Genomic DNA, 71,618 nt, shown 5'->3' with positions numbered 1-71,618 from the left:
GACGTTGTCAAAGGCTCCACGTACATCTAAAGCTAAGATTGCGCTGGGATGAATTTTGCTGAGGTTGTCTATGACCTGTTCTTTTAGCTGAAGAAGAACGTCTTGTGTGGAAAGGTGGTTACGGAAGCCAAACATGGTGTGCGGAAAGAGGTCATTATTTTCCAGATGGGCAGCGAGTCTTGCGTGTACCATATGTTCCACCAGCTTTCCGAGACATGATGTGAGGGATATGGGACGTAGGTTAGTGGGTGCAATCGGCTTATTGGGTTTAGGAATTAGAGTAATGTCGGCATGGCGCCATTGAGGAGGGAGCGTGCCCGCTTGCCAGTGGTGGTTGAAAAGATCCAGTATAGATTCTTGGGCCTCGTCGTCGAGATTTCGAAGGAGCTTGTTGGTGATGCGATCGCGGCCAGGAGTTGTATTTCTAGTAAGCTTGGTGAGGGCTTGGCGTAGTTCCTCGGTGGTGAAGGGGTTGTCCAATGCGGCGTTAGTGGGGCCTGAATATAGGACCGAAGTGGGCTTGGGGTAGGTTGTCTGGTGCCCAAAGATGTGGTCACGGAGAGAGTGGAGGAGTTTTGGGGGGGGGGGGTAGGTCGCTGTTTCGGATGAGGCGATTAATTTGGTGGGTGGTGGTGGTGCGTGTAGGCTTGTCTCCGATGAGCTTGCGAAGGATGTGCCAGGTCTGCTTCGTGCTGAGGGTGCCCTTTAATTGGTCGCAGAAAGAGTGCCAATTTTGTACTGCGAGGGTGTGTGCATACTGCACAGCCTGCAGGGTGATGTTCGCGATGCGTTTTTTGAGGGTGCGGTTGTGTTTTTGTTTCTGCCACCGTTTGACCAGGCCCCTGCGGGCTTCCCATATATGCAGCAGATGGGTGTCAGCCTCCGGGTGTTTATCGGTGAGTTGCACCGTTTTTGTGTGTTTCTCGACCAGGGCTTCCAGGGCTGCTGTCCAATCTTCGAGGCTGTCTGTGATGGAGGGAAGTGTGGTTGGGTCCTTGCGAAATTCGGGCCAATTTGTGATCCTAGCCTTCCCCAATGAGCGCGTGGTGCATCGGAGGTTAGTCGTTATCTTGATAATATAGTGATCACTGCCCAGGGTGTCTTGGGTTCGTTGCCATTCCAGGCGAGTGACGTTGTTGGCAAACGCGAGGTCCGGGGAGGTGTCACGGGAGACGCTCGTACCCAGTCTGGTGGGGGTGGTGAGGTCGTTGTATAGAGTGAGGGCATGGTGCTGGGTAGCGTGGAGAAGGGCGGTGCCTTTTTTAGATGCTTGTGCGTAGCCCCAACAGTGATGTGGAGCGTTGAAATCACCGAGAAGGATGAAGGGACTTCGGGATGCTTGTTTCTTAGCGTCGTGTATCAATGCCTCAATCGCGTAAAGTGAGGTAGGCGGACGACTGTAAACATTGAGGATGTAAACACTTGAGTGAGAGTGTCGATCAAGAAGAACCTCTATAAAAGTGTGTGCGATGGGGGAGGCGAGGTGATGTTCTTGGGCGGTAAGGTGCTCTGCCACTAACGTTGCAGTGCGGTGCAGGGGGTCTTGTGTGTAAGTGGCATATCCTCGAAGTGATGGGTTGGGGGTGTCAGCCTCTTGTAAGGCGATGACCTGAGGAGGACTTGGGGAAATGTATAGGGCTAGCTGATTTTTCTTGTTTTTGAATGACCGGCAATTCCATTGGTAGATTGTGAAATCCTGCAAATCAGTTCCCATCGTTACAGACAGGGGGTGGGGAGGACTGTTGCTGTTGGAATTTGGCTTTCTTCGTTTGCGGTTGGGGAGCAGAGGCAATTTCGGCCATTTCTTCGAGTTGCGCGACTCGAATGTTGATCGATTCCATGAGTGGTTGCAGGGGCTCTAGGGTGGATGCTAGTTTGGCTTGGAAGGCTTGGAGGGCTTGGGTGATGCGCTGGTCAATAATGGGAATGAGGCGTTCTGAGACCTTTTCTACTATGGCGTCTATGGATGGTTCAGATGGAGTGCGTGAGGCAAGGCCGCGGGCTGTGTCTTCTAGGGCATCAAGGCGTTGGCTGAGCTGCATGCGTGCATTGTTGTTGTAGTGTTTGTAGCGTTTGCTGGAGTTGGGAGGACAGGGTGATTTCGGGAGTGGCGGAGATAGGGGAAGTGTTAGTGGTAGGGAGGAATTTTGGGGTGTGAGCAGTGTTAGTGGTGGGCAGGGGTGGGAAGGTGTGAGCAGTGGGAGGATGCGCAACTGTGGCTGACCAGCTCACCTTGTTTTCGTGCATATCTCTATGGCCAGTCTTCATGGTTGAGATCACTCGTTTCGGAGCGGGCGTGGGCAGGACTCGTTTCGGACACTCCTTGCTGGCGGTAAGGTGGGGTTGCTGGCACAATTTGCACATTGGTGTACTGTCATGCTGGGCAGAGGTGTTGACGGCGTCACAGCGGGGACACTTGGGTGAGTCCGGGTGGGGGCAAATGTCTTGGAGATGACCGACGTCGCCGCAGAATTGACAAACCTGGACGACGCGGCGGTAAGGTCGGCAGCGATGGAGAACACAGCCCACTCGGACGTAGTAGGGGACGCGGGTGCCATTGAATGTCAGGAGGGCAGATGTGGTGCGTCCCATGAGCCGAGCGTGGAGGAGGAGTGGGCGGTTGGCTTCTAGAAGTTCTTGCAGGGTTTCCTGGGTGATGTCCTCTTCCAGACCGTGGATCACACCACGGCAGGTGTTGGGTGGTGGCTTCATGTACGGGGCAACCTCGCAGTCTGCACTTCCGAGGCGAATCGTTGTGATTTCGCTGAGGACAACTACATTATTAATGCGGACTTCAGGGTCAGGCTGGACTCCACGCTACCAAGAAAACAGTACACGTGCTCTTTTCAGGATTAATCTTAAAACCATTTTCATCAGCCCACTTTTCAAGTTTATATTAGCACTAAGCTGTAACTGCTGCTCGCAGATTGACGGATAACAAGACTTATAGCTGATTTGAATATCATCAACGTAGACTGAGTAGAAAATTGTGGGTGGCAGTGCCTTTTGGAGTGAGTTCATTCTGACAATGAAAAGTGTACAACTCAGTACTTGCGGGACCCCGTTTTCTTGAGTGTGTATTCTAGAAAGTGATGCTCCAAGCCTTACTCGAAAAGTTCGCTCTGACAGGTAGCTTTCTATAGTGTAGAGCATATTTCCAGATACACCGTAAGCTTTGAGGTCACGCAGGATGCCATGGCGCCATGCAGTATCGTAGCCTTCTCCAAGTCAAAGAAAATAGACATACAGTGCTACCTGTGGACAAAAGCATCTTTAACATATGATTCCAAGGCCACAAGCTGGTCGGTTGTAGATCTTCCCGAGCGGAAACCTGCCTGGCAGCTATCTAGAATACCGTGGTATTCTAAAAAGTACATGAGCCTTCTATTGACCATCTTCTCGAACAGTTTACTTAAACAACTGGTAAGTGCTATTGGCCGATAGCTAGAAGGAGAAGAGGAATCTTTCCCTTGTTTAAGCAATGGTACCACAATTGCCTCTTTCCAAGCCCGTGGAAGATGTCCTTCACTCCATATCTTGTTAAACAAATAAAGGAGTGTTTCGAGGGTGTCTGCGTGGAGATGTTGAATCATTGTGTATGTGGTTTGGTCTGCACCTGGTGCTGAAGTCTTACAAGTCGCCAAGGCAACCTTAAGCTCGTGGACGGAAAATGGACAGTTGTAAGAGTCTTGTGACGATTTCTTGATGTCCCTAATGGATTTACGTTCAGCAGATGTTTTGTACCTGATAAATCTGTCTGTGTAATGTGAAGAGCTTGATATAAGTGTAAAGTGTTTGGCTAGTGTGTTTGCCTGGTCTTTGTGGGGACCAGGGTTCCGGCCGCAAGGCTAGCTCGGCTGAACTCCGCCATGGACCGCCGACCGGCGTAGCGGCAGAGAGCAGCAAGGAACACACAAACACAACGAAACGGCCAAACACTCGTTTATTGGCGTGCCACCAATAACGTAGCCGACTCTCGCTCGTCCCGACCCAGCCGTCCGGCGAGGATCAGGAGGCAGGCGCAAGGGGGTAGACAAAGGAAGGTGGGGAAGCCGGATCTCCGGTACTCACGTCTCTCCTCGTTGCCCGCTGGAACCCAAGAGAACCTCCTCCATCCCGCCCACCGAGACCGGCCCCCCGGGGCCCCAAAGAGCCGGTCACGTGACGAGCGACCGCCACGCCGCCGCCGCCGCGACGGGAGCGCCGCTCCGCCGAGGAGAGAGAAGGAGCCTTCCCCCCTCGCATCGGCGGCGGGCGGCGAGGAATGGGGAACGCGCCAGCACTCTGGGTTTCCCACATCTTCTAATGTGTTGCCAGTGTTGCTAACAAGGGGTAAGGTTGTTTTGTGCCCTTTGAACTTTCTTATTCGGTTCTACACCTTGCTTGTGTCAGTGTAAGAGTTAATAGAACCCACAAAAGCTCTCCAGCTGTTGGTTTTGGCTTCGCGGCGAATACGCCTTCCAACTCCCTTGGCACGCTTGAAAGCAATTAGATTCTGTGCGGTTGGGTACCTTCGGAGGTTTCCCCAGGCCTTGTTTTGAGCTTTGCGTGTGTTTCGACACTCCCTATTCCACCAGGGCCTTCTGGGATTTTGAGGAGTACCGGAGGTTTGAAGGATTGAACTCTTGGCAGCCTCTATAAGGTGGGCGGTGACAATTATACAAGCTTCATCGATATGTAAGTGTTTTATGAATGTGTAGGACAGCTGTGATCTTTGCTTAAAAGCCACCCAGTCTGCACGGGTTTCTTTAAACCTTTTATGGTAAATAGAACTGTCAGGGAGTGTATCTAGACACTTAATAAGAGTGACAGGGAAGTGGTCACTTCCATAAGGGTTGGAGTGCACATTCCACTCGAACAAAGGGAAGAGGATAGACGAACCTATTGCTAAGTCGATGTGTGAGTAGGTGTCGTGTGTTGTGCTGTAGTATGTTGGTTTCTTTTTATTAAATCTACACGCACCAGATGAGAGTAAGAATCTTTCAATTAAACGGCTCCGGCCATCTTCGCGTTCAGATCCCCACACTTTGCTGTGTGCATTAAAGTCGCCTACCAGTGGGAATGGATCCGGTAGCTGGTTAATTAAGGATTCAAATTCTGGACTGCAAAGGCAAAAGTCAGGGGGAATATATATTGAAGCTATCGTTATTAACCTGTCGGCGATTAATACACGTACAGCAACCACTTCGAGGGTTGTGGTCAAAGGGACAAATTGACAGGGAATAGAATGTTGTATAGCTATAGCTACACCACCCGAGGAGTGAGAACAGTCGTTCCTATCTTTCCTAAACACACAGTAGCGCTTCAGAAAGTTTGTTTGTTTCGATTGTAAGTGTGTTTCCTGTAGACATAAGACGGTTGATTGGTTTTTATGAAGATTTCGTATATGTCATCCAAGTTTTTCATTAAGCCCCTGCAGTTCCATTGTGTAATGCATTGTACTACCGTAAGTGTTTAAAGAGAGAGTGCAGCGTGTATTTGCGTGTTGCAGACGGGCGGTGTTATCTATGTTACTGAGCCTGCATTAGGGCCAGTTATGCGCGGAGCTGGTTTTTTTCGCGCGGCCGATGTTGCCATGCTGCTCGTTTGGCTGAACAGCTGACCGAGCTTGCGTGGGTGTTACGTCCATCTCTTCATCCGACGGCAAACGAGTAAATGCAGGATCTTCCTCCTTTTGCCGTGGACCTTTGGGAGTTGCACTCGTGTTTGCCGCGCGGGCCAATGGCGGCTGTAGCGGCGCTGTGCGTGTAGAAGTGGATGCAAGGCTCCCCACCTCGCAGCCTACGCTGCCCAAGGGCGACAGCGCAGCAGGAGCGGAAGGCAAGCCGTCTCCACCTACAGTGTGCGTTGCCACCGCAGTCGCAGTGGAATACACAGGCTGTGGTACAACATTTTTGGCAGCAGAAGCCAGCCCAGTGGGGGGCGGGGGTGGGACAAGGTCAGCGTTGCTGCACTGGGTCGCTACCGAAACCTGACGCCGCCCCACCCCCCGGTAAGCAGCGTCAGCGTAACTTCCTGAGGGAAGCATAGAATGTCTTTTTCGAGCTTCTGGGTAAGACAGGTTGTGGGCCACTTTGAGGTTTATGATTTCTTTCTCATTTTTGAATTTTTTGCAAGAACGGGAGTACGCAGGGTGGGATCCTTCACAGTTAACACAGTGAAATTGCGTTGCATTACACTCATCTGTCTGGTGGTCGTGCTTCGAGCATTTAGCACATGTGTTTTGCCCTCCACAGTTGTTGCTACTGTGCCCGTATCTTTGACATTTCAAGCAACGTCGCGGGTTTGGGATGTACGCCCTTATCTGACAGTGGAGAAACCCGGCTTTTACAGATTCGGGGAGCGTACTACGATCAAAAGTCAAGATGATATGTTTGGTTTTGATCTCATTTCCATCTCGCCTCATTGTGATACGTCTAACACCAGTCACTCCTTGCTCACGCAAGCCCTCAAGAATATCTGCCTCAGTTTCATGTATGAATTCAGTTTCCGAGAGCACACCTTGGCAGCTGTTGAGGATTCGGTGAGGTGTTACAGTGATCTGTAAGTTACCTATAGTTGTTTGTTTTAGAAGGTTAACAGATTGCTCCTTAGTACTGACCTCAATAGGCATGTCACCAGATGCAAGTTTCTTTGCGTCATAGTTTTTTCCAACTATACCTTCAATGAACTTGGCGATCAGGAACACAGATTTCGAAGTTATTGGGGTGGCTTTGTCAACTGTCTGCATGACTAGGAAGCGAGGGAAGTTGTCAGGGTTATTGAAGACAAGGTTCGGTAGGGGTTTAAAGATCGCTTCGGTGCGGGCGCTTTTCGGGGCCCGATCATTTGGAAGAAGGGGTTTAGATAATACCATGCGCCATAGTATAAAGCAGGGGACTGGGGTACTTTCTTCTTTGACTTTACCCTGATGGTCAAAGAGGTCCCGGAGCTCCCTGCCTGGTAAACAGACAGGGAGCCCATCCGCCGGAGCTTGACCACGACTCCGACGGCCACCGTTTGAGGTTTCTACCCTTCACCTTAAAACTCATTGCCACGGTCGGTTACAGCGTGAGTATGGGGGTTCGGGGTCCACGGTGTCGCCAACACCGTCACCAAGATTACTCAAGGTGCCCCGTGCGGGGAATTTGATTACTTTGAACTTTACTTCAAACTGAGATGGCTGCTGTTCGAACTAATGAGCGCTTAGTGCAATGCGTGCCCGGAGGAAACCTGGCGCTAGTGTCAGGGTGAGCTACACTTCAACAAGCCTGCCACTGTGACCGGGGGGGGGGAAGCGTTCCGTCTTTACGTGGCACAGTCTGCCAGCATGCTCAGACATCACCTGTGACAGCAAAAGCCTCAATTATTGTTTGTGAGAGACCATCTGAAGTTTTGAGGAAATGTGGCGTGGCTTTGAAGCCCGTGCACATCGGGGCACATCTTGAACAAGAACTCAGCCTTGTGCAGCCCCCTGTGAAGGCAAGCCAGCCAAAGCTGGCAGCAGTGTCCGAACAGCAGCAGCTGTTGCGTAAAAGTTAGCCGAAGATCGCGCTTACAAAGCAAGCTCCCTAATCGTGACAAACTTGTACTCCACGGGGTAACCACCTAACTAGAAAAAGCGAGCATCCTGCCAGTCGGCTCCGGTTCACCAAAGAGGGCACACCAACCTCCTCACTGTTGGAGTGCCAGGAGAGGCCCAGGAGCTGGTTCTGCCCCCTGAGGGCCTCCAGCTCGCTGTGGACGACCTGCAGGCTGTGCAGCAGGCGCTGGTCCCCCTGCTGGAGGCTGCCCTCCCGTCGGCCACGCTGCTCTTGCAGAAGGGCCTGCTGCCGGTCCAGCTGCTCCCTCAGCCGTTCCTTCTGGCCGTCTGGGAAAAGCAAGGAAAGTACCGCACTGAGGGGCATGCCAAGGAGCTGCGCCGACAGCATAGGGGTGTTCACTGGGCTATCCACTGCCTCTTTGGCACAAGACCTCCCTCCCATCCCCGCTTGCGCTCCACAGGGCGTGTTCCCTCAATCAGGGGTGGGCAGGGAAAAAACTCGTCGTCTTATGTTCTTTATGGCTTCACCTGGCGACGCTTAAAGGAGCTATGACGCAAAATACAAGTTTGGTTTATTAGAAAGGCTGCTTTGTCCTGATAAAAATGATACCGATTTCATCGCAAACTTCCAAAAAATAACGGAGATATTAAAGAAAATGTGTGGAGCTGTGGCGACTCGCTAACCCGTTTCCAGCAAATTTTCTATGACGTCATCTTGTTTGGGCGATTGACGGCGGCCGAACTAATCAATCGTCAGGACACATGACTGGACGATTGTAGTGGGGCTGGCCCATATGACGTCACTCGCGCCGATAACACGTCACTGTGGCGCCAAATTTGAAAGTTCTTAAGTATTTCTTGCGTTTTTATCGGTTAAAAAACGTCTTTCGTGGCCGGAATGGAGCTGAGTGAGGTACTGAAGCCTAGCTCTTTAGAGTTAAACAAAGTTGTCTTGTCTCTTCATGGCCGCCCCACTGCTACATCACGCTTGCCTCTCTTCGCTTTGTGCTTTTTCACCTTCAAGCACGAATTACCTTGACAGGCCAACTGGCCAGAATTAGTTCTCGGTGGCTGGTGTGCAGCCAGCACGTTCAGCTGTCGCATGGGATGCACTGGACGCACTCTTCTGCCGCTGGCCATGTGTTTGAGGTGGCACAGCAGGAATGCACCCAACTCCTACCCGGGGAACCATGTAGGTTTAATCCTATGCCTAGTCAAATGGTTTTTTTTATTTAATTTTTACTGTGGAAGTATAGAGCAGCAGCAGATAACGATGACAACCCCAGTTTTTCACAGAATCAAACTCGTTTGCCTTACAACACCAAAGGGCTCAAAGAGACCCTGTCGTATCGCCTCCTGCTTCCGTCAGGTACTACAACCCCATCCTTATTGACACACTGTCCTCAATATCTACAGTTATTCTGTGCACGTGAATGAGACTGCAACAGCACCTATGTCGAAATAACAATTCCAAACAGATTTTTTGCTCTGGAAAAAGCACGCTTGTGGCCAAGCAAACAGTGTCTCCTCTATTTGCAGTAGTGGCTTGTGTACAGTAGAATCTCAATGATACGAATCTCGTGGGACCGGAAAAAATACTCGCATCATCCGGAATTTGTATGAACCAACACAGACCAAAAAACTGAGCACTAAAAAAAGTTTCCATTTATTTCTTTTATTACTTTCGCGTGATGAAATCCACGATGTTTTCTGCTTTTTTTAAACCTCCATGTTGCCGAGCACGTAGAACTTCACACTCGTTTCCTCACTTGCGGTGGCCAAGCTCACTACACGCCGCCACAGTCAAGGCATGAACCGCATGGCGCATTTTTGCACATGATTCGTGCGCGTCGGCGTTGCGAGTGTGATCTTTTCATGCCCACGTCGACGATTCCTTACCCGCAGCACCTTCTACCTCGCTCAGAAAATGACGTGTGACGCACGTGGCAGTGGGAGGAGCCTGACGACTTGCGCCAATGGGGAGGCATGCGACTCATGGCGGCAGTTTCGAAGCACTCGAGAGAGCCGGCTGGCTCCACCAGAGATATTTAGGCTTACTACTTTGGCAGATATTTCACGAGTGCTTTCACTAAAGGCGCGGATTATGTTTTATACTACCGTTTTTGCCTACATTATCAGCACATTTACCGCACAAGCGACTTCGTGTGTGCAGTGAGCGGCATTTTAAACAGCAGTTAGAAGTGGTCGCTCGAGCCCCACACCACTTGGCGGCCAAAGCCGCCGGCTGCGCTGCGTGCAGTGTCACAACAAGACTGGAGGAGTGGCGTGCGTGCATGCCACTCCTCCAGTTTGGCTGTGGCAGTGTGCAGGTGGTTCCGCGGCAGCATCAGCACGCCTGTGGTGTGTGCGGCACGTTTTCGCGAGCAGAAAACAACAGCGTGGCGGTTCTCTGAGAAAGAGTGACAAAGAGGGGAGAGAGAGCACGCACATCGCCGTCACTTGCTCGCTCGGCAGTTGGGCGGCTCGTTCGTATCATCCACCTGCCCGGGCCGTACAGGTCCGTTAGTAACAGCCGAAATTTCACCCATTTCTACAATGCGATTTTGTCAAGACTTCTCAGAAATTCATATCATCCCGAAATTCGTATCACCCAAAATCGTACTGAGATTCCACTGTATATCCAATGTGTTTTTTTTTTGTTCCTAATGCCAGAGCACTAAGTGGTCAATCAAGCGTAAATGCTGGCGCTCAATGTCTGCAGCATTGAAGCGGCTCCTAAACTTCTTTACGGATGCGACGTGTTCCATTGCATGCTGTTATCATAGATTTGGCACCATTCTGTGCAGTCACACGTAAATTAGCGCTGCTGAAAGTGGAGCTCTTAATGGATGCAAGGTACAGCAAACAATTTGAAAAATAAAAAATATGTATTTTACATGCGCACACACACATGCATGCAGGCATGTGTGTGTGTGACAATCTTACACTCATGACTCGATCTCTCTCGTTCACACACTCTCACACCGCAAATAATCCATGTCTAACACCCTTATGCCCTATCAAAAACACAAGAATGAACCCTTTTAAACGGTGTTTTATTGTTAATTACACTCTTTCAACGGGTGTTTTCTGTGGTTTATTATACGGTGCAAGGGTGTCAGCTATACGAAAAAGGGTGTAAATCAATTTATAGTGCACACACTCGATCCCTCTCCAATCTGACACACAATTAGCTGCTTGCCATGGCAGATTCCGCACATGAAGGCAGATAGACACAAGCGCTTGCTCTGCTGTCTTCTGATGGAGCAGAAAGTTATTTTCGTGAACAGATGGAGCAAAGGGAAGAGAAACTCACTGATGATCTGGATGGCCTCCTCATTCGCCTTCACTTCGGCCCTCGTCATCTCAAAGTGCTGCTCTATTTCGGCAAAGTACGTTTCAAAATTCTCCACCTTCATCTTCTCGCGCTCCAGGCGCACTTCCAGCTGTTCCAGAAGGAACTCCTGTTCCTTCTGCAGAAAAGAGCAAGCAAGCCAGATTTACTTAGGCCAACACAAGTCACGGAAAGCACAAGGTCAAAACAAGCAAGGCAAGGTGGCAATCCAAACGGGGCAGACGCAAGCCAACAAAAGTCAAACAAGACATCCAGGCAAGCAGGCCAGGCCACCCATCAAGCTGGCAGAAGTCGCGGGTTCGGTCCCCACTCTGGACGCACGTCTTTCTCTACTCAACATAAAATAAAATGGTTAACTTCACTAATAAGAACAGTAATCAACAAAAAAGTCAATCCAATCCCCTGTGCTTTCTTTGGTGTTCTAGACTTCTGGCTTTCCTTTTTTTGTATAATTTCAACGAGCCCCTCATTCCTAGTGCGCACACACGCGTTTTGTGCATTCAAGCATGCATAGTGGCCAGGCATGCAAACAACTACCCTAATGCTCTTGAAGGAAAAGGTGGGAGAGAAATAAAAAGTTTGGGCAAGGAACCAAAAAGGTATCGCACTCACCACTAGGGCCACCAGGCTCCGCAACCTTGCCTCTCGTTCAGCCAGTTGCCTCTGCATTTCCTTCACGGGCTTAATGGGACCATATATGTCCAGCACTGCATTCAACAATAGGGGCAACATGCACTGTTCATCACTGATGATGAAACGTTTGTGCTAGAGAGACCCTTGATAACAACTGCCATTCATTTACTTCAAGGTGAGTATTTGCTCCAATGGCTCTCGAATAAAATGAATAAATGCACATTAAATACATTAAATTAAATGCACATTATACTCGCCGCCAACGCCCTCAGGCAACAATGCAGTTAAACACAAAGCAAAAGTTCCATATGAAGCACACAACTTCAATCGAAATGATGTTACCTGCTGGAAAGGAAAAGCCCAGCAAAACTGATGTATTTTGCAATTCGAGTAAACCTTGAAGCAGAAGACAAGTCCAAAGGATGTTGGAAAAGGTTGTCAGCGTTATTACCATACTTACCTGATTCTAACGCGCACTCTTTTTTTCCAGAAAAGTAAGCCGAAAAATCACGTGCGTGTTAGAATCGGATATAAAACCGAAACTGCCGAAACAGCGGAAATTCCGTCCACCCACCGCCATCTCAAGATGGAACCGAAGCTTTTAGCAACGATTTTTGGGACGCAGAAAGCCTAGGCGCCCAGGTTTAGTTCTTTCTGCGTTCACTCAAGTCGTTCTGCTTGCGCGCTTGATAATAAATAGCAATGGCAGCAGCGGCAACGAAGGTCTGCCGCTTCCACTATGAAGCTGGCTTCATGAAGAGTGATCATGTGTGCCAAGACTGACGGCAACAAAGCCGCCGCGCGTACTTTCAGTGTCTCTGAAACGTGTGTGCGCGACTGGCGCAAACTTAAAAACAGTATAGTACAGAGCAAGGCCATTCGCAAAGGGTTCAACGGGCCACAGAAAGGCTTCTTTCCAGAAATCGAAGACGCGCTGGTGTAGTTCATTAAAAAGCTCCAAACAGACCTCATGCCAATCACGACTGAGGTGCTGAAGGTCAAAGCACTGGAGCTCGCTAGGCATCACAGTTTGCCAAGGAGCATGTTTAAGGCCAGCAGGAATTGGACCTCAATTTATGAAGAGGAAAGGCCCCTCCCTTCGGAGGCAGACTGACATATGCCAGAGGCTGCCTGAAGTGTTCGAGGAGAAGCTGTGCGCTTTGCAACGGTACGTTATATCGTTGTGCCACAAACACGGCTACCAGCTGGGGCAAATCGCTAACGCGGACCAGACGCCCCTGTACTTCGGCACGCCCGCCAACACGACCATTGAAGTGAAGGGGTCTAGGCAAGTGCGCGTTTTGTCGACCGGCAAGGAGAAGATGCGGGTCACGGCAATGCTGTGCTGCACTGCTGGTGGCCACAAGTTGCCCTCGTTCTTTATCTTCAAGTGGAAAACACTCCCAAAAGCGGCAAGTTTTCCTCCTGGCGTCATTGTACGCGCAAACGAGAAGATCTGGATGGACACTGACATGGTCCTTGACTGGATCGACTGCGTGTGGAACAAGAGGCCCGGAGTCAGCCTGGAGCTCCGCGCTATGCTCGTCCTCGACGCCTTCAAGTGCCATCTCAACCAGCACATTAAAGATAAGCTCGCCACGTGCAACACAGACCTTGTTGTCATACCCGGAGGAATGACCTCGCAGCTTCAGCCACTTAACGTGTGCCTCAACAAGCCAGTGAAAGATCGCGTTTGTGTGCTCTACGAGTGGCTTACGAACGGCTCCCACGTCTTCCCAACGAGCGGTCGGCTGAAGCGTGTGCCTCTGTAGATGCTCGCGAGACGGGCATACAAGGTGTAGGCCACGATACCATTGGCCATGGTTGAACGTTCATTCAATAAGTGTAGTCGCCAACGCGCTTGACGGCACCGAGGACGAGATGTTGTAGTCAGCGGAAAGCGACAAGGACCTCTCAAAGAGCGAAGAGGATTGACTGAGCGCGGTTACTCCGGGAAATAAAGTGCCCGTTTCTCTCGCATTCGTTTTTCTTGATCACAAAGTTCCGTGCGCGTTACAATCAGAAGTGCAAGTTCTTTCTTTTTTGGCTTTTTTTTTGCCTGGAAAATCGGGTGCGCAATAAAATCGGGCAAGTACGGTACTTGTACACCAACTAGTACAGTCATCCGAGAAACCACTTTTGTAGAAAACATTTTTGCCCCATTTCAGTCCTGAAGCTTGAATTACAGCCACAACTAAAGCAAGCTTGCCGCTGACTAGGCACTCCCCGTTACAAGTAAGAAATGTTTCCAACGAGTTTTGTAAAAGCTGCACAGCTGTTTTTAGTGCTGTTGCACTGGTTCATAATACAGAGCTGTTTTTCTCTCATGTATCGCAGAGCCAAAGCATAAAACAAAAAGAAAAAAGAAAAAGCGGGCCACTTCTTCGGCACTATCTCTGAAAAAGTTTAGAAAAGCTAGCTGTCAAGGGGCCTCTGGGAGGCGGCTCTACAAAAGAAATGGCAAGATTCTTGAGGATAGTACTACCCTTCACCCGCAATCATCTAATCGTCAACTTTGCTTGTCCAGTCAATGCAGCTTCCAGAGTATTTTTTTGGTCGCCTCAGCCTCCCTCAAGCTACAGGTCCTGCCTCTAGGTATGCCTCCACTGCTCACTAACAGCACAACAGTGATGCCACCGAACACGAAGTCACAGCCGCAGTGACATCACGAAGTGACATCACCACCTCCAGTTGCAATGTCACTTCCCAGTTAATCGAGACTATAAGGAACACTCGTCAGGAAAGTGCCAAAGTTCAGACCGATAAATGCTGAGCGATTAAGGGGGACACTGGTCGTAAAACAACTTCTTTTAATTTTTAAGTAAACTTTGTGAAACTTGCCAGTCTCGCTGCTTCTTTCCCACTGATTTCAAATATGCCATTATTTTTTTAGTTTTTCAATTATTTCCCAAGATAATTAGAGATAATTAGCCATTTTTGGCCAAACAATAGACAACACAGTGTTGGTCATAAAACCGTAAACTTCATATTTTGCAATACCGTGAACAATATTCGAAGCAGTTTTTGAGTGCAATAATTGAAGCAGTTTTTTGATGCATCGCTTGGAACTCATTTCACAGCTCATTAAACTTTGGTGTTTGAAATGCGCACATGAAATGGTTGCTTGCCACTGGTGCCACCAATGTTTGATGAGCTGAAAATTAAGTTCCCCGTGATGCATCAAACAACTGCTTTGGTTATTGCACTCACCAGGGTTTATAGTATTGCAAAATATAAAGATTACAGTATCATGACCACACTGTTTTGTCTTTGACCAAAAATGGTTAATTACCTCTAATTATCTTGAGAAATATTTGACCAACTGAAAAAATGATGGCACATTCGAAATCAGTGGGAAAGAAGCAGCAAGACTGACAAGTTTTACAAAGTTTAATAAAAAGTTAAAAGAAGTTCTTTTAAAACCAGTGTCCCCCCTTTAAAGAATCTTAACTCTGACAGAGGTGCCGAAGAACCGCAGCAGCTCACCAAGTCCATCAAGAAACTTGTCGTGGTTGTCGCTTTCTTTGGACTCCAGGCAGTAGCGGATAATGGCAGAGTTGCCGCCGCCTGTTTGGAAACCGGGGGAGCCCGTGGGAGAGACATACGTCTGGGAAACGAACACGGACGGAAGAAAGTTTGCTTGTGGCAAAAAGTGGATCGATCAGAGAGTGGCTTCACATTTGACACCTTTGATTCGGGTCTACACACCACGTTGAAACGGTTCCCTCCCAGATTTTCTAATGCCTTGCACTAGCTCACAGGCTAATTCACGATTGATTGTACTACATTGTAGGGTTTACCGCGCCGATGCAACGCAGGCAATGAGGCGCGCCGTAGTGGAGGGCGCTGGATTAATTTTGACCACCTGGGGATCTTTAAAGGGAAGCTGAAGCGCTTTCCAAAAAATTTGAGTTAGATTAACAGTTGTATAGTTTCTTGCTCGCTGATTCCGAATATCACATTGAAATTTATCGTACATGAGTCCAAATGGCATTTATCTTGCAAAAAGCGCGGCCCCGTTTGAAAGACGCGCGCTTTTCGTCTTTTGACGCCCCTGATTGGTTGCGCCCGTCATGACGTCAAAGGAGGACACCCTTCGGCTGCGCGGGTTGTCGGAAGCATTGCGAACGATCGCACGGTTGCCTTTGCGGCAATTTAGCTTGCAGTTTAATTTTCGCACATGACTGCAAGTTTGTTTTATAATTTCCCGTGCTGTTGGTTCAATTTTCTTGGAGCTTAAATTTGCTTTACATGACAGAGAACCCCAAAGCAGTGACTGTTCCATCAAAATATTTTTGAATTAGGCAACCAGCATAGGGGGATTTTATACCTTATGTTAATATTAGGTACTGTCTTAACTGTTTCTTATTATACACAAAACCATTTATGCCGAAGATTAATGGGCGTTTCATAAACAATCTACCAGCGAAAAGCACGTACGTGCACTGCGCGAAAAAATAGCGTTCATGCGCTGTAAAACACATCTTGCCGGTACACGCATAAACCAACAAGCAGACTCTGCTTCTGCATTTCCTTTGTTCGTTGTCGCCCACCCCAGCCCCGTTACTCATCCCCGTACACAGACCTACACGCGCGCGCCATTTCGGCAGCGGCACTACGACGCCTCCGCGATTGCTAGCTGCACTTCGATGAGTGGCGTCTTACTGCTTCACATGCATTTATTCTGAAAACACTGCAGCATACTAGTGCCTGCTCAGCATTATTGGCTGTAGTAGGGCTTGATTTTCGCTTGTGCGTTGCGCATTCTGCTACAATATTACGGCCACCTTGTTATAATTAACAGACCAGTCGGACAAGGCAGTTACGTTGTAGTTACGTTACTTTAGGTAACAATCACCAAACGTTTGTGATAATGAATCGTTGGCCTGTTTCAGCATTTCTAGATTTAAGCATTTACCGCGCTACTCGGACAGAGGCCGTATATTTACTCTTCGCTCCTAATTTTTCTAGTATCATCATTATATATCTCACCGACTATAACTGGAGCACACTTGAGGTTCAGTGACGACAAGTGCTTGCCAGGTTATAATATGCAGCCACATGGAATCTTGGGCAAAAAATTAGGCCCCCGCAGTCAACACAAATTATGGCACAGTGGTGGTTCGGAGTGGTGTTTTTTGTTTTAATTCCAGACAAACATCACCTTATCGTGACATGTATACTTGCAAAATAAGTAATGTGGTTGTCTTGGTTCTTTTACTTTGTAGGAATACTGTTTACCTCTTAGCCGGGAGAGAACTTCTATCAGGATTGGCCCCTTGTTTTAGTTTCGCCAGAAAATTGTTTTTTTTAACACTGACCTGAGCCCATAGGGAAAGAAAACCGACGCGTTTAACGAAACAAGTATTTCCTGAACAAATGTGACTTGGTTTCTGGAATGGAACGAAACATCCCCGGCCAAAGTACAGCAGTATTCCCCATCCTTCCTAAATCTAGAATCTAATGTGAACATTCACGTCCGTCGCATAAAAAAAACCGCATTGGAGCGGTTTACGAAGTCTTTAACGTAGTGTAGTATATTCTCTGTCATCAAGCACAGCCACCTCGGCTGTCGCTTCCGTATGTTATCAAGCATCCCGGCATGGCATTATTCTGCTTAGGAATACGGCATGATAACGTATGCCTCGTTTGACGTTCGTGCATACTTTTTGAACACGAAAATTGTACAAATGAGTGCTATCAACCACAACTACAAGAATCATTCACAAGGAAACACGGCTAAAAGAGCATGGCCGAGGCAGCCGATCTGGCCGGAAGTCCAGGTATGACGTTTTTCAGCCGGTTTTCGCCCGCGCTCTTCGGTCTTCCGGCATCGCGCGGCGAGATGGGGGCGGGGCATCGGGCCACTTTTGTTTGCTCATTGCGCCGCTTCTATTGCATGTATTGCGAAAATATTTCGTACACATGAACTATTCAATGTGTACTTGCTGCTAGTCAACTTTTCTTTTAATTCTAAAACCGCTTCACCTTCCCTTTAACGTGCGCCAAAATCTCGTACACACGGGCGTTTTTGCTTTCCGCCTCCATCAGAAAAGCGGCCGCCGCGGCCGGGAATCGAGCCCGCAACCTCGTGCTCAGCAGCGCAACGCCTTAGCCACTGAGCCACCGCGGCGGGTCAGGCTAATTCTCGCTATTTAGTCTTGACCACTATGGTATTCAGTTTTTTTTGTTTACTGTACAGCCACTCCACACTGCACGGCATATTTGAAGCTCATATTTAAAGGGACCACAGTGACGAGATAATACTTCACCACGATTGAAGGATTACCTCTTTGGAAGAGCACTCATACCAGTTTGGACGCAAACAAAGCAAACAAGCTCCGTAAACAGACAGAAAAAGGTGATGAAGACCTGCTTCCTTCTCTGTGCTCAACTAGTGACGATGCCGCCTCATTTTTGCGCGATTGGCAGATACTGAAAATCAGTGTTAACCGCATGCAAACACCACAAGCAGCAGATACACTACAATATCTCATTAAGTAACCCTTGCAACAGCGCGACAGCTTTTGAAGTTCAATGAATCGCCAACTATTCGCACCTGCCACCGAGGGTCCAGTCGTCCGTTTCTAGTCCCTTTCATCGCCCCAACAAGCCAGAACAAAGTCCACTGCTAGTGTTACATGGCACACTAGGTTTTGCTGGGTTTAACCAGCAAATCCAAGCTTTTCATTTTTTAACATTGCGTTGAGCCACCAGCTGTGCCAACTGCCAGCTTTAGAAGGGAGCCCAAGCACGTGAGGCTGTCAGTTCGGCCGGCGCTAAAACCTTCGAGCGGGTACGACACGATGCCCGTTGCAAACCTGCAATTATTGCGAGGGCATCACCCAGTCGTTCAGAAGTTTTGATTCGTGGCACAAGTTACTGAATTAAGGCAGCCTCATCCGAGCCTCTGAAGAGCTGGTAACAAAACTGCGCCTCTTGGTTACACAAGCAGTTTGGAATTGGGACCAGGGCTGGCAACGTACCACACTGAAGAAGTTCTCCAGTGGGTTGATGGCCACGAAGTACTGGAATGAAGAAAACAGTCAGTTAATCATCCGCTGACAAAAAGAAATCAGAAGTACTTCTTAGCTGCTGAACAGAGTGGAATCCTTGGAGGTCTATGGATTAATTAAGGTTGCCCGAGGATCCCTAAAGGGGCCGTGCAGATAAAACAAGTTTGGTTCATTCAAAATACTGCCTTGTTATAATCATACAGACACCACTTTTAACGTAAACTTCGCTCAAATAAGCTATAAAATTAGGAAAAAAGGGAATGGCCATGCGACCCACTAGCTCATTTCCCGCAACAGAACCTATGATGTCATAACAGCCAGCTGTGCGATTGGCGGAGGCCGGCAAAAGGAAACGCAAATTAGGCAGGGCTTTTAAGATTGCCGAACAAGCTAGGTATTTTCGCATAAATTTAGGGTACATTATTTTTATAGCAGTAAGAATTGTGGGACATCAGTGGAAGTTACTGCGTAGTGCTGTTGGTACTGTGCGTACTATGCTTGGTTTAGCTGCACAGCATTGCGGGGTTTTGGAGTTGTCTCAGACGACACTGGCCGATTAACGCAAACAACGGTGTCTTATGTGACCATATCTGTGGAGCAAGCACCGTGTTTCACAAAACGATTATTTTCTCCAAGAACAAAAACAAGCCAGGTCTAAATACGGGCAAAAACAAACTAAAGGCAGAAAATGGCTTGCCGCGGTATGGTGATGCCATCTGGATTCACTAATGGTAAACAAGGCTTCGCAATTGGCTGCAGAGCAGTAGGTCCCTGTGATGTCATTGCACAGCACGAAAACACACGATTTAGCACGAAAATAAAAATTTTAACTGTATCTCAGTGAATAAAGCAACGTTTGCATCTAGACAAGCATTGGGGGCTATAAAACATGAAATCTTTCGAATAAAACAAACTTGTATTCTGTCTGCATGGCCCCTTTAAAGAGCATTGAAATCTCAACACTCTGAGGACTGGACCCATAGCCTTCTGCTCGGTAGGCACTGAGAAAATGCGGTGCGTAATTCTTTCAACTGATTGAAAGTCGGTGCATTTTGAAACAAAGGCTGTGCATTTGGAGCCAGCAAATGGAAGCTGCCTCTCAAACAACTTCACATCTTCTGGCTCTTGGCTCGGCTTTTATGACTGAACTGTGCTCAATTTATGTTGGATTGGCCAATTGCCATATGCTATTATGTTGGGTACTGAACAGCCATTCGATACTTATACGATTACCAATGAGTTCACAACACTGCATAATTTGTTGTTACCTGACCATTTTTATCAATCAACGAATTAAGGATGCAACTGAATTGTTATGCCACACTGGTCTCATCCAGAACAGCTCTTATGTTGAGTCCACACATCGAGTTCTACATATGTAGCATTACCACACAATGTGGTTTTCTGTGCCAAGTCTCCACCTGGGTCATAAAGCGTGACATAGTTGGAGGGCTGCGGAGGATATATAAACCACTTGCAGGCATTTTTATTCCTTGCCTTCATCAGATAAACAGACGCTACGACAGCGGTCGAACACACGTCTTTGTGCTCAGCAGCAGAAAGCAGAATTCTTTAGGCACTCGACTGGCGCTCACAATTCGACAAAATGGATCACGTCATTGTTCCAGTGGAACTGTGAACTCAATTATTATTAGGCCATATTTCGGCACGTCGAGTCACCCCAAGGACGACGACTCGGGGCAGTGCATTGGCCTGTTACCGAACGCCTCTCCCATTTGATTGATTGATTGTAGGGTTTAACGCGCCGACGCAATGAAGGCGATGAGGCGCGCCGTAGTGGAGGGCTCTGAATTAATTTTGACCATCTGGGGATCTTTAACGTGCGCCGAAATCTCGTACACAAGGGTGTTTTTGCGTTTCGCCTCTATCAGAAAAGCGGCCACGGCATCGAACCCGCGACCTCATGCTCAGCAGCGCAAGCCTCTCCCATTTGTCATTCTGGACAAGAAAACAAAGGAGAGCACCACATGTGAACAGTACCCACTCGCACGTTTCGGGACTACAACCCTGCACCATCGAGAGATAGAAGTTTACCTTGACGGCATCGGCCAGCCAGGTGATGATGGCCAGGGCCTTGTGGGGCTGGGACCCAATGCCCACCAGCATGCTCTTCTGCAGAGGGTACGGGTAGCGCAGGAGGCAGAGCCGCTCAAACACGGCGTCCTCCAAGCGCACACCCCTGCTCCCCAGCTGGAAGGAGGGCTCCAGGAACTTCATCAGGAACTGCACAGCCACTCAGGGGGGGAATAGATAGATGAGGGCACTCTCGGTTGGGCTACCTTGAAGTAGCACAAGTGCACACAAAGCGATGCCACGAAACGATACGTTTCGTACGAGTACGGACGACTGCGTGTGGGGCAGCAATACCCACAAGTTACGACAGATTCCTTTTTTCCCTGCCCTCTGGATTTGTAACAGGCCACCAAGCTTGTATGGAAGAATGCGAAGCCTGCAATTTCTCTTTCGCATAGATTTGTGACGGTGCGTGGAAGTGGGTTTCAATGGAAGGCCCGCAGCTCGCAGAAACACAATACAATCTCTCATTAGGCAAACGAGAGCATCAGCTGCGCTTGTGTCCGTTAACGGTGTTTCAAAGCATTGCACTGCTTCCTACAACGTTGGCAACACCAATTCCTTGGGGGGATCGGAAAAACAAATTAGAAATAGTAAACTCCACATACCCAAGGCACCATACAAAACAATGTGACAAACTACACATACCAGCCCAGTAAAGGGCAATACAAAGCCAGTGCTTTATCAAGGCACGACCAAAAAGCCTACGAAACACTGGGCGCAATGATATGAGAGGGAGAAAAGCTTCCCCTTACACTGGACAGACAAGCCCACATTTTATCATTGCAGTTTTTCTACGAGGGCTGATAGAAAAACCACAGTGTGTAATCCACACAAACCCACCGTAAAGACGTTCTCAAACTCCCTCGCCGACATCCTGCTCAGGAGCTGCGGGGTGGTGTGGTGCGGGTAAGCCTGCTCCTTGAGGAACTAGAACAAGCAAGGCATCGTTGCTGGATTACAACTATGTCCACATTAATGCCCAACGCTAGGGTTGCGCATGACACAGCTTAAAAAAGGGCACCAAATAAGGTTGCTACGGTGTAGCAACCTTACGGTGTAGCAAACACAGTGCCTTCCCTCAAGCACTATAAAAGACAAAGCGAGAGTTGGGCGAGCTGGTTACTGACTAATGAACTCGTACTTCTAGCGAACTTTAACACAGGACGAAAAAAGAAAAGACAAAACACACGCTAGACTTCAACTTGGTTTATGCAAAAGAGAACAGGAAAACACGCATATATGTACATGATTTGGAAAAAAAACAAGCACATGATTCCGCGGAAATGAAATGGCGCAATGTTTGCACTCGCTCTTATCACTTTTACATTGAAGCACAAACAACGCCTGGTCACATTACAGGATATGATCTTTACCGACACGTGTGCACACCAGTCGCCCATTGCGCATGATCATGGGACACCCCCTCTCTTACCAAAAAGTGGATTTCACTTGAAAGTGACAAAGATGGGGCACTGACGCAGTTCTCGCCCTCCTTGTTAATCACAAAAGCCTCGAAGACTTCTCTATCAGTTTGAGAACGACTTCCAAACAAGACGCTCATCTACATGAATTTGGGCATGCACCCGCACCTACGGCAATGGTCAGCAAGGTGGCCAGCTGCCATCTGTGCACTCACAGCTGCGCGGTGCTTCCTCAGCCTCAGGCAGCACGGAAAGTCCGTTTCTTGACCGGCCATCCTATGGCTGTTCTCCGGCATGCTCGGCAAGAGGCAACGAATTGGCTGCCGTTGATAATAAAATGGACGGTACGAATCCGGCTGCCGTCACCTTCGAACGTTTTCGGCAGCCAATGCTCATATGTTGGTCGCCTTTCACTGGTTTGCCGTAACCACGGTTTCTGCCCGGCGCGGGTTGCTTATAAATTCTCTGGTAAGTCACCCGCCGCCGAGGAACGGCGCTTGCTCCCGCAACATTGATCACAAGACGTGCGGCAAGCTTGCGGCTGCCGAGTACTCTTTTTTTCTTTGAAAGCCGCTCATCAAAAGATGAGCAGCACGTACACGTCTTTCGAGCGGCCAACCTCTTTTCGCCTGCCGGAGTATAAAAGATGAACGGCTATGATGCCGTAGCCGAGTACTCGTTTTTCCTATGGCAGTTAATGCTCAAAAGTCGACAAGAAAACGTCTGGCTCCCGATCGCATTAATTCATTCGGAACCAAATCACGCTCCTGCTCTTCGAAAGGTGAACGGCTGATGTCTGTCACAGGTCTAGCACCGCCCCTGCCCAATCACCGGAGTTCCGAAGGTCATGCGTTGGCTAGCGCATAGCCACCGAACACAGTGTGCTGTATATACATGTACACTCATGGACGAATGAATGAAAACACGAAAATATTAAACCGAACGCTCTAGAGGAAAGAATATGGATAGTGAATGCAAAACAATGGCTCGCTAGTGGTATATTTGGAAAGACACATTTTCAATCTTTCTTACTGTTATCAGAATCCTTCAATGTTTTAGACTATAGCGGCGCGATTATTTCACTTGCATGGAAAGAAATCGCGCTATTTGTGTGTTCCGGTTCATAATTTCGTGTTCGCGTTTCATTTGTCCATTATACGTTTTATGCCATTCTTTAGACTTGAAACCAAAAATAAATGTCACTTTTTTGGACTAAAGAAGAAGTGCGCGTAAAACAACTCGTGCTTTGCGAGCCTGCATAGACACTGACCGCATTGGTACAGACGCTGACCTCATTGGTATTGCAATTTTTGATACAAGTTAAAAACGTAAGCTTTGTGACGAACCGCGACGCCGAGGAGATTAAGGATCAATGCTCCGGGCGCACAACGCATATTACCTAGAGTAAAAAAGACCGCCCTTTTGGCGGTCTCTTGGCATTCTTTTTTCCTTGGGACGTCAAAATCACTGTACGCAGAACGTTTGTCAGCAAGTTTCCTTGTTCGTACAAGCGACCTAATACTACTATGCGGAAATATGTATTCTATAGAATCTGTATTTTGGAGCATTCATCGCGATAGCAGTAATTACATGCAACTGGCCCATGTCGTGCCATCAAGCAACCCTTTTCATTCGCCGTCTGTGTTGATGGAAAGAAGCAAAAATCGTATGTGCTATTGAACCAGCTCCAGGCTTTAGCACCTAAGTAGCAGTCAAGAAATGCACTAACATGGGCCCGAACAGTGGCGAAAGCTCGTGGCTTCCTGGACTGAGAAAAGGCCAGCAGCTATGCGCAAACAAATGTGCCGCTCTGCGGACGCTAAACATGACAGCAGATCTATGTACCGATAAGACCTCCCACTAAAAAAATTGCCGAAATTCAGGTTAGAGATAACGTTTTTTTTTTTTTTTTCACGCGTCAAGAAAACGAGGATTTCACCAGCCGAAGCCATGATAGCAGTCTAAATATGAAGGCAACGATTCATTAATTAGACCACGTGGGCATCCTAAATTTTAGTTCCCTCATTGTTTCTGTGGAAGGCGAAGTGGTCCCAATCTTATCTTTACAACCCCTCAGACGTGACCAGTAAGAACGGTGCATAATTTGAGCGTATTTTGTTATAGCCCTGAAAAAAAAATAAACTGGTACGTAAATTTCTGAGATTGGTTGATTTATTATTATGTGGCTTAACGCGCTGACGCTATAGATACGCAAGCGACGAGGCGCGCTGTAGTGGAGGGCTCCGGATTAATTTCGGTCACCTGGGGATCTTCAACGTGCGCCGAAATCTCGAACACACGGGCGTTTTCGTTTTTGGCCTTCATCAGAAGTGTAGTTGTATGACAGCGTCAGCAATGCAGTTTCAATGTTTCAGAAGAGCTAGCTCTTTATGTTTGATTTCTAATACTTTTGATTGACAGCATATAACTTCGTTTATACAAAACTAGCTTTAACCAAAGGTAATTGTTTAGAGGAACTCGTTCGTTTGGGGGTCTATTACCTAATATGCGCAATTACGGGGTGAGTAAGCTGTCACGCACACACAAAAAGCCACAGCTAGCCGCCGCTGCAGCTACAACTGCCAACCGACCACTACAGAAATGACCCCGCCTGGGCTCCCCGAATGCTGCATGGGCCAGTTCCAGTTACTTCAGCATGACCTACGGAAACGTGAGGAAGCTTCAACATCGCTTTCGCCAACGACTACCTGCATGCATAAGACGAGACGAGTATCACCTCTCTGTCACTCTTGTAGTGTTCGTTAGGACATTGAACCTGCACTGTGTGCTGAAACTCAGCGTTAGCATAGGCTCATAGCCCTCGACTGCGTCTGCGACAAGGGCTGCGAAGGCCTTGCCTTTCTCCGTGACCGGCTTTGAGGAAATTCTGTGAACGTTTGCACTGTGTGCGCGTTTGTGCGTCTTTCAGATTTGCGTTTCTAGAGTACTTATAGTGTATGCGTGCGTTTTTCTGTGCTGGTGTATTCATTCCTTGTCGTCATTTTCATTCATCAAGCCATCTTGTTTCCAGGCTGACTTCTCCGTATCATAAAGGTATTCCTCCCTCCCAGTTTTCCTCGCAGAAGTTACGAAGAAAACACCCGACAAAAAAAAAAGAAATGCTAGTGAATAGTCCTGTGCGAGTACAGTAAAGACTCACATAAACGCTATACCTTTTACGAGAAGTTATAGATTTACCAACCAAGTGGTTGAAAAAGCGTAAGGCTAGCGACACCTGCGACAAAGATTTCCCTCGGTAATGATTACGCACCCTGAAGTCTCAGATCACACCTTCAAATGATTAATGCAACATCACGATCTGCAAACGCGCGAGCCGAATGATTCAGGACTCCCGTGCAAGCCTGCGCTGAAGCAGGCCGAACGCCAAATTTTGTCCGAGCTGAACAGCATTGTAAGGCACACGTGAATTTTTATTTTTCTGGTTATGACCGAGACAAGTCCACGAGACCGCGTACGGCGCAGGGAATCAGAGCCAGAGATAGCGGCAGCTAAGACAAGTCCGAGGTAAAATAAATAGCTAAGACAGGTGAAATGGAACATGCCGTCACTCCGATTCAAAGACTTTTACTCGCCATCATCATCCCCGTTCAAGGTTTTTTCAGGGCGCTGCCATGCGCCAAAAATACAGCCTGATTGGCTTAGATCTTCTGGCCAAAACTGGCAGCCAATCGGAAAAGACCGGGAGCAAGAAGGCAGCGATCGGGAAAGTTGCAATCAGGAGCCCATTAAACCTGAAATACTTGTGAACACAAAAAGCAATAATAATTTTGAATGAATGATTCCTTAAAGATTGACAAATTTCGCAATGTTGTGTGATCACTTTGCATAAAAACAAAAAAATACAAAGAGGGAACTCTGCTCTTTTGTTCGGCGCTGCAGTCGCTTCCGATCAGGATTCTATTTAAACTGAAAAACTTGTGAACACCAAAAGCAATGGCAATTTTGAATAAATGATTCTTTGAAGATTGAAAAATTTGGAAATGTTGTATGATCACTTTGAATTAAAATTTAAAGTCGTAACTCTGCTCATGTATTTGGCCGTTTCGACGCTGCGGTCGTTTCCGATGTAATTTTTCCATCAAGTGGTGGCAAGGTCGGCCGTGGTAGGGCTCGCAAGCTTGGACGTTCCCTGGTTTCCCTATTCGCCGCGAGCTCGACATGTAGGTGGCGACAGCGTCGCGCTGCTAGTGTGGATGCTCCGCTGAGCGGCCCGTAAGAATGCACACTGTGGGCGCGCTTCGTGCCTTTTTCCCGCTGTATGTGCGCACAAAAGGTGCAAACAAGAGTGGTATGCTGTAGTTCGGTTCCTCAACGTTCAATGTATAGCATGGAAGCGGCAGTCAGTTTTCATTACTACGCCAAAAAAAGCGACGACTCATCGGGAATCTCGGAATGGCCGTAATTGTGACAATGAACTTGTACGCTGTGGCTCGTAGCAAGCTCGATCTTTCCAGACTATGGTTTGAGCCTTCAATAAAAGCATAAATAGAAACAAATCAGGGAGCCTCGATCTCTGAAATTCAGTTTACAACGGCAAACTCAATCGCTTTCACTAGTCAGAGCATGACGCATTCTTGCATTTGTGGGATGCCCTGAAATGGTAACACTACTTAACTGCCCCGAAATTCTTTCTAAGAGCTTACGATATTTTTTGTGTGTTCAAAAGGCAACATAAAATTACTATATTTTGATCAGCGCAGAGATATAAATGTAACCGCTCTAACGGGTCTTTTAAATGAAATTTTAACGACTCTGAAGGAAGGTTTGATGAATAACGGTTTCGGATCACTTATTTACGGCTTTCCTCGCAAGTGAACTTGCGAAATGAATTGTCAACGCACGCAGTACAATCAACATCTCATGTTTAGCTAGGTTTTTGCAAAGTGACAAGCAGGTTTACAGTGTGCAAACCAAGCTTCTGGGACCTCACAGTGAGCACAAATTTTCTGTTACGGCTGCTCTGTTGACCATTTGCGTTCCTTTTAAAATCTAACAGGTGGCTGCAACAGCGAGATGTGTTTGCATTCTTGAGTATAAGGTCGCTTACGAACCCTAAAGATGGCAATAAATGAAGTTGCGCTGTTGCAGATGTAGTAAAACATTTCCTTTTTATTTCTCGTTGTGAATCAGCGCAACGGGTTCCCGGTAACTACTTGTTTTGTAAACTGAATATCGCCTTTGTCTTGGCATTTAATTCTTGATGATTGGTTAAAAAATGAAATTCTGTACATTTAGTTTTTTTTTTCGGGAAGGGGGGAGGGGGGTCCTGCCAACGTTGCAAGAGCAGCGAGAAGAGCACGCATGTAACGCGAAAAGCCAAACTATGGTTATCAGTGTTACTTACAATCGAAACTACACTAGGCGTCGTGTTCTGTAGCGGTGAAAAAGCAGTATGTATTTTAAAAACTTATTAACCCCCCTTTGGTCCGCGATTTTTCAGGAATTGTCGCTCGCCTTTTTCAAAATTGTATTGAAAGCAAGCATTGTGGGAAAAAATAATAAAAAAACAGCGAGTCATGGCACACACCCCTCACACATGTGGGCAACAACGTGCATTATATTACGCGTTTTCTCCTCTTTCTTTAAACTCAGGTTCACCTTAAAAGGTTAAGACGTAACCATATTAGGCATTTGGTTATGCTGAGTGAGTTTCTGGACAAGGTGATTCATGTCGGATTTGAAAATGATATATATGAAAATGACACACGAAATGCCACATGACAGACGCAAACTCACAACTGCTTAATTTTACCGAAAAATCCCCCCTAAATACTCTTGCGCATCCATAGAAACGTATTTTAAATAATACGTAAAATTAGCAACTCGATAAATAAATATTTATTCCTCCTCCTCAGTATAAACAACGACTGTCCAAAAATGGTATTTATTTTAGAAAAGGTACGAGAAGAGCACGATCACACAGGCGCTGGCGGGTGTAAAATACGTCTCCGGTAATGTATGGGCGATAGCGCACGGGTCGTGTGCAGTGTAAATGTTTTTGTTTGTTTCTTCTTTCTATAAGTACACAGCGCAATTTTACAAGGCTGTGGAATTTGCACGCGTATGCACAGGTCTTGTCGCTTCTTACCCGTTTCGCGTGCTAAACTTTTATCCTTTAAATAATCACCACGCCACCTTCAAAAAGCACCCTTCGACGTTCCGGAAACGGCAGACGACTGCGCTCAACAATAGGAAAAGTGCAATGTGTGGAAGCAATGTTTATAACACGTTTCACACTCAAGCGGTGGCCAGGGCGAAGATGTTTCGTGGAATTAAACCAGCGTATTAACCCGCAGCGGCCGCTGATTATTGCGTTTCTAGAGGAAATGCGCAAGCAGAGGTAACTACGTCATTGCTTACTGCCAAACGAGCACACATATTGGGTGTTTTGTCGTGTGCAGCACGCGTCTTGCGTCGCACGCAACGTGAAAAAGCAGACGACGCGAGAGCGCCATCCACACTAGGAGCGGTTCGTCCCGCCGCCGCCAGGGGCCGACTGTGTTCGCGCTCGGGGCGAATAGGCGGCGTAAAAATCGACGCCCCACGTGACCAAACTACAGGGCACTTTTTTCGACCATCAAGTCCACCAGACGGCGCAAGCGAAAGGTTACTTTTGGTATAGAATACAAAACATTAATTCTGTGACTCAAAGAGGCCACGCAGTTCGCTTACAATGTGTTATTTAAAAATATTATTAACAAGTTCCACATCAAACATCCGTTGAGCAAAAATGTACGCAACTTTTTACGAACAGCCGACTGGTGCACCACCTCGTTTCTGAATTCGCAACCACAAAGCCGCCAATTTAAATTGAAACCGCTGCAACGGCCCACCGTTTCTATGTGCGCGGAGCACTGGTTTCGTGACTGTTATTGCTGTTATGTGCTTTTGCGTCCACCAGTTGTTGAGAGGACTGGCAAAACACGGGAATTGAGTGCTTGTTGAGTGACAAATGTGGGAAATTCCGCATCGGAAGACAGCTGTCGAGGCCAGAATATTTGATTCTTCCAACAGAAGGTGAGTGTTATGCACTCCGCTAGAAAGACGGTGCAAACGAAACCGTTGTCGCCGTCAATACCTCATTCGTGCCCTTCGTTCGAAATCTTAGCGCAAGTGAACGAGTTGTTATGGCAAAAAAAAAAAATGTTGTCATGAAAGCGACGTACAATTGCAGCGATCGAAATGAAATGATGTCCTGGCCTCTGTAAACTTGCGGATGTCAATAAACGATTTCTTCTCACTTGCTGCTCACTGTGGTCTGTGCCAGTCGAGGCCATCTGGTCACCTGGCGTAACATCACTTCACTAGCGCGGCGCAAGTAAACACGCGACCAGCGTGCCAGCCAGGAACCAGCAGGAGCAGCCACGGCCGGACTCGACGCCCCTTTCGCGCGCGGAAGAAGGAGAGTCGAGTCCGGCCGTGGAGCAGCGAGCCGGCGGCCGCCGTGCGAGGGCAGCCATGTTATTAAGGAGCTCAAGCGGCCTGTGCAAAAAGCATCCGCCATGTTTACAAAGCCGTGTTTACAGCGCCATCAAGTGGGCGTACTGGGTAGTTCACGACGCCGCCACTACGCTTTTTCTGGCACTACGTGCGATATACCGTCGTAAAATGTGTTCGCCCTTTGTGGATAAAGCCTGCTTGCCACGTTGGAAACACGTGCGGTGAAGGATAAGCTGAAATACAGCGGCAAACGATCGAAGAACGGCGGCGTTTTCCTGTGCCCGAACAAAGAAGTTCGGTAAGTTCTTTTTTGCTGGACCTTTTCTAGCGCGACTAAGGTTCGGTGCCAGAAACGTGTTATTGGCTTGATTTCTCGTTTCCGCGTCAGTCTCACGCTGTGGTTCGTGCAAGCTAAATGCAATTTGCTGGCGCTGCTCGATATGTCTAGCGTTGCTGACGGACAGGTGGTGGGCGCAGCGGAGGGCCTTAGGGAGCTTGAAATAATTGCCGGTGCTCTTGATAACATCGTGAGGAATCGACGTGTTTTGTTTCGTATGCGGTTTTTATCGCATTAGGTCTATTTCTATATGCGGCCGTGCGGTTTCACCGTGCTTTTGTTTTATTTCGATAGCTGTGCCACTTTGAACAAAGCAAAATACAATGTGCGACTGCTTAACTTATCGGACGTAAAACTTCCCTTGAGAAAAATGAAAACCTTAAATAGTTTGAGAATCTTAACTTGGAAATAAAAGTGTTTTGATATTTTTTTTATCGTCTTGTTACTGGCTGAAAACTATTTGTTTCAAACGGTTTGTAGTTCAGGAGCACATAGGCGGAGTATATTTCACATTGCTGTAAACGCTATCTACGCTTACATAGCATTGGTTTTAAGCACCATTCATCAATTCAGTGGTTAGGTCTTTTGACATAACTGTCTTGATAATAAAACAATCATTGAGTGAGTGTTCTTACTTCTCGGAATGTGTAGTGTACTGTGAGCTTTTAACTTTGGCAGGTAACGACGTTTGTGCTTATGTAACTTTTCTTTGCAACCTTTTCATTTAAAAGTGGCTGGAGCTTCAGGACGGGGACTGTCTGGCAAGATGAAAAGCAATAACAGGTACGTACTGCATTTATGTTGCCGATATAGGAACCCAGAAATAGAAACTGGACCTATGAGTATGCGTTTGAGTGATGTGGGGCCTTTGCAGCAGGAATTATGCCCACCTAACTTGTGGGAGTTGTTTATTCTTGCATTACCACAGGAATAATAGTAGTAGGTAGCCCTTTCAGCGGTAGGATGCTCTGCATGTTTAGGACAGTTGAATTATGTTGAATGTAGCTTTTTATACGTGCAGAAAGTGAATTCCTGTTTTATATTTCTTTTGCACACGATGTAGTGCCTGTGCAAACCAGGTTTTCTGGGTGAAGAGTCCTTCAACATCTGCTTGAGGCTGGGCAGCTGTTATGTCATAATGCTAGTAATGTGAGTAAGCACTAGATCTTGCAGGTGCAGTCCCAGTGCCGCAAGAAGTAATTGGAATGCTGGAGCTGGGGCCAAACTCGGGTCTGTGTAGCTGCACCAGCGGTAACTGACAGCAGCATATCATATACACATGCATATCGGCCACAATATCCCCTCTATACCTATGGACCCTTCTGTATTACCGTGTCACTGAGCATTATGCATTGGATGTTGGATGCCACGCCAGTGGAGTGATGGTGCTCTCAGCAGACACTTCTGGCAGCATAGCCTGCATGCTTCCAGTGAATGTGAGCTAGTCAAGCTGAATCTCTTGCAGATACAGGAAGGCACTGTTCTTTTCTCTGAATACAGACTCCTGACATCCTTTCGCGCTACCTATGCACTGAATTTACATGGCTTCCTTGTCAGTGGTCAGTTAATCAGCCGGCTGTTTTGCGATGGGTTAAGCAAAATAAAATAAAAAAACAGTGGGGAGGTTATGCTGGGTGTGCGTGCAAGGTCCCAAAGTCATTTGTGAACTTGAGTTGTAAATTGATCTATCAATTGAATTTCTTTCCCTTTTTTTGCATTCAAGCTTGCCCACCCCTTTCTCTGAAATAAGATCATGTCTATGCTACTGAGCTGCACTGTTGGTGGCACATCTTTATGCTTCATTTCTTTATGTCGACGGCATACTGTGACTGCTCAAAATGCTGTAAGCACAGTGCTTACATTATGCGCACAGGCTCAGTTGTGAGTTCAAATTCATTTCAACCAAATAACCTGCCGAGGTGGCTCAGTGGCAAGGCGTTGCGCTGCTGAGCACGAGGTCGCGGGTTCGATTTTCGGCCGCGGCGGCCGCTTTTCTGATGGAGGCGAAAAGCAAAAATGCCCGTGTGTGCGAGATTTCGGCACACGTTAAAGATCCCCAGGTGGTCAAAATTAATCCGGAGCCCTCCACTACGGCGCGCCTCGTCGCCTGCGTTGCGTCGGCGTGTTAAACCCTACAGTCAATCAATCATTTCAACCAAATAGATTTTTGTCGGAGCAAAACGAACCGTTGGGCTTTCTTTGCCATATTTTGTTTATTCTTGCTCATTAATTAAAAATATTTTTTTTTTCATTTATATAAAATGGCTTTAGTGCCTCTAAATGTGTGCAGACAAACGTTTACATGCTGGGTTCTGTTTTTAAATGAGGCATAGCCACATGCTACTCAAGATCATGAGTTCGCTTTCTCGAATCATAAGAATTGACAATTTAGATTCTTTCGGGCCAGTAAAGTGACTGCACATGTTGATGGGGTGGTAATTCTGGCGAGGCATCAACCGCCTGGTCATCATATTGAACATATATTTGGCTAGATAGTGTGCGAAGGATGTGAAAAAAACAAATTGTACCAAAACAATGCAAATTAAATGCAGTGAAAAGTTTTGTTCTTTGCACTATAGGGTAATGTTAGTACCTAAGCAGCATTTACTGTATTCGCAAGCTTGAGACACTGACAGCATAATGCACCCGCAGCTAGGCTCAGTGGCTAAGGTGTGGTGCTGAGCCCATATATGCTGGTTTGATCTTGGCCGCGGTGGCTGCTTTTCTGATGGAGGCGAAAAGCGAAAACACGCTTGTCTCGAGATTCAGCATAAGTTAGTTTCCCAGGTGCTCAAAATTAATCTTGAGCCCTCCACTACTGCACGCCTCATAGCCCATGTGCAGCTTCAGCGTGTTAAACCCTGCAATCAGTCAATCCGACGGCGTAACGTAATCACGTGATTTTTATCAGAGCCTTTTGGTGGGATGAGGGGGCAAACGTTGATAGCCCTGGCAAATAAAATGCATCAATGGTACGGATAGGTAGATGATGATGATGATTGATTGATTGTGGGGTTTAACGCGTTGACGCAACGCCGGCAATAAGGCGCGCCGCAGTGGAGGGCTCCGGATTAATTTTGGCCACCTGGGGATCTTTAACGTGCGCCGAAATCTCGTACACGCGTGCGTTTTTGCTTTTCGCCTCCATCAGAAAAGCGGCCGCAGCAGCCGGGAATCGAACCCGCAACCTCGTGCTCAGCAGCGCAATGCCTTAGCCACTGCGGCAGGTACGGATGGGTAGGTTTACCTAAAGTAGCCCATGCTGGCTTGTGCTCCTGCATGGTCTACTATAGGTAGATGTTGGGGCAGCAAGGCAGTGCTCCCTAATGATTTGGCCGCAACCCCCTGTGTACCAAGCAGGGGTACCTGAAACAGTCCATCATTTTTTAATACCTCAAAAGCTTCTCTCATTGGTGATTGGGCACAAATAAGATTTCATTTCGTTGTTGCTTATAGTCTTGCTCTTCTGATCAAGATCGGTCTAAAAAAAGCACAGAGAACATAGTGTATGCTAATTTTGAATTTTGCCCTTCCAATAATAATGCCAAAGACAACCCCGTACCGTGTTTACTGAATTGTAATGTGACCACGATTGTAGCGTGAGGGGTGACTTCATCGCATAAAAAAGAAAAATTAAAACCACTAAAGTAACTCAAAGGGTAACTTTCTGTTGTGCCAAAAAAAAAAGAAGAGCCGCCAAAGTACTCACGTGAGGCCAGTGGAATTATGGAAAAGCACATTTATTTTTCAAACACTTGGGCTAGGCGCCCACCTTTGACACTTATAACTTCGCAGGAAGCCCATCTGTCGAGCGATATCACTTGTTTTGAGCTGTATCAGCTCAACACTGACCGCCCAAAGGCGGTTACACTGTTTGGTGACGAAATCAGCAACACCCTTTTGTAATTCGACGTGGCAACTGTAGCAAGGCCCTCGGAAACTTATTGGGCAGGGTTCGCATGTAAAAAGGCGCTCCCGCAGTAGCTGCCATCCACAGACGGTCGATGTTGACTCTTCGGGGAGCTGCCGAATCCCCGATTTCTTGAGCCATTAAAATAGCATGGGTCATACTGAGTGCAACACGTTGCCGTAACAAGGGGAGCTGAAGCGGTGTTGAAACACTTGAGGGCAATGAAAGTTACCTATGCCTCAATACTAAAGTACGGCGCGAAAACAAAGGAAAAAAGTTGCGCACGCTGTCAACCACCACAGAAAAAAAGCAAGGAAACGGAAAAAGTCGATCTTAGCTTGTAGTGGACCCGAACAACTCTGACACATCTTGCTGACATAGATTGCGAAATGGTCAGAACTGTAGCCATTGATGACAGTTGGGTGCATCATTGCAATTTTAGGCCGATTGTAACGTGAGGGTTGACTTCAGGTTGCAAAAAGAAAACGTGTTATAATCAACTAAATACAGTAACATTCGTATTTGTAGTTAACTATTTAAATTCAATTTAAGAAATGTATGATATTTGTTCACCTCCTCTATTGTTTTGATTGTTCAGCATACTTGATCATGACAGCATCATGTGACGTTTTGAGACTGCCTAGAGATGAATGAACTCATGTTGCTCATGGCAATTTGCTGAAGCAAAAACTAGGAAAATTTTGACGCATCAGTTTGGTAGGCGCCCTGACTATAGACCACAATTTTACAACCTTCTCAGGGTGGCGCCATTTGCCCGGGATTGGTGTGGAGCTGTGCAGGCATTTCCCGGGGGACAGCGGGAGCAGCCACGGCCCCAGCCACATGCCACCAGCCGCATTGGACTGCGTATCGTGTGGCCGATTCGGACACCTAATCTGATTTGAAAATTGGTAAGTTCATATTCAACAGTTTGCAACCCACAGTTTACAGTGCAGTAGAAAGTGGGTTTGGACCATGCAAATGGACCATGCAAATGGACCATGGACCAAATGGACCATGCAAATGGAAGAAAAAGCAAATGGACCATGCTTTGCGTGGTTCTCACCGAAATTGCGGTTTGTGGAGCTATATTTCTCTGTGCCACACTTTTTCCAGTCAATTGCTACACCCGACTCCTATACCCTACGAATTAGCTGTGCGTCTCACCGTCCCCGCAGAGCTGAGCTGTAGCATTAGAAAAGGGTTGATTTTTGTTTGTTTCTCGTCTATAAAATGAACACTGCTAACCTGTAGCGAACAGAAATTAGCGATAGATAATGGGATTGGAATCAATAACTGGGCTCTAAAAACAGCGTACGACAGCGCGTATTGTTGCAAAGGTGCTACATTCAAATATGTTCAATTTGGCGTGATAATCTATTTGCGGAAGCACTCAGGGACCCCCAAAATCTTAGTTGTGGTTTTTAATGCATAACGATCTTGTGTTTGTTATTTTTTTATGTACTCAACAACTGTGCAGTGACGCTCAAACAAGCAGCCTTTGCACATTTTCACCCAAGGCATGCCGACCTGCATGCTGGAGGAAAAAAAAAGTCTGAAAAATGTGGGTACAGCTGTTATATTCAAGAGGACTGCCATGACAAAATATACCACTCAGAGGCCATGAATCTGATAAGACAACATGCAACACGGGGCATTTGCAGCCTGTGCACAGCATGGGCAAACCCGCCGTGCAGTTAGTTCTCACTCACCATGAGTGCGCTCTCTAGTGCACTGTTAAACTGTAGGGTGCTGACTCGTTGAATAAAATTGTACTTGCCAAAACCTTGGTGCTGAGACAAATCGTCTGGAATGCAATTGAGTAAGCACTGTTTGATGGTAATGGCACTATCTAACCTCATCGGTGCTTTATTTTTAGAATGTTCATAGCATTATCGAAAACCGTGAAAGATGCAGCTTCTCGCACAAGTTCACGATGTGTGCTCTTAAATCGAGTCTGCGCTTAAAAACTTCCTTACTTGGGGGCAGCTGGATGAAACAAATTATAATCGTACAAAGAACTAAATATTGCCAATGTAAATTCAACAGAAATTCGTCTTTATTGTCTCCTAAGCAGCATTTATTTATGCTTCCTCAGAAACTTCACTGCAGCAACCAAGCACAAGTTCAGAAGTTCTTGTATTCTTGTACTGTATAGACAAGGCTTGCTCAGTTTTTTTAGTATCCTGTGCAAGTTTCTAACCTCTGTTGTTGGCTAGAAGCTTACTGTGTTAATAACCGTGGAAACGAACAAGCTGACAATGTTCCTGTCAGTGCTGCGGCAGTAGCTCAAGAGGCAGCGGCTTTTTTGCCATTCACTATGCCGATGTGGAAAAAGCCATGTGTGCATTTCTCCTGGCAGGTCCCTGGAGACAGGGGTGCCTGAAGTAATGAATCAGTGCTGAGGTTGATAACGTTAAGCAATTATCACAATGCATTCCTCAATCAAGAGCTTCTAAGATGTCGAGGTTAGGTATCGGTTTGGAAAGGTCCAGTTAAGATAGTAGGAAATTGTAGTGCATTTTCTTGCATGAAACGAAAAAAGTATTTTTAGATGTGATGACATTTCTCAGATTTTGCTCTAGGAGCTTGTAGGCATTTTGCTTGCACACGGTGGTGCGTGCATGCTTCCCAGCTTTGGGCTAGTGCATGGGCCGCCGCTATCCTGTGAGCACCGCAGCAAAGACGTAAATATTGCCTTTTTTTTTTTTTTTCTATTGCGAACACAGTACACTGCTAACCTTTAAATGGAGGTTGCAAAGCTTCCTTAGAAAGCTAATATAAAAAAAGAAACATTCGAGGAAGCCGTTTCTGCAGTACAAATAAACCGCTGTTTTGAAAGTAGTAAAGATGAGGCTGAGTGAAACACTGCGGCAAATAGTTTGTTCTTCACAAAACAGTATTTCTGGTAGAGAAGTTCAGAATGCAGCCTGGCTGTAATTTTAGAGCAGTCGTAGTTATTAAGAAAGAAGCCGTGGCTTTCTACAGTGCTGTGAACCTCTTATAAATAAGTCGTCAGTGAGCTTGGAAAGTGCTGTACGGCTAAACAGTGAGAAGCCAAATGCATTCACGCATTTTTTTTTTTTTTTTTTTGGCAGAAAATAGTTTTTCTACCTTTAGTTGTAAGACAACCGCTGGTGGCTTTAGTGAGCAACTACTGATGCCCCCTCCTCACCCCCCCCTACACACACATACGCACCTTTTTTTGGCATCTTTCTTTGTCAACTACGACTGCACGCTGCAATTTCTGTGGCTGCAAAGCTTGTGCGAGCGTACTGAGTTTGTCCCCTGCCATATCGTGGCCTCAACAATATTGGGGCAGCAGAGTTTTACAATCTAGGCAACTGACCATTCATAGCCGTAGTGCAAAAAAATTGGGCCTGTTTGTTTCTTATTGCATGTTTTTTTTTTTTTTTTTGAGGTTCAACACTGCGAGGACACCTATGCGCAGAATTTTGCGGCGTGTGCTTCTTGCAATATCCTTGCTTTATTACACAAGACTAAAGAGGAAATGCAGTACTATGTCGTAATTGAGACAACTGAAATAAAGCCAACGGTTTGTAGGCTGTAAAAAGTGCAATAATATAAGCACTAGGTCCAGGTTTTGTATTTCCATGATAGAAGCATTCCTTTCCCGTCATTCGCACAAACATTTTTACTCAGTGGCTGCTATGAAGCTTTTTGATCTTAGTGATTATTCGAATAAATGCTAATGTACTGCAGCACGGCTGAGATGCACTGCTTTAATTTGATAAAGTTACAGGTGGGGAAATGTAGTATGATGCTTAATAATGACAGAACTGTATCAATAATTATTGTCTTCTCAAAATACACATTTCATGGGCTTTGTTTTTCCAAATGAGAGATTGAAATGGCCTATTTTAACACACACTTCAGTTGGTTATGTAATGAGTAAAACTCGCCTGCTAGTTTCCCACAGTGGACTGGGACCCTTATACCCTAGTTACACGGGCACAGTTACCCCGCTAACCATGGTTAACGCAAACTGAGCTTGGCCACCTCAGTTCGGTTACGCTAACCGCAGTTGCTGCTGCCGCAGTGTTCAAAAATCGCACAGGTCAGTTTGCACACAAGTGGCGGCGCATCAGCGTAGGCGAAAAAAATCACCTGGCGTTCGCAGAAGACGAAGGCCTGAAATAGCGGGAGCCCTCGAAGCTGCCCCCAAGAGGAGCTTGTGCTCTTTGCGTCGCTCTCGCAGTCGGCACGACCGCGCGTGAGCAGCAGCTCGTTTTCCGGTCCACCCAATCAACTATGAGAAAAGCCTAAATTTGTAAATTCTGCTGATCGTTTGCCAAAAAAAAAATAGACAAAGCAGGCAATCATGAAGCGTTTTCAGCACTCGGAAACGATCCGTGCGCACGTCGGCCGTTCCTGCAAACATGCCGGCGCGTCTGTTCGCACGGCACTGAAAGCGGCTCGAACCAGCCCAGACCACAATAGCAACAGCTTGTCGCCCCTCTTCGAAATCAATCGCGAAAAGAAGTTCCACATGCGACAAAGTGGATATTATAAAGGTTAAAAATTGTGCTATGTATTGTAATTTGCAGTTGTAGAGATAGCGCCGGTCCGCACGGCACTGAAAGCGGCTCGAACCAGCCCAGACCACAATAGCAACAGCTTGTCGCCCCTCTTCGAAATCAATCGCGGAAAAGAAGTTCCACATGCGACAAAGTGGATATTATAAAGGTTAAAAATTGTGCTATGTATTGTAATTTGCAGTTGTAGAGATAGCGCCGGTCAAATATCGACCACGATCCTAAGTTCCCAACACCAAACCGACCCGAGAACAAGCCGCTCGCGAGCTGCTGGGGAAGCCCCTTTTTCGGCGTGCGTGAGTGCGTCGCGTTTGGGTCTGAAGCAACTGTCTAACGATATTTTTTGTCTACACTGCTTCGCCTTTGGTTTTTATCGTGAGGTTAAAAGTTTGTTACTTTATTTTTGTTACGCTCACAACCAAGTGACCGCTGTCGACACACTTGGAATTTCGCATGTAACAGCCAAAACCGCAGTTTGCGATAACCACAGTTAAAATTTAGTAACCACCGTTAAACGTAACTACAGTTACTTCCGCCATGTAACTAGGGTATTAATCTTAATTAAGGTATGGTGTGGGGACAACCAAAATATTTGAATATTAAAACAGTTGTGTTGACTTTTTGCCAGAACTTCTAGGGCTCCATGTCAAAATTAACAATATTTTCTAATGATAACATGAAGGACAAACAGCTGCAATGCAGTTGCATAAGGAGAGCAGCATAAAATGAAAGAAAGCTGTTTTGCAATTGGTAGGATGTTGCACCATTCTTTGGATGGCTCTTCAACTGCATGGCAGCTTTTGAAGTTGAAAGAAAAATCATGTAAATCATGCCTGGCATTCCCTTGAAACTCCCTGAGGGTTCAGGTGAGCTTCAGTTGCCTGCTTCTACTCAGTCAGCACCTAAAGCAAGAAAGAACACCATGACTATATCATTCTGCACTTAAAACACTGATAAGCTCGCAAGGTTGTTTGATCAGCGATTCCAAAGATTTGGTTTCATCACAATGGTGTGGAATCTAGTTTGCTGACTGCCCATTTTTTTGCTGCTGCCTTCCAGTGTGTCACAGGGCCCTTGCCACATTATAGTGTGGGGAATAGTGAAAACTTCAATCTGACCCTTAAAGGAGTGCTGGCACAAAATTTCAAAGCACAGATGACTACATAAAAAGCTTTCTTTTTAAATAGAGATACCCCTCAGGAAGGTTAACCTTTAAGTGTTCGGAAGAACATATTTTAAGTCAATTTTAATATGTGCATGCTCGAAAAAGTTAAGGATGGATTTCCTTTCGACATCGGCATCAGTGTGATGCCATGTGTGCCTCTCCCCAAACTGCCTATGTCAGGGCTCCCATGACATATCCAAGGTGGCCTACTCTGCCTGATCCTTCTGAGAAAACGCGGATCCTTCAGTGATGGCGCCAGTGTTTTCTATTGAACACAATTGCCGAGAGACATGAGCTACAGCCCAGTCTTTAAAAAAATGTCTGCTGTCCTCTTGGGTGAAAAGGAAGGAAATGTCCAAAACAGGCAGCACAAACGACAAAGAAATAAGTAGAAACAACAGCACTTGTGTTTTTCCTCATTTCTTTGTCTGATGTATCTCGCCCATTTTGCAGTCTCGTCTTTTTCAACTTGGAATTAACTTGGCCTAGCCTCAACCCTAGCAAGTCTTCATGGGCCCTTCATTGAAATTAGGAAGGGTTTAATGGGTTTGTATGCTTGCGTGATGCATACAAAGGAGAGATCTTACTTATTTTCATTCACTTCGAATTGAACAAGCAGTGACAGGTTAAAAATTTGCAACTTTTGCTGAATAGCAAGGGTCAGCAAGCTTTTCAGGCGGAGAGCCGGGTTTAATGCAATGGACACGGAGGGGGCCGGAGGGCACATTGGTTGGAAGGGGAGGGGGGCTTTGCAGGCAAATAAATTTTGGGGAGGAAATTGAAAGCAGTGTACAAAACTAGAATAGCAATCCTTATCATGTTTATTTCCAACACGAATGTCACGAGCTTTCATGCCAGTTGAGGTCAAAACTGCCATGTCGGCCTTCAGGTAGAAAGTGACAGAGGAGAAGGGGTCTACCATTGTGCCGGGGGCCACATAATACTGCCCCATGGGCTGCGGGTTGCCAACCCCTGATTTATAGCATTTTCGTATATCGTCTGAACATGAAGCCTTCATTTGTGACAGGGATGGGTGGCATCTATGGAAACTTTCTGGGTGGTGCGAACAACTCAAGGCAGGTTTTCGTGGGAAGATTGGCAAGCATGCTCTCATTACGTTGCAACACTTGTGAGAGGGAACCCCTGTGTCAGAGGACCTGTTTACAGTCTAGTTTCCTGGTGCTAACAAATTCCAAAATTTTTTGGCTGCTGCAAAGATCTTAAGAAAGAATTGTTTTTACAATTTAACAGTTTGTGACCCTGCTCAAGCAATCAAAATACTTGCCCGGTTTTCTATTCGGTTTGGTTGCTTGTCCGGTTTTCATTTTCAAAGTACCGTATATTATGTGTGGTCTTGTTTTTTCTTGCAGTGCCTGGCATGAGCTCCTTACTACTGATCCTGCCACAAACGCTATGGATGAGAGTGGGCGAAATCTGTGCATCACTGCTGCTATCTCACAAGGTTTGTGGGATTTCTGCATCTTAAAATCGAGGAAATTGACATGCAGTTTATTAGGCTTTAGACAATACCTGCTGTTAATAGTTACTGGTGGGTTCTTTAGCATAGCCATGAAGCACAGTGTGATTGCTTTGTGTTTTAGGTTATTTCATCCTTTCTTTCAAGCTTAGAAAGATGTGTTTGGCGAGTTGGTGCATCTTAACGATACTTGAACTTGACGCAAAATATTAACAATCACAGAAAGTAGCTGGTGATAACAGGCAATGACTAGCAACTAACTTTTAGGCAGCGTAAGAACACATAATTGCAGGCCAAAGTTACGTGGCTCCACTTGCATGCAAAAAAAAATTGTGATAAGGAAAATTCACAGCCTAATAAATACGCTCTTTCATTGGAGACCCGTTGAAATGTCACTGACAAAATCGCATCCGTTCTTTCCTATGTGGTAAGCTTCCTGTATCTCCCTTTCTCATGTATCACTGCACCTGGACAATTTTCACTTGCTTTTTAAGAGCGTCATGCATGCGCTTGCAGAGCTATGGATGGGGTTATGCCCACTTGTGCAGTTCTCAACTGAGAGGTTATGTTCATGTTCACGCAATCGCACGTTCACACACCTTCCAGTGTGCCCAATGCAGACCTTTCCACATGAAAGAGGTATCTCATAAGCAATGTCCCTACACAGCAACTTGCGTAGGCATTGGTGGGCTTTTTCTCGCACCCTTGCCTATCAAAGGGACCCGTAGCACTTTCCCTCGACTACTCGGAATGTATTTTGGGGTAGTCTATTGTCCCAGCAATCACCTCCCACAAGAATCATGAAAATATGTTCGCTATGATGGAAGGTACGTGCGATGCAAGATGCACATAATCATTCCCTCAACTCATTGCGCAGGGTGCTCTTTAAACCTTTAATTAAAGCAACGCCCCAATTGCCTATATAAGACATTTTGCAGGAAAGTGGAATCTTTCTATCACTCATGATTAAAATTCAATCGCTAGTCCGTCAAATCTCATTTTGTCTGCTTCCTTTTTTTGTGTGTGGGTTTGTCCCTCGTGAATTTCTCGAGCACATTTCTTTCAGGTACTTTTTGGCCACTACATCTGTTCTTGGTGTCGTGCAGAGATAGATGCAAAAAAAAATTGCCAAGATCCTTGTAGAAATAAAAAAGTTGTTTAATTTTAAATTTAAAAATACAAGCAAATAGAGCACTGCCCTCTTCTCGAAAACCGGAAATCTGCTGCTCACTTTCTCACTGACCCCGATGTCATATGGCGGGACAAATGAGGGCGGCAAAAAATACGTCCTGGAAGTTTTAAGCCCAGGGTGGCCTGACCTGGAAAGCTCCTTTCCGCGCTTCGTGACGCTGTCGTTCGGTGGTACTGTGCCGGAAAGTAGGAGAGGACAAGCAGCCACACGAGACTAGCAAAGTGACGTGCCTGCTGCTGCGTCGATGGGTGTTGCTATGTCTCTTTGTCTGAACTCTGTACCATCTTTACCTCTCTTTAATTTAGTGTGAAGCCATGTTCAGCGCTGCCTTGCTATTGAGGTTTCATGTGAACGTCACTTGTGGGTTCAAAGAAAGGTTAAAGAAACAGCTGCATATTCTGGTAAAAAAAACCTTATAGAACGCTCGCAGCAAAAAAACAAAACGCGGGATTAGAACCACTGACTTGCAAACCAGTACTCCAGCTTCTTACCTCTCGACCATATACACAAGCTGTGAGGCTTGCAAAAATTGAGCACAGAACTATATAGTCAACAAATATTGCCAGGTGTGTCTGTTTCTTGTCATGTTTGTGAAATTCTGGCAGTGAGAATGCTTGTGTCTCACGCACCAATCTTGCAGACAACCCCCATCTTGCTAGAGCTTCCATATTTACCTCATAACAAGCATCACGCGATCGCAATCTCTCCGACGCAAGCAAAGGTAGCGAAGTACAGAATGTGCCACACAGAATTACATATATCTGTCTCCAAGGGATAATAGCTTGCCAACAAAAACAGTTTGGTTCAATTTGTCTCAAGGCAGCCAATCACCGCTAGAGAAAACAATGTTGCTGTTTTTCGGTGAACGAAACAGCATTTCCCAGTGCTAAAACATGTCCCCAGACATAGAGACGGACTGATAACCTGGAAGCTGCCGTCCACTTTTGCTATGCTCCCTGACCACGCCTCCTCTACCATCGATGCCAATATCTGCCGTGAATAGACATCAGCATAAGGCGTGCGAATGAACGAGTTCGCGTGTATTTTGGCGACGCGCGCTGACGCCAGGCGATATCAACAGTGGTGCATCGTAACACGCCATGGAAAGGCACACGTGCTCGAAGGGGAGCCATAGTGCGGCTCTGTTACTGTCTCTATAGATTTTTGTATTCTTTGAGCCCACGGTTAAGCTTTTATGCTTACTTTAAAGAAAACAAGCAGTAAGGCAACATTTAGGCTCATTTGGTCAAAATAATGGCATATACACACTTTCAAGCTGAGCCAACTGTAGGGCCACCGCTCTTTGTCGTCATATCCGGAGGCCTCAAGTGTGACGTTGCCAGTACTGCATGTGCTTGTATTTTTAGACTAAAAAATAGAATAACTTTCTCATATCTGCGCCGCTTTGATCATTCTTTTTGCGCATGTAGAATTTTTTTCATAGAATGTGGACTTCAAAAACATTATGAACAAAATTGAGGCGTGGCTTTGCTATTGCAAACAGCAGTGACCAGTGGAGCTGAGGGGAAGCCTCAGAAAATGGCACACCTTCCTAGTCTACCTCGACAACGCCGTAGTATTTGCCCGGAACTGCGACGAGCAACTTAAACATGAGCGCGGCCCGACAAAGCGCGTTCCGAGAGGGAAACTAATGTCCCGGGGTTTTTCATCCCGGCAGACTCGCCATTGAAGTAGTCCGCTGCGGGAAACAAGGTGCAGACCCGCGAAAACGATCTGGAGGCGAGAAAAGGCGTGGCCTTGCTGTCGCAAACAGCCTCGCGAAAGTTATGCGCGGAATGCTGATGTCATTGCTAACGTCATACCATGTGCGCTCAGCAAGGCTAAACTTTTGCACGAGGACCCTTGTACGTGCACCGGTCCTCGTCTCCACTCTCCTCCCTCCTCCCCCTCGCAAACTCGGCTGCCGGACTGTGTGCTGTAGCGCCCTGGTAACATCCCTCCGAGGGGCACAAGCTTGACAGCTCTGCTGTTAAAAAGAAAAGGCCAGAGCTCTGTGCCGTGCCATAACCAAAAGGCAGCAGAACTGATTGTGTTATCTACGACAACAAATTGTTTGCTTTCTCATGTGCTCACGTTAAAGGTATGCTTTTGCGTCATATGTTCAGCCTCGATGCATTCAACTTACAAGTGTATTTCAAATTTCCTTTCTCCTGTTAGGCCCAGTACTTTAGCCACATGGGTAGCTACGACTTCAAGGCGGCTGCCCGCACGGTGTTGGGCATGGTGATTGGGCAGCCAGTGGCATTGTCCTGCAGCTGGGCAGGGTCCAAGGGGGCGAAAGAGGCCTTCTGCGAGCTAGACAAGATTGTCTCTTGTTTTTAGTAAGCTGCCCTGATTTGATTTTATGCACGAGGAATTCATTATAATATTTTCAGGGGCTACTTTATTTCAGTGTATTTGTTCGACCATTAGAGCTTATTTTAATGTTCTTGTTTACAGGAATGAATATGGATACTGTTTGATAATGCGTAATAAATATTGGCTCTCTGGAATAGTTGTACGTTGTGAAAACTAGAGGCATTGCATTAAGCAAGCTTGTAATATGTTTTTTTTTTTTTTTTCACCTGCCGCAGTGGCTTAGTGGCTAAGGCATTGTGCTGCTGTGCTGAAGGTCACGGGTTCGATCCCAGCAGCGGCGGCCGTTTTTCTGACGGAGGCGAAAAACAGACACCCGTGTGTTGAGATTTCAGCACACGTGAAAGATCCCCAGGTGGTCGAAATTAATCCGGAGCCCTCCGCTACGGTGCACCTCATAACCTGCGTAGTTTTGGCGCGTTAAACCTCATAATCAATCAATCAATTGAATTTTTTTTCAGGAAGGGCATTGCTAAGCCTGTGGATATTTTTACAGTGTAGTATATTACTTATTTGTCTGTTTTCAATTTTCTTTCAGTGTCGATACAGCCCAGGTACCCCGACGCAGACAAGGTCGCTGTGGCAGCTGTTATTAAGAAATGGCTATACTCCGCCGGTGACCGGGATGGCGGCTGCACGAAGCGGAAGACACTGGACAGCATGAACTGAGCAAAATAAATTAAGTAAAAAAAACCTAATCACCACAGGCTTTGTAAATCACTACGTTTGTCCCTGAAAGGGCAAACAGTGCTCTTTAAAAGGGCACAAATGCTTATGCATGCAGTACGAACTTACAGCATGTCCCATTTTTAGGAACCCATGTGCGCAATTCGAACTGAAAGCTGCTGGGGTTGGACAGCCGGGATGTGAATGGCAGAATGTCCACTATGGTTGAACGGCTAGTATATCACCTAAAGTTGAACAGCCAGGCACCAGAATATGTTCAAGAGCCGCTCACCAGGAAAAGCTGACTGGCCGTACTTCGGCAAAAGCTTATGGGCCATTGATTAGACACATTTTAACGGCCGACCATCGGCATAAGGTCAACAGCTGACCTTCTGCAAAAGTTAAACAGCCGGCCTCGGGCAAAGGTTAATGGCTGATCTGCGGCAAAGCTGTACGGCCGGGGACCGTTGTGGACCCCTCTGCTATGAATTGGTAAAAGGAGAGTGGCCATTGGGTGTACAGCAGTTAACTTTAAACACACGGCAGAGGCCCACCTTTGAGTGCGCGCTTTATACTTTGACTGGAGAAAGGCCAGGCAGAAATTACTCGGCTGAAGTTCTTCGGCTGATTTTAAGTACTAGTCACCTGCCGGTTTGACCGACGTAGCACCGTTTGCAGTCCAAAGGGATCCGGTAAACCACACCCGTCGCGCACTCCACAAACTTTGTTGCATGTTTTGTGGCGCAGCAGGGCTCATTGCATGGCTCATTCACCTTTCGCACCATCTTGGAAAGCTTCTCAGGAGCTCAGAAGACCACCTGCACACCACATTTGCCACCGACCTTCTTCAGGCGGTGGGACACCTGGTGCACGCATGGCACAGCCACGACAGGGGTTCTCTCTCTCAGGCCATCCACACCTGGTGCTTTATCGCTCTTCACCTCCTTCAAAAGGCTCTCCGCCCCAGAAACCACCATTTCTGATGGATAGCCAGCCATTTGCAATCTTTCAGCTTGCTGCAGCAAGCTTGCCTGCATTTTGTGCAGGCAGGACCTAGTGAGCGCCACATTCATAGCATTCTTTGCTATTCACCGCTTCACGAGCTTCGAGTGGGCCGACCGGTAAGGGAGGATGCCCTTGTGGCTACGAGGAGCATACTGCCAACACGGCTGACCATCACCAAGGAGCAGGCGCACGTCCAAAAACTGCAGAACACCCGATTCCGGCATCTCGTGTGTGAACTTCACACCCTTTGTACACTCAGCGAAAATGCGGAGCACATCCGCAATCATCCTCCCGCGGTCATCATGCTGAAGATGCTCCATGACAACAAGGAAATCGTCCGCATATCTGCATACCTTAATAACAGAGGTATCCTTGAGGCAACAAGATATCTGTCGGTCACATTTTGCCAAGAATAGGTCACTCAAGACCGGGGCAATACATGAGCCAATGCACGCGCCCCTTTTTTGCACAACTAGGTTATCATGGGACCTTAAAACACTAGATGACAGATAGTAGTCTAAGAGGGACATGAAGTTATCAGAAGACATGCCAGCAGAGTTCTGGAAGGAAACAGCCCCCTTTTCATCAATGCGCTTCTGCACCGCGCACATTATGCCGTTTTTTGGAATGGCGTAGAACAGATCTTCTGTATCAGTTGAAAAAGCGAAAATACCACCTCCTGCCACTTGAAGCTCCGAAAAGAAACCAAGCACCTCATCTGAATTATGTACCAAAAAGATCGCCCAGATGCAAGCCATTCAACTGCTTTTGTAAAAACTTCGACAACACGCCCTGCCAAGAGCCTTTCTCTGTGACAATAGCTCGAAAAGGCACCTCTTCCTTGTGGGTTTTTGCAGTGTAGAACATTCCTAACGCATCACGCCTAGCGCCCACGAAGTCTTTTCTTAGCTTGGGCAGATTCAGCTCATCACGCAGGGCTTCCCTTTTTACCTTAGCAAGATTGGCCTGCGTAAGCACAATGTTTTTCTTCAGCGCATCATTCGCCTTTGCCAAGAACATGCCTTTTCCATGACGACAAAGCCACCCTCCTTGTCAGGCATAGCCAAGGCCAAGTCATTGTCACGCACGACCTTTACAGTATCTTTGACTCGACTGCTGATTTGATTTGGTTTCCTATGACCCCCTAACAGGCACTCGATCCCTTCAGCAATACACCTCTCTTTAGCATCATGACTAGCACAGGCCGCAACTTTTCTAACCAGGGATACCAAACCGACAGGGTGAGTTTTTGGTTCACAACAAAATTTTGGTCCACAATCCAACACTGATTCGGCTTCCTTTGTTGGGGTGACATCCCAGAGGCACTTTACCTTCTGTGGCTGAGTCTTTTTTTCCAGCAGATGTCCGTTTCCAGGAGCACAGCGCCGGCAGGCTCCGTGACCATAACAAGTCTTTCACAGTTCCGGCCTCGCTGTTCCAACGTTGATACAGTATAGCACTGTCTTCAGGGCGTGCCGTATGATGAGCAAGTACACGCAGGCAGTCCTTTAGGTGATGAATTTGCTTCCAAAGTTCGGAATGAGCCATCTTCGTGAAGGTGAACATTTTGACAGACTTCTGTCTGATTGGGAAGTTGCTGAACTGAGATTTAATTATGCTCCAACAAATACATAGACAAAACCCGATGTTTCGAAGCCGGCTCGGCTTCTTCAAGGGTGACTGGGGCCACGCTGCAGCTGCGTCTTATAGTCTTTCACTTTCGCTGGCCTCGCACAAAGCCCTTCGCGGCGGCACGTAATCGTGTGTGTACACCGAAGGGAGAGTGCCAAGCGAGCGATTAAGGTTCCCAGGGGTGCGTTGTATATGCCACGACTCAAGGAAAAGCCGCTTCCTCCAGTTCGTTTCCCTTTCGAGGATGGCCGTTCCGGAGAAGTCAATTTTGTGGTTGGCCACTTCACAGTGTTCGGCGACTGCGCTGCGTTCTCTATTCTGTTTCCGTACGTCGTTTTTGTGTTGCGTAATCCTCTCCGGTAGGTTTTTGCTTTCACCGATGTAGGAGGCGTTGCACTCAGTGCACGGAATGCGGTAAGCGACCCCGGGTGCTTTGTCTAATGTCGGCTGGTCTTTGAAGGGGGGGGGGGGGGGTGAGATTGGGCGGCCTATAGTTGGCGAAGGCTTGTGGGCGATACGCACCCCTACCCCTCTGAAAATTCGGGCCAAGGCCTCGCTGGTTCCTGGTATATACGGCACCTGCACGCGTTTCAGAGGTCCGACGGTTAATGTCCTTGGAGAGTTTGTTGCCCTGTTCTGCTCTTTGCGTCGGGTTACGGAGTGAATGAACTTTTTCGGGTAGCTGTTTTTCTGGAGGTCCGCAAATACACGGCTTACTTCTTTCTTACGTTCGGATTCGGATTAGCAACTTGCATCAGCTCTGTTAAATAAAGAGGACACGACAGAGGCTTTGGTTAGCAGGGTGGGCCAAATTAAAATGAAGGTAGCGGCCGGTGTGCATCGGCTTCCTGTGAACGGAGAACACCAGGCTCTTGCCTCTTCTTGTCACTTGGGCGTCAAGAAAGGGAATGGAGTCGTCTCGTTCACACTCAACCATGAACTGGACGGCGGGGTGAACGGAATTTAGGCGTTTTTCCAGGCTGTCAACTGTGGAGGTCTTCACTATGCAGAAACAGTAGTCTACATACCGAAGAAAAAGTTTAGGTTGCGGCAGGAAGGAGCTCAAAGCCTTCCCTTCCACGCGTTCCATCGTCAAGTTACCCACTGTAACAGAGATGGCGGCCCCGACTGCGGTTCCAGTTTCTTGTTTGAAAATTTGTCCATTGTGGAAAAAATATGTGCTGGCCAAGCAGAACTCCAGAAGGCGGCATATCCCGTCAGTAGTGAGCGGCGTCCTTTCTTTTAGCGTTGCGTCATTTTTGAGGGCAGTTCGGGCCGCGGATACAGCCAAAGGTACAGGAACACTAGTGAACAATGACACGTCGAACGAGACCAGGCTCTCATCTTCGTCAATGCCCACCTGTGACGCAAGTTGCACGAAGTGGCTGGAGTTGCGTACATGAGTCGACGTCTTATCGGCGAGGGGGGCGAGGATGCGGTGCAGGAAATTTGAAAGGGCTCGGCACAGGGATGATGTGAAGTCCACGATCCACGATCGGGCGAAGGGGGACGCCAGTCTTGTGGATCTTCGGTAATCCGTAGAAACTAGGTGCGGAGCCGTTTTGGCAGATCAAACGAAGGTATAGTATTTTTTGTTCCGGGTGGTTCTTAAAAATCGCCGCGAGTAACGTGTTCAGCTGGTCTGCGATTGGTTTGTAGGATCCCTCTTTAACTTCGTATACGTGTTTCCACCCAAGAGAGCCGAAACCTTCAGGTCGTAGTCCTGGCAGTCTATCACCACCATCGAGTTGCCCTTGTCGGCAGGCAGGATGACATACTTTCGTCTTTTCGAAGTTCGTGGAGTGCACGGTTTTCCTGTGTGGTCAAATCTTCGTGCTCTTCGCCATGACAGGATTGCAGGACGTGCACCTGCTCCTTGGTGATGCTCAGCCGTGTTGGCAGTATGCTCCTCGTAGCCACAAGGGCATCCTCCCTTACCGGTCGGCCCACTCGAAGCTCGTGAAGCGGTGAATAGCAAAGAATGCTATGAAGGTGGCGCTCACTAGGTCCTGCCTGCACAGAATGCAGGCAAGCTTGCTACAGCAAGCTGAAAGATTGCAAATGGCTGGCTATCCATCAGAAATGGTGGTTTCTGGGGTGGAGAGCCTTTTGAAGGAGGTGAAAAGCGATAAAGCACCAGGTGTGGATGGCCTGAGAGAGAGAACCCCTGTCGTGGCTGTGCCATGCGTGCACCAGGTGTCCCACCGCCTGAAGAAGGTCGGTGGCAAATGTGGTGTGCAGGTGGTCTTCTGAGCTCCTGAGAAGCTTTCCAAGATGGTGCGAAAGGTGAATGAGCCATGCAATTAGCCCTGCTGCGCCACAAAACATGCAACAAAGTTTGTGGAGTGCGCGACGGGTGTGGTTTACCGGATCCCTTTGGACTGCAAACGGTGCTACGTCGGTCAAACCGGCAGGTGACTCAACGATAGGCTGAGGAAGCACCGCGCAGCTGTGAGTGCACAGATGGCAGCTGGCCACATTGCTGACCATTGCCGTAGGTGCGGGTGCATGCCCAAATTCATGTAGATGAGCGTCTTGTTTGGAAGTCGTTCTCAAACTGATAGAGAAGTCTTCGAGGCTTTTGTGATTAACAAGGAGGGCGAGTTCATTAGACACTATAAAAGAGCATGTTTAGGTTCTAAAAGCACACAAAGATTACAGAAGTGTTTTGCAGCAGGACAAAGAAAATACATCACGATCCCTTCCAAAAAAAAGAAGCGCGAAAGCTTTCCCACATTAAAACTGTGCTAAAAGTGCCTCCAACCTTTGCTGAGAGTGCATCCAATCGATCATCAAATCTTCGAAGACCCCAATTGCAAACAAACAATAAACTCAAGCGAAGATTTTTCATGGACCAAGTAAACAGACCTACGAACGATATAAATGTACAAGGTTTATGAGATGAAGGTATACTACTGCACTCGTCCATAATCGACAGATGTATTGCTTTATATAGAACTGTTCCTCTTTCGCGATGTTCAGGTAACAGTTTTGACACAATGGAAGCCCGGTTTCGCAGATGGGCCGTGTGGCCAAATCTTTCTGGAGCTTTTCGGTTAACCAATCGGTCTTTGGGGAAATACACTGGTTTTTTAAATGCAGAGCATTTCTTAGCCTCGCCTCTTCCTGCGTCGGACGGCGTCCACAGCTCCGCGTCCGCAGCAGGTGCGTCTCTCCTCCTTCCCTCCTCTCTCTCAACAGCAGCTGGCGTGCGCATGCGTCGTAGTCAACCCGTTCGCTCCGTCGCGGTCTCGGCGTAACAGGTGCGTGATAGCAGCGCGGTGGGGCGTGAAAGGGCGCGCCCTGCTTGCGCATGCGCGCTCTCCCCCCGTACTGCTCTCCCTCTACTGTAGGCGCTGCAAATATAAAACGGCTAGCGGTCGCTCGTGCTTCAGTCACTGCGTTGCTCCTTCCTTCCTTGGTTGACGGTCGCTCCACCCTAACGCGACTTTACTCTCCTCTCTCTACCCCAAACCAACACCAACGCAACTACGACCCAACTACCCACCCTAACGCGACTTTACGCGGCGTTAACGACCCCCAATGCTCTGCATTTACTCGTGCTCCCCTCGCGGGAAGGCGCGGGAATTTTTTTGACAGGATGCCATTGGTCCCAATAAGATTTTTTGCTTTCAACAAATTTGTGGCCGATTTAGGGTGCTGGATGAACAGTTCATGACAAGCCAAAAGGGATGCGAAACACAGGAGTTTATAAGAGGGTGGACCAACTGGTAAATAGCTCCATCACAAATTCACAAGCACTGCTCGGTTGGTGACAAAGGGATATGTTTTTCGGTGCAGTCTGCTGTGCGTGAACCTGTCCTTCCATTCTACAATTTGTATATATTCGCAAGGATGTGTATGCGTGCTACTCGGTTCTTCTTGAAGGGATTTGTTACAAGTAAGAGCCGAGTCCATTTCCGTCTTTGTCCCTCACTTCTGATGCTGTCTTGGTCCTGTCGTTGCCAGAAGAAGGCGCAATACATTTACACTGTTTACAAGGCTGCAATGAGGCCCACAAGAGCTTACATCGAAGTCACTGGCGTCAGCAGTATCTTTGACCTTGGCATCCAAAAAGCAGGACTGCCTTTGGAGTGGCAATGATCACCTTCACATTGACATTGGAGGTAGTTATTACCATCGTCACAAGCCTATTTACAATTCTCCAAATAGAGCATTTTAGCACACTCATGCAGAAATAGACAAAGCGCAGTCAAGAAAACTCTGGGCGGCTATCGTGACGCACTAAGCACAAACAGCAAAGGAATCAGCAAGTTGTTACAACAAGCTCCGAAGTTTTCAGCAGTGCAAAGCTGTTCGTACAATGAAAAGTGTGACCGACTTCCACTCCTGTAGTCCAAAGAGAATGCTTTGCATTACGACCCCAACGAATGCATTCAGGCGACTTCACATTTTCTCCATGGTGTGCGTGTTGAATTTCATTGCACCAAAATCCGCCCTTTGTAGCAGAATAGAAGCCACACAGAAAATAAAAGAGTACTGGCTGGGCAAATAATCCCAGAGGGCACTAAAAGCGACACATTTTTCAGCAAGAAATTACTTTATTATAGGTACTGCCGTACAGTCTGCCATTTCCCTTCCAATCTGGTATTGCAAGTACCCTCCTTAAAGGGGCCCTGCAGAACTTACCATCGACTACTCGGAATGTATTTTGGGGTAAAGTCTATTGTCCCAGCGATCTCCTCCCGCAAGAATTATGAAAATCCGTTCCCGATCACCGAAACTACGTACGATGAGAAATCACGCATGACTGCTCCCTCTCAACTCAACCGTGGACAACGCGACAAAAGCTGCGTGCTCTCTCCTGGAGAAGGGGGCAGCTCATGGCGTTCTCTTCAGCGGCCTTCGATATATCACAAGCCGGGGAGTTTTCTCCTTTTCTCCGCAACAGGAGGGGTCTATGTCCGGTCTGGTGCCACAAAAAAGCAGGCATGGCTGCCTGCTCGCAAGCGTGCACTCAGGCTGGTAGGGCATTTTTGAAGCAACAAACTTTTGTTGTCTAGTGGTTTCGTTGCAAGGGGAGTATTTAGTTTGTCACGCAAACTCTGCGCGCACTCAAAACACAAAAGAAACGCTAAAACTGCACGTACAGGTTCAGGCGTGAAAGAGGTTGGTACACAGCACCAACGACGGCAGATCGTCACAGAAAATGAGGAAATAAGGAAAATTGAACAGAGCACGGCTGGTTTTTTCACATCTTGCACAACGATTTTGTGCTCTCACCGCTTCACGTGCATGTGTAATGTTTGGCTCAGGTATTCCAGGCAGTGTAATCTAAACATCGCGCAGGTTTACTTGCACTGCTCAAAAAATGATGCAGGGTCCCTTTAAGCCCAAAATTCCTTGTGGCTATGACAAGAGAATGATGGCTTTCTGCATGCTGTAAATGAGCAAATTTACTGTAGAATCCACAAAGTTTTAAAACTTGAAGCAGGTGTCAAGACAGCAATACAATCATCAAACACAACATTATCAGACTGTTCAAATGCTTTACAACCCCACCAACGCAGCCACACCAGAGCAAATTCTTTTCATTTCAGTTTTTGCTAAAATGAATGGCTGCCTTTTTTGTAACCTTTTTTGGAACCTAGGACTAACAAAGTTCCCGTCCTGCCACCTTTTCAACTAACAATTTGTGACTCACCAAGAACAGCTTCTCCACGCTCTTATCCAGATAGCCTTTGTCTGTAAATGGCCTCGTGTCTTTCACACGTGCCGGCCGCTGGGCACTTTGGCTGCGCCGGCCGTCCAAGTAGCCGACGCTCAATGACCTGAGTGAAAAGAGCATCAAACCGCCAGAATGAGAGTTTCACGGCGGCAACCTTGACACCGACTGCCGCCCCTAAGAGAGAAACAGAACGGATGTCAGCACGAATGCTTGGCTTATTACAAACCGCATAAAGAAGTAACAGCACGGGAATCTGTACTGTCATTTTTATCCCCAAACACTCCGGATCTACCACCAGATCTAGCTGTACAGCTTCCCTGCATTCATTCAAGTAGCTTTTATGCTTCGAACCAGACCAACGTTTATAGATACTTTTAACGTTGAGCGTGACCTCATCTGGTCGTCCCTAGAGTGCACTGCAAACACTGGCTACAAGCCGACAAATGGGATGTACTTTCAGCGCTCCAGTCTCATTCGTAAGACCAGAGTTTTTACCCAACAACTAGACCTGCTTCTTTCTTTTCCAGAAACTCCAGCGACAGACCTGAACTTCCCCACAGCCGTACAAGTTTCAGGAGGGTGTGAGCAGGCGCTTAACGTAGCAAACGCTGACGTGGGAGCAAAGATTGACGCACCGCCTAGAACCCTCTGCCCTGGCAGCTGCCGGGTTCCAAGAGCGCAGGGTCGTCCGGGCGCTGCGAGCCGTCAGAGGCCCCACGGACGGTCTGGCGTCCGCCGACGAACTTCGGCGGGGAAACTGCGTGCGCGGCGTAGCGAGGCTCCTCTTCGCAGTCGAGGGCTTCGACTGCCTACGGTCCATGCTGCAAGGCCTTGAAGGAACGTTCGAACTGTCGAGAAAGAGAAAGAAAACGAGACAGGTGAGAGACCGGAGACACCGCCTACTATCGTGGCGTCACACCCCAGGACGCACTCGCGTTAAGCGAGAACAGATTATAGCCGTCGTAATCGAGTAAATACGCAAATGTTGCGAGTTCGGCTAAGTATCTTACTCGGTGCAGGGCGCCACTGCTGTACGAAGCGAAGATCAGCTGCCTTTCGCCCGAAGCGACAGGGATGGGACAACGGAACCTACTGAAAAGGCGCCGGGTGAGATGGCAAGAACGTCAGAACGGCCCTAACTGTCAGAATTCAAGCCAGCGCGCCGCGTGCGCCGCGTGCTTTTTTTGGGGGCGAGCTCATCACGTGACCTAAGGTCCACGATGATGATGATGATGATGACGATTAGTGGCTTTCCCTTTGAATCGGGGCGTCGGTTGTCAGCAACCGACTTGCCTGTTTTATTACGTTTACTTGCCCTACTCCCAGCTAACCTATAGATTTGCTTCCTCCCTCCCATCTCTCTCTCTTTTCTGTTTTAAACTCATCGCCCCCTCCCCCCTGTTTTCTCCCCTCGCCGTTCTAAATTCTCGTCCGCATGATTACTCCGCCTGCGTACCCATCCCTTCCCTACTTTTCCTCCACCACCACTCCAGTCGCCTCTTCGTCACCTCTATGGCCTTGAAGTTGAGGTTCCCCCTCGCCCCAAATCCCAAAGCCTCCGCCAGCGTCGTTTCCCCTCACCCCGCGGTGGCCGTATCTCTGTGCAGCTCCTGACAATATGTTCTATAGTTTCATGATCACTGTCGCAACATGCACACGTTTCATCCTGCTGCCTGTAGCTACCCGTGTATGCCCGGGTTCTCAGGCACCCTGCCCGTGCCTCGAAGAGCAACGCACTGCCTCTCGTATTGCCATAGAATCCCTCCTTCTTAATTTCCCGTTTCTCTGCCCTATAAGTCTCCAGGGTTTTTTTCGCTTCCATTCTCCGTGCCCACTTCGTCGTCTCTGCTGCCTTTACCTGCTTTTTAACTGTTGTGTAAACCCCGCTTTCAAATACAGGTACCTAAACACCCTTGCGGCCCATTTTTCGTCCTCCATGTCACGAAGTCGCTCCTCAAACTTTATCTTGCTCTGCGCCTCCCTCGCCTCGAAAGACGACCAGCCCATATCCCCTTGTACCGCTTCATTTGTAGTTTTACTGTGGGCCCCTAGGGCCAATCTGCCTACCGCCCTCTGATTTACTTCCAGGCCCGCTTGGGTCTCTGGCTTCATGCACAGAACCGAATTAGCGAAAGTTAATCCAGGTACCATGACCCCTTTCCAGACTCCCCTTACCACCTCGTATTTGCTGTATCCCCAGAGGGCTCTATACTCTAAAAAAAAAGAGAGTCCAAAGGGAGTCGTCGCTGCAATGACTCCCTTAGACTCTACTAAGACTCTCTTTTACGCTCCACGACCCTCTTTAAAACAGGGAGGGGTCACGGGACTCTTGCACTTTGCAATGGGAGTCACGGGTCAACAGCATTTTTATCATATATTTATTGACTGATTGAATTTCCACAGTGATACTTAGGTTTGTTGCTACCGTATTAAAGATTTAGTGGCGCAGATACAAAAACATGAAAAGTAAGGGCACACAGGTGTGTGTCCCGTGACTTTGTCCGCTTCTGCGCAAACGGTACAAAATTTGATTTTCTAGGACTGTAAAGCATAAAAAATCTAACGCTGTTTATGGAACACACAAGGTTGAAACGCCAAGCTTTCTACGATACAAACGCAAAGTCCACAATGCAAAGTGCTGAGCTAAGCTAATGTGGTGATTATGATTTTTAGTGTGTAATTGGGTCATCTGAATATGCTGCTTCGGTTAGCTCAGTGTTGTCATTGATTTGGACTTTGGCGGATAGGAGTGTGGACTTTTCATTTGTATCGGAGAAAGCTTCGCCTTTTTCATCCTGCTCCTCTTCGTCTTCTTATTATTCTTTTTCAATATGTGCCCTCCAAATTTGTAAAGTTGGCTTTCCTACTTCGCGTTTTATCAACGACACCATAATTTGCCCTCCCATTGTTTAAAGTTGGCTTTCCTGCGCTGAGTTTATCATCATCATCACCACCATAAGCCCTCCCTTTTGATAAAGCTGGCTTTCCTGAAGTGCGTACAGGCGTAAAAGCGCCATGAGTGGGCATAGAGAGGTTCACTTTAACAATTTTTTTGAATATGTCGTATCAGAAAGCAATCATCTACAATACATACCATACCTGTGGTAGCCAAATTATTTTGTTCTTACAATTGTCGGTAACTATGGGCGAATGAAAATGCTAAAGTGCGCAAAGACTAGCAAATATTTTAACATTGCATAGAAACCACATGTAACAATAACACAATATACTTAATATATACGAATTAAAGTCTTTACTGCAATGCTGTTCAATGTTGATGAAATAAGCAGAAAGTATGATTGACATTGCTTCTGTATATGATTTAAATGGGTTGTCTATTTTTTACGTTAAAAACATTGCCAACTGTGCACCGGATAACGCTCTGCGAATAAGAACACGAATAAAACTATGCTTCGTAATATATATTGCTACGCAACTAAATGGCCTTCTCAGGAACCCTACAAAATAGGCGGGAGAATATCAGGACGTGTGGCGTGTTCGTAACTAGCTTTTGCGCCACAATTCTGCCGCTCTACAATTCAGCCTCTCTATGCACGATGTTGCGTGCCTGCTTTCTTGCAAAGCTTCGTTGTCGTGCAACAAAGCCTACTTTACTGCAGATGTTATTTTCATTCGCGTTTTACCAATTAAGCAGTATGTTCACTGCTTCATGTGCCACTAGTAATTTTGTACATTAAGTACATATCGATGTAAGGCATCGCACTTGCGCGCGTACAGAGCTCTGTGTTCAGATGTCGTGTAAACTTACACCAAGCTGCCCGACCAAAAAGCAGAATTCAAGTGTTAGTCATTCAAATCCTTACTTGTAGTTGCTTTTATTCAATAAAAACTACTTCATATTGCGACAATCTTTTTATTTAAATGATTAATGCATGTTGCCCACAATTATTATATATTCGAACCTGTGTGCGAGCGTCGCCTCTTTTAGTGCGTTTAAAAAAGCCGCCAAGTAGTCACGTGACTGATTTGCGTTTGTTTTATAAAAACTTCTGTACATTATGTAAAACGTACATATGTAAAAAGTTCCTGCCAGAACCAGATTTCTTTTGTCTAGCGTTTGCTTTAAAACTCAATAACAAGAATACAAATGCAAATATTTTAGACAACGCGAATCAATAGAATCCACTGCGAGCCAAGTAGAGTAAGCCAGTGAGTGGCGCGAAGGCAGCGGGGCGAGTTGACGCATTTTTTGTCGAATTCGCGTATCAAAACCGCTGCGGGATGGAAACGGCGTGACACCTGTATGAAATTTGCTGTGCGGAATTCATTGCGCACCGCCTGAAATCGTCTACTAGAGTTCTTCAGTTCGGCAAGTCGACGGCGTGCTACGGTTGAATGCGAAGGCGGAACAAAGGCTGTGTCATCGTGTTTTTTCACGTGAGTACTGTCCCTGCTAATAATACCAAGTGAAATAGTTGTCTCGGTTAGCTTTCCGGACACATGCCGAAAAAGTTGCATATGCTGTGCTTGTTTGCTTGCTGCCTGGCGCCTCGTAAGCATTGTGAAATCTCTCCTTCGCCCCCTCCTCCCTATTTGAGACTGTTCTAAGCTATCGCGCTCGCGAGACCGGCTGCCGCCGCTGCGACCGTCCTTCCTCGCGGCTGCTCGCGGTCTGCGGGCCGCGATATGCGTCGTGAAACTGCCGTACTCCCTGTTCTGTGGCCGTACTCGCTCGCCAACGCGCCCCTACAGCGTACGCGTTGACCGTGTGCTGGCGGCGTTGTCGGGAAAAAAAAGTTGGCAAGAGGTGAGGACGCAGGAAATGTAGTTAAACAGATGAGAATTTGCAATGTGCAAGGGGGAGAAAATAGTATGCAAATGCAGGACACGGAGAGAGAGTTCGGGCCGCGCGCCAGCGAGCGAGTACGGCAGTTCCACAACGCCTGACGTTGCCAAGCTTCACGAGCTAATGACGAAGCCCGTCTTTGAGTTCACGTAGAGTTCACAGGGGCACAGAATTCATATACGTGGAAATTGGAGGTGAAAGGCGGACATGTGGCATCGCAGGGAATTAAGTCTCGGGGTGTGTGGGTGGGGAGGAGGGGTATTTTACAGCGCCTACGAGGCGCCTGTTCTAACTTGTTCATGCCGTCCGTATTCTTCAGCACACCCTCCTTTTGCCCTCATTCATTAGCCCACGTCAAGCTTGTCTCTAGCGCTACTGTTGTGTTCGCTGTCTAACGGCTGCTTTTTGCACCGTCGGTCGCAGAAAACCATTTGACTGTTGGGCGGAGCGGTACAATTCTGTAATACACGGCACTAGTTTGCAATGGCAGGCTATTCAAAAGTGTGTCAAGTGTTCCCTTTTTATTCTGTAGTTTTCTTCTTTGACGTTTCGTGAAATAACAAACCGAACTACAAAAAAAAACAGTACATGGGGGGTTTAAATCATTTTGAACCCTTTGGTGCAGCGTCATTTTTAACACTGGTCTGCCCGTATAGGCAAACTTGTTGGGACCGTTTAGTGTCCTTTTTATGGGGAAAAGCCATTATGAATGGCATATTGGCATGTATTGTCACGTTCGCACGATATTTGCAGGTAGAGAAAATAGGCCCCAATGCAAAATGAATCCTTTAATTAGGCAACAAAAGAAGCCTGGAGCATGCTAAATATTCTTTTGAAGGTAGGTTGGGCTTTTTATGATCACATAGACGGACACAAGAAAACTACGTACAATTTCACGAGTAGACGGCGCCATCTTCTCGTGAAAGCGGACGTTTTTCTTGTGGCCGTCTCTGTGATCGTAACAAGAGCAACTTTCCTTCAAAAGCTTATTATATTAAATATAAATATAATTATTAAATATTAAATATTAAAAAAAAGCTTAAAAAAATATTACATGCCCTGATCACACACTCAGAGTGTACTTTCTGTATTTAGTGAGTCGCCTGTTTGCATCATTATTGTCTGCCAGACATGTTGTCACTTGGGCATTACTCCAGCGTGCAGACCAGTGTTGCACAAGTAGACATGCTTCAGCACTCTTCCTGTCACCCTCATCTTTTGCGCAGTTTTTCAACTAGCCAGCAACCAAGTCTTCATCTTCCCTCTCGTTATATTTTGTATGTACTGTATTACAGAGCCATAAACACATCAGCTTGTCTACATTAATTAAGGAGGAGGTGCTCAAGCAAGGAACAAGGTTCGGGTGGAGGCTGATCGCGGAACCAGATGAGTCTGAAGCTGGTGAGCTAACCAGGACTGGAGATGGGCCTGCGGATTCTGTGTACCAGAGGTTCCAGACGAGCGAGTTGGCTTGCAGACAACCGGGCTCGGTTCTACACCTGGCCGCGGTTGGTGGCCACGGCCCAGGATGGATCACCACACCTGCCACGCAGGGCGTGGTGCTGCCTGTGCTGCTTTGTCCGAGCAGTAAATGCATTCCGGGGCCAATGCTCTGCTGCAACCTGGACCAACGATGACCCGCGGCACACATCGCTGAATGGGGCTTCTCGTGTTGGTGAGAGCATTTCCGTTTTTCTCTTCGCTTGAACTGGATTTCGGGGGCTGCACGTTGACCCTTGTGTCCTTGTTTGGTGCTAAGTTTCCCTTTCACCGTTCGCCATTGTAACTCATTGTGTTCCCTTTCTCCCGAGTTCCGTGTGAACGTGTCACACTCCTGCCAGGCCAAGAGAATCTTCGCATCAACAATTAATTTTTCCCGAAAGGTTAGAGTGTCAAGCACCGTACACTTGGCTGTTTGGCATGGAAAGACTCAGCATTTGAAACATGTCATAACAGCAGGTAAAATCTTGCAGGGCTGCAGATTTTCATCGACATGGTTGTGTGAGGTTATGCGGGTTTGTAGGTTTCAGGGGATATAAAATTTGCTTGTGCCTGCTTTGGACTGGCCCTTGAGCCTTCGAATTGCTTGTGCGGTTGACGTCTGTGTAAAATTGTCATTTGTTGCAACTGCTCCTGCCCTTACTTTTTGCCTTCACCTTTGGCTCTATCAGGTATGGCTGCTCTTAATCCTCAAGTCCTGTGGATGTCCATGCTCACGGGGTACTTTGCCTTTTTGGAGGTTTGTATTACACTTGTCTCTTAGTTCTTTCAGTTCAGCTCATAACCACCATTTGCTCTCCTAGAGATCGCATAAATATTGTTGATTTCAAATTAATTCCAAATAACGGTTGGCTACTGTTATTGCACGGAGGCATCTTTGGATATTAAAATGCTGTGAAAATTGTTAAAAATTGAACCTTGGTGTCACTTCTTTTTTATTCCCAGAGAGGTTGTGTCAGTTTTGTGCTTTTCGTTTATGCACCAAAGGCTTCACATAAAAAAACCAAAGCTTCATAATACTAATGGGTCATTCCACGCGAAACGTTCTGGCCCAAAAATTGGCCACCGCCAATTCCGTTGAGAAAAGCAGGTGAAGGAATCCTGAAATACTATGAATACGTCGAAACCTTCATACAACAGCTGTAGAAACCCTAACGAGGATTTGAATATTCAGACAGATTTGATCAGTGTACAAAGCTTCCTCAAGGCAATATTACACTAAAATAATGCCGAGCACGGCAAACACTAGTTCGGAAAAGTTTTTTTTCCACCCTCCGGTTTTGTGAGCAATGGAACCAACATAAATGAAAACATGCAAACCAGTTATTCTCGATAGCACAAAGGCAAAGGAGACTGGGAGAGGGTAAAATAGGGGACAGAAGAAAAGGAGGGCTGGTCATCCTTAAGAGCAGAAATTGACAAAGGGAGCAATAGAAGAATGGAAACTTGAAGGGAACAGTGCAACAACGCCTTCCCGAAGGGCTCAAATTGGTGCCAGGGGCCAAATATGGCCTACCGTCGAAACAAAATCTAAGTAAAATTATCAGGCTAGATAGAAGTTGTTCCAGACGGAGTTCAGTATGTGCGGTGCGGCTTCTGTCTTCACTTGCGGCAACTTTTGCTATGTATATTGCACATCTGATATGTTTAATCATTTTTGTGGGCCACAACACAGGAAGAAGCAGTTTTCCTCCCTTCATTGACCAGGGCAGTAGTCTGATGTGAAGTGAAGTTTAGAAGCGAACACATGCCCAGAAAATGCTAGGAAAACACCTAAGAGGACGTGGGGGAGAAGCGCCACTCTTGTAGCAGGGCCGGCAGAAGACTCTTGTCTGTCGACATTTTTTAGTGCTAGCCCATATTGCGTCTCTCATGCCAAAGCCTCAGTGAGAAATTTGAAAATATTCTGTGTTGCTTGTGTATTTCTGACTAATGTATTTCCGGCTTGGAAGGGAGCCGAGTGAGTACTGAAAAGCTAGTTCTTTCAAACTAAACAAAGCTGTATTCAGTCTTTATGGACCCTTTACTGCATGTGTTATTGCTTGCTTGCTGCAGAAACAGTGTGACGTTGTCATCTGTGTGTTTACAGCAATTCCGCGTTTTTCACAGACTTGTAATCCAGTTCCACTTCTAATACTGCTAAATGAAAGTAGTGCGGAAGTAGAGACCCTGATAATAAAGCAGTTGTTAATACACCGTGAAAATATGAGGAACGTAGCAATTACCACATTGCATTTGTTAAGCTGGAGCCCTGTGGATATTTTTCCTTATGGCCTCCTCTATACTCTTTTGTTGGTCCCCCACATCTTATTAATTTCCATGTCAGTGATATGTATTTTTTTTTATCATTAGATGCAAGAGGGGTGGATACACTGTCCTGCGGCCTGTTTTGCTGAATGAAAGTGGTGTCGAAGCCTTCAGATTGCACTGGTAAGTACAGCAGTAATTACTTTTAATGAAATCACTTCGCAGGAGCTTTGGAAAAACTGAGTGTTGCTTCTTTGTGTGGTTTTAGAATTTTTAGAAAAACGGTTGTGTCAGCGAAATTGCTTAAATTTCTTGGAATCGTTCCCAGTCTTCAAAAATCATCTATCGATTTCTCTATAATCTCGCTCCGAATAATCTTCCAAAAAAAAAACCGAAGAAGCAGACAAAAAAGGCATATTGTGAGCTACTAGCTACCAACCTTCAAAACAACTACCTGGTCTGATAACCACGCCACCACTGTGACACCGTGACACACCTCCTAAATTTCCCATACGGACCCTGGCATCAATGAATATCTTGATGTGTGGGTGGGTTTTGTATTTTTAAGCTATTTTGGCAGTGATAACGCTCGTTTCTCACGAAATGGTCTTCCAGATCGGCCTAGTCATGCTAATACTACAAGCAATTAGGTTAAAGCTCCCATATTCAACCCATAAAAAGCTCTCACACAGTTGCAATTTCAACAACTTCAGCCAACGTAGTCATGAATAAAATGAGCCACTAGAAAAACAGTTGTCTTTAGTAACAGTTTTCTAAGAAAAATAGCTTGGTTTAATTTGTCTCATGACAGCTGATTAAAGCTAGAGTTTAAAGGTAATTCTTTTTCTGTGAACGAAGCGATGCTTCCTACTACTAAAACCTGTCCCGAACATCAAAACGCTCGAGACGGCCCGAAAATCCAGAAGCTGCCGTATGCATTGCCATGCTCGCTAAGTACACTACTTCTGGCGTTGACGCTGATATCTGCTAAGAATAGACTTCGGAATATGGCACGCAGACAGGGCGGTAACTTTCTTTTTATCGCAGAAAGTCTACCAATTTTTGGGGTCTAACAAAACATTTTTGTGTAAACATATTGATTAGGCACATTCTGCATCAGCTCAAAATGCAGATTATTCGATGCCCTTTCCAACAAGAGCAGATTCGCAAATTAACAAAATCAGTTTTTGGCCAAACGTTGCAAATATGGATAAGTTATGTATATCAGTTTGCAAATAGTTTAAAAAGTTTGGAGTATAATTTTTGCCAAACATAAAAAACACATCTTGGAAAAAAGTTAAGTTGCCCAGTACAATTTGTCAGATATGAAAAACATGTTACCATGTGTGGTGCCCTCGTTCTGCAGTGAAGCCCTACCTCTGTTTCAAAATATGCAATTTCGGATAGTTTACTGAAAAAAATCGGGTGGTTTGGCATTATTAGAGGCACTAATTGGTCCCCAAATGATGTAGAAACATCTTGTCAATGGTTGACATCGCATTAATGGTAAGGTAAAAATTCGGGATAGGACAAAAACTGCTTGGGGCTGAAAACAAAACTCGTTCACTGTCAGTTTACTATCATGCACCTGTTGAAGCTTTCACTTGCTGGTTGTTATATTCTTCTGGCTCACTTTTCTAACCCTGCTTTCAGGAATGAGGTGCGATGCACTGGAACTGCCCAGCTAGCTATCCCCGAGTAACTGTTGCGTGACAAATGAAAAAGGCGTTCAGCTCTATGAGCCTCCTGCATTGCACCTCCACCTAACATTTTAGAAAACAATACCAAACTTGTGGCAGACTCTGTCAGAATATGTAGTTATACTGAGGAGCAACTCTAGACCTCCGAAAATATCCTCGTACAGAATCAAAACTGAAGCCAATTTTAAGCTCTCTCTCCTTGCCTTAACTGATGTCTGATGACTTGAGGTTATCAATTGACTTTCAACTGGAACTCTTATTGCACAAGTAAGGCATGGGTGAAGTGAAATCACAAACGGCATGCTTTTTTTGAGGAAAAGTAGTGGGCAACGAAGGCGTTAAGGCAAATCGGGTTGAAGTTCTCTGTCTAGTAGTGCCAAATATAAATTGCGCAATGCAGAAATGAAACAAATGACAGGAAAAGAGCTGAAAATGCTAAGTGCACTTGTCAGACATGCGGAGACATCCACGAATACTTTGACTGAAGAAAAGCTACCCGTCCTCTAAACCAAAGCTCACTAGTGCATACCTGGTGTCATTTTCTGGTAGTTCTCACCTTTAAACGCAGTCGGATTGCAAAGCTGACGACATCATTTGACACTTGACTTCTGTGAGCCATTTGATCAAAAAATCTAATGGTAATGCAGCGTAACCACAAGTGACATCCTTTTTTGTATAGCGCAGCAGCCATGGCACCTATCGAAACAACACATGCTGCTCAACCCTCAAAAACACCGTCAGAAATTTCAGTGTAGCCAGAGCAGGAAAATTAGAACTGATTCTAAAACTGCAGTGCCTAGACTAACCAGTGGGATGCGTTAGTTGCAAGAGAAATGACAACATGGATATCAGGAATATACAGCATTGATGATCGGTGATCGGTGCTTTATATTGCCGATTGCCGATTTTGTGATGTTGTAGTTGTTTCTCATGTACCCCGGTGGTTAGTCTAGACACTACACGTTTAGGCAACCTTGAGATTTTCGGCAGTTTTTTGCAGGGTGAGGTGTGTATGTTTTCTCAGAAGGGAGCGTTGCTGCTGCGCTTGATAAAAAAGCATGCGACTCGTGGTCATGCTGCATTACCATGGAATTTTCTTGACCAAAAGTCTTCCAGCAAGCCAAATACCAAATCATTTTGCCAGTTTTGCAATCCGATGGCAGTGACAGATGATAATTACCTGGAAATGACACCAGCTTTCCACTACTGAGCTTTGGTTCGAAGAAAGGGTCGTTTTATTTTGTGAAAGCTTATTTCTGAAGGTTCCCCGCATGTGTATCAAGTGGACCTGGCATTTTCAGCCACTTTCCAGCAGTTTTCATTCTGATTGATTGATTGTAGGGTTTAACGCGTCGACGCAACGCAGGCGATGAGGCGCGCCGTAGTGGAGGGCTCCGGATTAATTTTGACCACCTGGGGATCTTTAACGTGCGCCGAAATCTCGTACACACGGGCGTTTTTGCTTTTCGCCTCCATCAGAAAAGCGGCCGCCGCGGCCGGGAATCGAGCAGTTTTCATTCTGTTTGTGTGTTGCAAACCTAATATTTCGTGCTACTACGCAGTTACCCAACTTCAAGCCGATTTGCCATAGCACCCCCATCGCCCTCTACTATTCCTCGAAAAAAGAACGCCTTTTGTGATATCGCTTCACTCATGCCCTACTTTTGCGATAACAGCTCCAGCTGAAACTCAAAAAATAACACCAAGTCATCAGATATCAGCTCAGACAAGTAGAGATTTCCAATCAGCCTTGAACACTGCCAGCTGTTCACTGGCCAGTTTTGTTAGTACGAGGCTATTTTTGGAGGTCTAGTGTTGCTTCTTACTGCGACTGTCTATTCTGGCAGTCTCCAAAAGGTTTGATATGGTGCCTTTTTGAAAATGTTAGGCAGCACTCTTTTCGCCGTGCGGAAGCTTGCTGGGCTCAATTCTAGTGCATCGCAAGTTATTCCTGCAAGCAGGGCTACCATAGCGAATCAGAAGATGACAATAAACCGCAAGTGGAAGTTCTGGTAGATAATTGATGATCAGAATGTCAACAAAAATGCACCACTGAGATTGGTTTTAAATTCCAAGTGGATTTTTTGGCATCTCTTGCTTGCCGTGAATCTGGTGCTTGCTGTAGTCCTTAATAAGATGTTTTTACATCACGTGGGGACTAAGTTGGGCCCCTAATAATATCAAACCATTTCAGAGAACCATCCAAAATTGTGTATTTTGGAATGAATATTCGGCTTCACCACGAGACGCGGGCACCATGCGTGCAAGCACCACGGGGTCAAATTAATTTGCACTAGTAAATTTTTTCTTGGACAGGATTTTTTAATGTAAACCTTCAAAATGCGTATTCTAACTTTTTTCCAGTATTGGTGGTTTGTTATACACAACTTTTTTTTTTTCATTTTTCTTTACGGTGACAAAATTTTGATTTGGGTTTTTTGTTTTGCGATCATTATTTATGCAAACATTACACAACTGGTGCTAGCAAGGGCGTTGAATCATCCGCATTTTTGCCACTGCACTATGTGCCTAACCAACACATTTAGCAAAAAGAAATGTTTTCTTAGAGCCCTAAAAACTGGTTAATTTTCTGCGGTAACAAAAGAGTTGAAATCAACGCTGGTGTCAGCTTTACTGCATGACTCTGAATTTGTGCAGAGAAGCCCCTCTACTGCATGAGAAGTTCGAGAACAAAAAGTTGGACATCCAAAGTCAATAAATTGGGATAGGGAAACTAATTATTGTGGCATGTCCCATCAAGGCTGTAGTGTCAGCTTTACTGCATCGCTCACAACTCGTGCAGAAAAGCCCATCCAGGGAATTAGAAACTTTGGAACAAGTTTTGTGCCAAATTTAATTACATTAGAAGTTAAAAAATAAGGGTACGGAAACTAAACGCGTTGACAATAATTCAAATAGACAAGTGGTTTAAAATTTTTTCTTGTGGCCACTAAAAACATGAAGAAACCGAGGCACGTAACAAGGCAGTGGTGCCCTTTGTACTGACAACTTAGGTTTCTTTTCTATCAGTAATAAGTGTGATCTAGATAACTACAACTGTAAGCATTATTTAGTGCTTCATGCTTTCACTTAAGCTAAAAACTGTTGAAGGAAAAAACGAAACGGGGTGCAGACATTGCATGCAGAGTAGAAAATATAGTCAGCGTATTGAATAACTTTAAAAAAGCGTCAAAGTTAATCAGTGAAGCATAGATAGAAGGTTCAGGCAAATTGCTATCAAGCCTAAAAGCAAAAGAAAAGCGCAACAAGCAGCACACCCAGCGGTTTTTGCCCAGGGAATGGGGGGAATCTATGATGTGTCGTTCCCATCTGGAAAGTCGATGTATCCAATTTGTCCCTTGGCGTTTTGCATGTACCCACTCATTGCGAATCATGCAAGTACAAGCCTTTCTTGAGCCAAGTTTGACTTCTGCAAAGAAGCTAAAGCACTGATTTGGGAGCTTTTAGATGTTTATTACATAAAAAACAGGAGCACAGTGAACCTGTATTCAATGAGCTTGAATATTTAGAAACTTCGCTATGATTCCTTTGTTACCATTGTGCGGCCCACTATTAAAGGGTGTTATTTTAGACGATGCACTCAATAAACTTAGTTGCAAGCAAGTGCTTGTCCTATCATCTTCTTTGTCATGTGCTATGGACTCGACTTTTTAAGAACTACGTACCAACTTGCCTCATGCATTTTTCTGAACAGTTTGAGTAAGACTAAGTTCCCCTCCAGTGTTTTGCAGTGTGGAGCAGGCCCTTTGTGCAGCAGGTGTCTCAGTTCACTTACTGCTTTGTTACTCGTGCTGCCTTTAAGCTTTACATAGATATTTTCATACCATCAAAAGGGGGGACTAGCAGCCTTTTGCACTCATAAATTCTTAGTCTCCCTCCCTGGAGCTTTCAGATCCTCTTTATGGATGCAATAATTTTTGAAGCCTTTGCATTTCTGGGGTGTCCATATGTAACTTCATACATTATACATATGTTCCCTCATACAAAACATTTCATAAAAGCCAAATGGCGAAGCAAGGAAATGTAATGGCAAGAGGTGTGCTCCTCGCCCTCTTTTTTGTCAGGCACTGGGCAGTTAGCCTGTTGTTGATGATTTTACTGTGCTGGCTACAATTTCATTTTCCTTTTGTCTTATCGTTCAATTTCTTTTCATTGATATTTCTGGCAGGTCCAAGACAAGGCCTGGTCCGAGACGCCACGACCCGAGGACACCTTGCAACGCTTGTGCACGGCTTGTGAAGATTTCTGGATTGACTTTATGGACTTGTGTAAGAAGTCTGCCTTAGAAAAACAGCTACAAGGAAAGAAGCCTTTAAAAATTATTGCAATTTATTTCCACACCAGTTTAACCTTGCATCAGCAGGTATGCAAAGCTGGTTAACACAAAACTTGTTTTTGTGATTTAATATCATGCCTGTTAGTCTAGCAAACCTGCTTTGTGACAAGCCATAGCAAGCAGTAAAACATGCTTAGTGTATCTGTATTTTTAGGCTATTTGCTGGTTATTTTGTAATTTAAAACAGCTGTGATACCCTAAGCTGGCTTTTCATTCAAATATGTATCACTTTCGTCTTTAATAAAATAATTTTCAAATACTTTTGGTTTGCTTTGCTATACTTGTATGAAACTGCTCATGAAGCTGCATGCATGTGGGCTAAAATTGCACTTGCACGTATACTGCAATGATTCCATCAGCAGTATTACTGACCATCTCTGGGAAGGTCACCCATACACTTCCACGACTCTGTCGCCATAAGCATCACGGGACTCTTTAAAAAGGGGCGTCCTCACAACTCTTGTTACAGGGTCGCGATGATCATCAGGCAGGGGTCCCGTGACTCTTTTCTTTCGTGGCAGTCAGTGCTGACTCTAAGGAGGTAGTCACCCATATTCTACTGTGACTACTGCGACGGGGTCCGTGTGACCCCCTTTCAATAAGAGTAGCGTGACTCTGCGAAAGGGGGTCGATGAAGAGTCAAATCTGTGGCAAGTAAATACCCCCAAAGAGGGTCACAGGGACTCCTTTTCTTCTTAGTGTGAGCTAGCCGCGTTCCGTCTTCCTTTCGTCTTAAGGTGAGCCTCATGCGCCTGCGTGTAATCTTCGCTGTTGTTCAGCCATACTCCTAAATATTTATACTCTTTCACCAATGGTATTTCTACTTGCTGCACTGATACTGTTTTGTGCTCCGCGCCGTCATTAAAGACCATGATCCCCGATTTTTCTCTGCTAAAGGATAGCCCTAGGTGCGTCGCATCTTCACTGCATATATCCATCAAGCCCTGCATACTTATCCGGTTGTCCGCCATCAACAATATGTCGTCTGCATACATTAGTCCCCGAACCCGTTGTTCCACCACCTGCCCGTTTTTCATGTAGGATAAGTCGAACCCCATCGTGCTGACTTCTAGCTTTCTTTCTAACCCCGTCATGTAGATCATGAACAGCAGCGGAGAGAGAGGACATCCTTGTTTCAAACCCTTGTAGGTGTATACAGGCCTATTGTATGTTACCCCCTCCCACACTATTTGCACTTGGTTCTCCCGGTATAGCTCCCTGAGTAAGCTAATGAATTCTGCCCCAACTCCCTCGTCCTCCAGGATACTCCAAAGCCGCTCACTGTCTACATTATCATACGCCGCTTTAATGTCTAGAAAGGCTAACCACAAAGGTCGGTTTTGCGTCTTCGCCACCTCTATGCATTGGCTTACCACGAATAAGTTGTCGTCTAGTCTTCCGTCCTTTCGAAACCCATTTTGAAGCTCCCCTAATATCCTATTTTCTTCCACCCACTGCTCTAGTTCGAACTTCACTGCCTGCATTGCTAACCTGTACAGCACTGACGTGACGGTTACCGGCCTATACGAGCTTGGGTTTGTCCTGAGTCCTTTGCCCTTGTACACTAAGTTCATCCTGCTCATTTGCCACGCCACCGGAATTGCCTTTTCTTCTATCCTTGTTCTGATGGCTTGCAGTAGCTTTCCCTTGCTCTTTGGTCCTAACTGGTTAATCAACTCCATTGGTATCCCATCCGTGCCTGCCGCGGTATTCTTGGGGACCTTTTCTCTGCTCTTTTCCATTTCAGCTTGCCCCCATCTATCTCCAGACATTTCGGCCTACCCGCCGCGACATCTCTGTGTCGCTGCGGGGCCTCTTCATCCACCTTACCGAACTTCTCCGTGATGATTTTGTGCAGGTATGCTAATGCTTCCTCTCCCTTGAGCATCTGCCCGTGCTCGTTTTCTATAGTACCGACTTCTGTGGGACTCGTACGTTTCCCTAATGCCTGCACATGGTTCCAAAACCTTTTCGGCGCGTCTCTACCCCTTCCTCGTATTTGTGCTATCAATCGCTCGCTGTCCCCCTTTATTTTCGCCTGCACTAATTGCTGCACTTCCTGCTTCATTTGCTTATACTGCTCCCATTTTAGGTCCACCTCCTCCTGATGTCTCCCCATCCTCTTGGCCTGTCTGTGCTCTCTAGATGCCTGTTTACGCCTCTCTATCGCCGCCTTTATTTCTTTGTTCCACCAGCTTTTGGGTGTTTTTTTTCCTCTCCATCGATTGACCCCCTCTGCCTTGACTATTTTTTCCTGCATAGTCGTGATGAGCCTGTCATATTCCCACTCTTCTCCAGGATTTCTTTCTATGTCAGCCTCTATGCTTTTGGCTATAACCGCAATTTGTTTGCTGTTTAACTTTGTGCGCTGCCCCGGTCGACCCGTTTTTCCACCCCCCAGTTCCCCAAAACTCAGGTTTATGCGCTTGTGGTCACTGCCCAGACTGTGGCCCCCTTCCTCATCTATGGTCATTTCATCCAACCATTCATAAAGTCCCTCTGAAATAAGGCAGTAGTCAATACTCGACTGTCTCCTACCGCACTCCACGTTATTTGACCCTCGCATTTTTGTTTCCTATTTACTATGATCAGCTTCTGGTACTCACACATATCTAGCATTAGATTTCCGTTGAAGTCGGTGTACCCGTCTAGATCTTCAATGTGGGCGTTCATGTCCCCTACCAATAGTACCTCCCCGGAACGTTTCAAATCTTCGATGTCCTTTTTTAGACACGCCACCAGTTTTTCGTTTTGTTCTTTGCTATCCTTACCCGTCCACAGGTAAGACACCCCTAAAGCCATCTCCCTACCTTCCACTATCCCTTTCATCTACACATGTTCTTTACAGTCTTCTTTCTCTCTTTCCCAATTAGTCCCCTGCCGTACCAGCATACCTACTCCTCCGCCCTTTCTCAATCCAGCCGTCCTGTTACAACCTTCCCATACATACTTTCCGATTACGGGAAGTTCCTCCAAGTCCCGTAGGTGCGTCTCGCTCACATTGTATACCTGGATATCTTAGCTGCTTAGCAATCTTCATCCATTTCTCTCTTTTCCTGCCACCCTGCATGTTTATGGACGCAATCTTCAGTTTCCCCCCTCCCTTCTTTACACGCCGTCGTCGTCCCTTTCGTTTGCCTGCACCGATCTGCACCGACCCCGCTATCTCCCTTTGCTCCTTGCATTTGTCTATGCTATCTTCGCAAATGCCTGTGGGCAACCTAAAAAAGCCACAGTTCGCGCCGCGTGTCGTCTTCCGATGGCTGCTCCCACCTGCCCGTTGAAATGCACTCCGTCACGCTGGAACGCCCTTTTCCGGCCCATCCATCGGACATCCCTGTTGATGTCTACGACAGCCACGTGACCAGCAATGTTGCGCACTCTAGCGTGTAAAAAAATCACTGTATAAGCCTGTATATAAACTATATAATAAAAAAATTAAAAATATCGTGGTAAAACTTTAATAAGAGTTGTGAGTTGTAAAATGCAATCATTCT

At 46.5% G+C, this 71,618-nt stretch overlaps 1 protein-coding gene and 2 long non-coding RNA genes across 3 annotated transcripts; 2 read left to right on the top strand and 1 right to left on the bottom strand.

The window, feature by feature from the left end:
• Positions 1 to 14,946: 14,946 nt before the first annotated feature.
• LOC144175843 (kinetochore protein NDC80 homolog) lies at positions 14,947 to 54,330 on the bottom strand. Its single transcript, XM_077704894.1, has 6 exons — positions 54,146 to 54,330; positions 53,487 to 53,613; positions 21,464 to 21,550; positions 20,582 to 20,770; positions 18,497 to 18,538; positions 14,947 to 15,117 (listed from the first exon to the last, which is right to left on the bottom strand). The coding sequence occupies exons 1-6, from the start codon at positions 54,328 to 54,330 to the stop codon at positions 14,947 to 14,949; spliced, it is 801 nt and encodes a 266-aa protein (XP_077561020.1).
• Positions 29,685 to 45,189, top strand: LOC144177045 (uncharacterized). The gene is made up of 5 exons (XR_013323808.1): positions 29,685 to 29,803; positions 30,574 to 30,625; positions 34,513 to 34,663; positions 40,844 to 40,935; positions 45,057 to 45,189. It is a non-coding gene; the product is annotated as an uncharacterized LOC144177045 (long non-coding RNA).
• A 3,357-nt stretch (positions 54,331 to 57,687) lies between the features above and the next one.
• On the top strand, positions 57,688 to 68,338 carry LOC144177034 (uncharacterized). The gene is made up of 5 exons (XR_013323807.1): positions 57,688 to 57,908; positions 59,613 to 59,992; positions 60,489 to 60,556; positions 62,170 to 62,247; positions 67,954 to 68,338. It is a non-coding gene; the product is annotated as an uncharacterized LOC144177034 (long non-coding RNA).
• Positions 68,339 to 71,618: the final 3,280 nt, after the last annotated feature.

The sequence above is a fragment of the Haemaphysalis longicornis genome, unplaced genomic scaffold (genome assembly GCF_048455015.1).
Source record: "Haemaphysalis longicornis isolate Haplotype H1 unplaced genomic scaffold, Haemaphysalis longicornis Haplotype H1 scaffold_1, whole genome shotgun sequence".
Taxonomy (NCBI): domain Eukaryota; kingdom Metazoa; phylum Arthropoda; class Arachnida; order Ixodida; family Ixodidae; genus Haemaphysalis; species Haemaphysalis longicornis.
This window is presented reverse-complemented; position numbering and strand designations above follow the sequence as displayed.

Bases quoted from the DNA above. Each gene is read 5' to 3' on its own strand.
- LOC144175843 (XM_077704894.1), bottom strand. From the start codon at position 54,330: ATGGACCGTAGGCAGTCGAAGCCCTCGACTGCGAAGAGGAGCCTCGCT. The intron at 20,771-21,463 runs GTGGGTTTGTGT...GTGGCTGTGCAG, and splicing joins AGTTTGAGAACGTCTTTACG to TTCCTGATGAAGTTCCTGGA. The intron at 18,539-20,581 runs GTAAACTTCTAT...TCTTCATTCCAG, and splicing joins GGCTGGCCGATGCCGTCAAG to TACTTCGTGGCCATCAACCC.